General features: G+C 34.7%; 1 long non-coding RNA gene across 1 annotated transcript; it reads right to left on the reverse strand.

Annotated features, from left to right (window-relative positions):
• Positions 1-27,061: 27,061 nt before the first annotated feature.
• On the reverse strand, positions 27,062-59,714 carry LOC143660592 (uncharacterized). Its single transcript, XR_013164134.1, has 3 exons — positions 59,393-59,714; positions 55,282-55,384; positions 27,062-27,133 (listed from the first exon to the last, which is right to left on the reverse strand). It is a non-coding gene; the product is annotated as an uncharacterized LOC143660592 (long non-coding RNA).
• Positions 59,715-72,089: the final 12,375 nt, after the last annotated feature.

Genomic DNA, 72,089 nt, shown 5'->3' on the forward strand with positions numbered 1-72,089 from the left:
GATCAACTATATCATTATCGACGCAGTTATTTTCACCTCCTCCTTTTCAAATATTCATTGAAAATATTCTCATGTGGCATGCCCTCAATGTATCACAGTTCTCTAGTGCATAATTCTATATCCATCATCCCTATGAAGTTATCTCTATAGATTTTGGAACTAGAAAGTATCTCAGATACCATTGTATTGAGAGGAAGTCACATGACTAAGTTTATGACATAATTTTAAAGTATATATAAAGAGAGGCAGCATGGGCTCTAATAGCACCTGAGATGGCCTCATTACTTTCAGTGTTTCTCTACTCTGCCTCTTTGTGTATATTTCTACTGAATAAACATATTTCACCGAATGAAGTAATGGGACCATTTCAACCCATCAAGATGATTGTTTTTCCTTTTCTTAAAATAAGTGAATATCTGTTTATCCATTACTTACAAAGATGAATTACCTGAACACAATAACTATGTTTAAACGCATCTTGCCTTGAGCCTTTCTGTAGACAGTTTATATATATATATATATAAACTTTTTCACTACAGAGTGCCAACACAGTAGAAGGGCTTGACACTCAAGCCTTAGTTTAACTTAACTCTCCTTAGTTTTTTTGTAAGCTGACCATATGTCTGAAAGCTCTCCTGTTATCTCCCTGGTTATTCAATACATGATGTATGAGCCAAACACAAATGGCATATTCTGTGGATAACTTTCCAGGGTTCTCTCCCATTTCAAACATATGATTTATAACTTAGTTACTATCAAAACTGTTACCTAATTGGATGAAGACTTTGTATTTTTCCATATATTTGTGAATATTTTATATTTAAAAAATTTGTAACAACAGTCAATCTTATGTCAATGTCAATGCACTTTCAGTTTGTTTCACATATGACTGGTAAAAATGAGCAAATGTTCTTATCCTTGTAGACGGGTGTTTTAGTTTCCTTGGGTGCTCAAGCAAGTATCACGAAATGAATTGGCTTTAACAATGGGGATTTATTACCTTACAGTGTTGGGGCTAATTGAAAGTCCTAATCAAGGCATCATCAAGGCAATGCCTTCTTCCTGAGGACTGTAGCATTTTGGGGTTGGCTGTTAGCAGTCCTTGGTTCCTCTGTCATAAGCAAGGTGCATGGCAGCATCTTCTGGTCTCTTCCTTCTCTTCCAGTTTCCCTTGATTTCAGCTTTGGCTGCTTCCTCTGTGGCTTTTTCTCTATCTGTTTGAATTTCTGGGGTTCATACATCTTCAAACCACCACAAACATACAGATTTCGTCTTTTGATAATTGACTATTGATGTTTTGGGTCCCTTTCCTCAATACTTTGTAGGGGTTCAATTTTAGAATGATGTATATTTAGATATTAAATCTTATTTATTAATGTGTATTGTGACATTTCTGCTTATATTTGTGCTTTTGTTGTACTGTATGGAAGCATGTAAGTATTTTAATAGGGTTAGATAATTTTCTTGTAATGTCTTAAAATTTATGTTGATTTTTCCCATTTAGGTATTGATTAGCCTATCATATTATATATGGTTATTGATTTTTTATGTTATATGAAAATATCAAATATAACATATTAATGTGCTCTTCATGTGTTTGTTATGCTCAATAGTCTATTTGCCTATCTTGGTGCATATTATGCAGCATTTACTCATAAACTGTTATTATACATCATAATATCTGAAAAAAGATTCTGCTCTTTGTTGTGTTCCATGAAAAACTCTACAGGATTTAACTTAAATTGCTTTGAATACCTAGATTATTTTTTAAAAGAAGTATCCACTTTAAGATACCAGATCTTCCTCCATGTACATATAATATCTACTTATAGGCATCTTATAATTTTGTCCTATTTTGTTTAGATTTTTAGTGATGTCTTGTAGTTTTCTTCAGGAAGGACAGTTTTCTTTTTGTTTAGTGTTATTGTAGCTATTGAAAAAGGGCCTTTTGTTTTTTCTAGTATAAGTTTTAATTAGTTGTTGGGAAACTGACTATGTAATTAGCAGCTTTGTGGAACCATTTTATTAATGTGAATAGCATCTAAATTCTTCAGGATTTTATATCAAATTAACAGTATAAATAATTGAGAGATTTTGATCTCGTCCTTTCAAACATTCATAATTTGTTGTTGTTGATGACGACAATTTTGATGATGATATAGTAAAGGAAAATTTTTGATAAGGATATTTTTGCTCTAATCCTGACTATAATGAAAATTATGAAATGTGTCATTAAACAGAATAACTGTTTCAGGTTTTATCCAGATATATTTTTCATGATAATTAATTTTCTTCTCTTCTTAGTTCTCTGGTATTTTAAAATCCTAAGAAGTGCTATATTTCATTAACTGTTGTTTCTACCCCAATTTATATACGCACATGCTTGATCTACTTTAACGTTTTAATGCTAGTAGCTTTCCTGATGTTAAGCCATATTTAAATACCCTGCTTTGCTTTTCATCATAGTTTATATTTTTATTCTTTAGAAAAGTTGTGGGTTTACAGAACGATGATGCATAGAACACAGGATTCTTATAAACCACTCCAACACCACCACCTTCCACTGGTGTGGAACATTTTGTAAAATTAATGAAAGGACTTCTTATAATTGCACTATTAATTAAAGTCCATGGTTCAACTTAGGAGTCACTGTTTGTGTAGGGTAGTTCCATAGATTTTTAAAATTTTTGTATTCGTTGTTATCATATATATAATCTAAAATTTCCCTTTTTAATCATATTCAGATATATATTGCAGTGCCTTTAATTACATTCACAATGTTGTGCTACCATCTCCAACATCCATTACCAAAACATTTCTATCATCTCAAACAGGAACTCCGTATATTTTAAGTCCTAAATTCCTATTCCCTATCCCCACCCATCCCCTGGTAACCTATATTCTAGCTCCTGACTCTGTGAGTTTGCTTATTCTAATTGCCTAAAATCAGTGAGGTAATACAATACCTATTGTTTTGTGTCTGGCTTATTTCACTCAACATGATGTCTTCAAGGTGCATCCATGTCGTTGCATCTATTAGGATTTTATTCCTTCTTAGGCTTGGAAAATATTCCGTTTATGTGTATACCACACTTTAGTGATCCATTCATCATTGACAAATACTTAGGTTGCTTCCATCTTTGAATTGTGAATAATGCTGCTATGGACATCAGTGAGCAAATATCTGTTCTAGTCCCTGCTTTCAATTCTTTGGGATATATGCCAAGTGTGAGGTTGCTGGTTCATATGGTAGTTCTATACTTAGCTTTCTGAGGTACTTTCAAAGATCTTCCATCAAGGCTGCAAGCATTTTACATTGCCACCAACAATTAATGAGTGTTCCTACTTCTCTACCTGCTCTTCTACACTTGTTATCCCCCCGCCTTTTTTTAATAGCCGCCATTCTATTGGTTGTGAAATGGTATTTCATTTAATTATCATTACCCTGATGGCTAATGGTATGGACTTTCTTTTCATGTGCTTTCTGGCTGCATATTTTCTTTGGAGAGATGTTTGCTTGAGTCTTTTGCCCATTTATAAATAGTTTTGGGGAAGACTGACATCTTAATGATATTTAGTCTTTCTATCAATGAACTTGGAATCCATTTATTTAGGTCTTCCTTGATTTTATTAAGTAATATTTTATAGTTTTCTGTGTACAAGGCCTTTACATCCTTGGTTAAATTTATTCCTGGATATTTGATTCTTTTAGTTGCTATAGCAAATGAAAATTATTTTCTTGATTTCTTCTTCTGATTGTTCATTGCATTTTGGATATTAATCTTGTGTTCTGCCACTTCGAAGAATTCATTTATTAGCTCTAGGAGTTTTGTTGTGAATTTTTGGAGAATTTTCTATATATAAGAATACATCATCTGTCAATAGGGAATTTTTTTTTTTTTGTATGCTATTTGGTGGGGTCACATTTGATTATTTTTCCATGTGAGTATCAATAGGGAAAGTTTTAATTTTTCCTTTCCAATTTGAATGTCTTTTAATTCTTCTTCTTACCTAGTTGCTTTGTGTTCTAGCTGGTTAGCTGCTGGAAGGCAATATACCAGAAACAGAATGGCTTTTAAAGGGGGAATTTATTAAGTTGCAAGTTTACAGTTCTAAGGCTGTGAAAATGTCCCAATTAAAGCAAGCCTATAAAAATGTCCCAATTAAGGCACCAATAAGAGGTTGCCTTCACTCAAGAAAGGCTGATGAAGTTCAGGGTTTCTCTCTCAACTGGAAAGGCACATGACAAACATGGTGACATCTGCGAGCTTTCTCTCCAGGCTTCTTGCTTCACGAATGCTCTGGGACATTTTCCTTTTTCATCTCCACAGGTCCCCAGTTGTGTGGGCTTTACAACTTTCATGGCTCTGAATCTTTTTCCAAAATATTTCTTTTTAAAGGATTCCAGTAAATGAATCATGACCCACCTGTAAGGGGTGGAGTCCCTCTACCTCTAATCAAAATTTAATACCCACAATTGAGTGTGTCATATCTCTGTGGAGATAATCTAATCTAGTTTCCAACCAACAGTACTGAATAGGGATTAAATTTAAAATTTTGAAAGACTGAAAACTTCTCTCTAAAGTCAAGGACAAGACAAGGATGCCCACTTTATCACTCAATATTATACTGGAGGTGCTTGACAGAGTGTGCTGGTTTCAAAGGATTATGTACCCTAGAAAAGTCATGTTTTAATCCTGATCCATCTTGTAGAGGCAGTCATTTATTCTAATCCCTATTCAGCACTGCAGGTTGGAAATTTGATTAGATTATCTCCATGGAGGTGTTGCTCCACCCATTCCAGGTGGGTCTTGATTATTTTACTGGAATCCTTTAAAAGAGGAAATATTTTGCAGAGAGTTGGAAATGACAGAAGCCTCAGAGCTGACAGAAAGTTTACAGCAGAGCTGACACAGATATGGACATGTAGAGAGCAGAGATGCTTGAAGACCAGCGGACATTGCCATAAGATGTAAAGACAGCCAGAACCTGGGAAGAGCCAAGGGAAGCCAAGAGATGGAAAACAACACTGGAGAAGTAAAGTGAGGAACCCCATAGAAACAGAGGCTGAAAACAACAGAGCCCAGGAGAAAGAGACCAGCAGATGCCAACCACATACTATCCAGCTGACAGAGGTGTACCTGTCCCATCAGTCTTTCTTGAGTGAAATTCTTGTTGGTGCCTTCATTTGTCACTTTCACTTCCTTAGATCTGTAAACTTGTAACTTATTAAATGCCCCCTTTTAAAAAGCTATTCCTTTTCTGGTATATCACATTCAGGCAGCTTTCAAGCTAACATAGGTTGTTTTAGTTTGCAAGCTGCCTGAATGCAATATACCAGAAACGGAAGGCTTTTAAAAAGGGGGATTTATTGAGTTGCGATTGTACAGTTCTAAGGCCAGGAAAATGTTCAAACTAAGGCAGCCAGGGAAAGATACCTTAATTCAAAAAAGGCTAATGGATCCAGAACACCTCTGTCAGCTGGAAGGGCACATGGCCATATATGTTAGCTTTCTCTTCTCATTTCATAAGGCTTTCTGGGGGCTTCTGTTTCTACAAAGGTCTCTGGCTGTGTAGGCTCTTTCAACAATGAGCTTCTTCCAAATGGTTCCCTCTTAAAGGGCTCCAGTAAGCCTCTCCACTTTGAATGGGTGGAGACACATCTCCATGGAAACCACCTAATCAAATGTTGCCATCAACAATTGGGTGGGTCACATCTCCATGGAAACAATCAAATAGATCCCACCCAGCAATATTGAATGAGGATTAAAGGACACTGCTTTTTCTGTGTTGCATGATAGCTTCCGACGGGCACGTAGGGTGTATTTTATTAATTGATTAAGTTATGTTTAGCTACCTTTGCATACCAGGTATAAATCCCACAATATCATGGTGTATAAATTTTTAAACATGCTGTTGCTTTTGGTTTGGTAGTATTTTGTTGAGGATTTTGTGTTGATATTTATAAGAGATATTGGTCTATAGTTTTCCTTTCTCATGGTATCTTTATCTCATTTTGAGACAAGGGTGATGTTAATCTTGTAGAATGAGGTAGGAAGTGCTCCCTCCTCGTTGATGTTCAGTAAGGGTTTGAGCAGCTTTGGTATTAATTCTTGGAATGTTTGCTAGAATTCACCTCTGAAGCCATTTTATCCTGGGCATTTCTTTGTTGGGAGGTTTTTTATTATGGATTCAGTCTCCGTAATAGTAATTGGCATATTTAGATCTTCTACTTCTTTTTGAGTCAATGTTGGTAGTTTGTATGTTTCTAAGGATTTGCCCTTTTCCCTTTTTCCTTTTGTGTACAGTTGCTCATAGTATCCCCTTATAATCCTTTTTATTTCAGCAGGGTCAGTAGAATGCCCCCTTATAATCTGAGTCATAAGAGATATGCATGCTTAGCTTTTGTGGATACTGCTAAATATTTTTTTAAAAATAGTTCAAAACATTTGCACTCATCAACAATATGTGAGAATTATAGTTTCTCTATTTTCTCATAAATACATTATATTGTCAGTCTTTTATTACTTTTAGTATTCTGGTGGGTGTATTCAATAATGTCATTGTAATTTTAATTTTTCTTGCTCATACAATTAATGGTATTGAATATGCCTATTTACCACTTAAATTAATTTGTGAAGTGCTTATATAAAAATTTTGCCCATCTTTAAGTTGTGAATTTGGCATTTTATTTCTCTCTAGATTTCTTTATATATTCTATATATAAATCATTTTCAGAAATATCTATCAAAAATATTGTCTCCCTTTTTAAAGTAGCTTGACCATTTATTGTGTGAATGATGTATTTTGATGAGCAGTTTTTTATTTAAGAATAGTTCATGCAATTTGTGAACTATTTTCCTTTGTGTTTAGTGGTTTATATTTATTTACCATTTAGAAAAACACATTTTTTATTCCAAGGTCATGGAGATGTTATCCAAAATGTTCCCCCTACACACACACACAAGCTTTTTTTTTTTTTAACCCTGTTTACCTGACTACATCTGTAATCAACCTTAATTTATCTTTATATATGCTATGAGGTTCCTTATTTTTACCTGGTGGATATCCAGTGCTCCAGAACTAGTCATAAAAAAGACCATCTGTACACATTTGAATCTGTGGTGGACACCAGAAAAGCCATGTCCTTTAATCCTCAATCAATATTGCTGGCTGGGAGCTTTTTGATTGTTCTCATGGAGACAGGATTCACCAGATTGTAGGTATTAACTTTTGATTAGAGGGAGATGTGACTCCACCCATTTCAGGTGGGCCTTGACTGGAATCCTTTTAAAGAGGAAACATTTTGGAGAAAGTCCCTTTTAGAGCCACGACAGAGCTTGTACAGCCAGAAACCTTTGGAGATGCAGAAGAAAAATGCCCCAGGGAGTGCTTCATGAAACAAGAAGTTGGGAAAGAAGGCTAGCAGATGCTGCCATGTTTGCCATGTGCCTTTCCAGTTGAGAGAGAAACCCTGAATTTCATCAGCTTTTCTTGAGTGAAGGTAACCCCTTGTTAGTGCCTTAATTTGGAGATTTTTATAGACTTGCTTTAATTTGGGCATTCTCATGACCTTAGAACATGTAAACTTGCAGCTTAATAGTTCCTCCTTTTAAAAGCCCTTCTGTTTCTGGTATACTGTAGTCCAGCAGCTAGCACACTAGGACACTATCCTTTACAAATTAAAAATTTTTATGGCAACTTTGTCATAAATCACATGCATGTAAATACTGGTTTTGCTTCTAGACTTTCAATTTTCTTCCACTGATCTATAGCCCTATGGATTGTATAATATTGAACACTACACCAACTTTAGCATTGAATTTTGTCATAATCTTGCCATTTTAGGTCATTTGCATGCTTTTTCTTGTTTCATAATTTGGGAGTTTGAATCACTAATATTCAAATTTTCCTGTCTTTTATAATTTTAAACTAATAAATTCATGTCAGAATTGCTTTATTACACATGCCACAAGTTTTGTTATATCATTACTGCATTATTTTCATCTAAAATATTTTCTAATTGCTGTTGTGTCTTGGTTTGCTAAGATACTATGCAAACACCACACAATGGCTTGTCTTAAAAAAGATGAGAATCTATTGGCTCACAATTTTTAGGCTAGGGCAAATCCAAAATCAAGATGTCAACAAGCTTATGTTTTCTCTCCAAAGTTTTTAACATTCTGGTTTTGGCTACCAGCAATCCTTCTGGTTCCTTGACTTGTCTAGCTTCTCCCTGTGGCTTTCTCTCACTTTAGCTTCAATTGTTTTCTCTTTATAAAGCCTCCAATAATCTGGATTAAGACCCCACCTCATTCAATTGTGATATACCTTAACTGGAAATATGATCTTCAAGAGATCATATTTACTATAAGTTCATATTCATAGGAATGTGAATTAAGATTAAGACATATCTAAATTGGGGTATATAATTCAGGAACATAATCTGTCCTCTGGATCCCCAATTTCTATGTGCAAAATGCATTCACCCAATCCCTGCATCCCAAAAACCTTAAATTATTTCAGTAGCATGTCTAAATCCAAAATCTTATCAAAAGCAGTTATGGGTGTGGTCTATCCTTGGACAGATTTCTTCTAAGACTGTGGACCTGTGAAACCTAGATAACAGGTAATCTACTTCCAAAGTACAATGGTGGGAGAAACATAAGATAAGCATCCTGTGGTAGTTAGATTCAGGTGTCAACTTGGCTAGGTGAAGGTGCTTAGTTCTATTGCTGTGGACATGAGCTAATGGAATGTGAACGTCATCTGTTTTTTATTACATCTGGAGTCGGCTAGGAGGCATGCCTGCTGCAATGAATGATGTTTGATTTAATTGGTTGGTGCTTAAATGAGAGACTCAGTGTAGCACCGCCCAAGCAGCTCAGCATATCTCATCTCAGCACTCACAGCTCAGCCCAGGCCTTTAGAGATGCAGAAAGAAATCACCCTAGAGAAAGTTGTTGGAACCCAGAAACCTGGAGAGAAGGCCAGCAGAGACCACCCTGTGCCTTCCCACGTAAGAAAGAACCTCAGATGAAAGTTAGCTGCCTTTTCTCTGAAGAACTAATGAAATAAATCCCCTTTTATTAAAAGCCAGTCTGTCTCTGGTGTGTTGCATTCTGGCAGCTAGCAAACTAGAACCGGAGAGTGGGGTGCTGCTGTGGTTTGCAAATACCAGATATGTTGGAATGGTTTTTTGGATGGCTAAGGGGAAGATTTCGGAGGAGCCGTGAAGAAAATGATGGAGAAGTCCTGGGGTGCTTGAAGAGACTGTTGGTGTAAACAGAAGCTGCCTTTCCTCTGAAGAACTAATGAAATAAACCCCCCTTTATTAAAAGCCAATCTGTGTCTGGTGTGTTGCATTCCAGCAGCTAGCAAACTAGAACACATCCCCATTCCAGAAGAGAGAAACTGGAAGGAAAACAGGGATCACTGGTCCCAAGCAATTCCAAAATCAAGCAGGGTAAACTCAATTAGACTTCAAGGTCTGAAGGTCATCTTTTGATCAATGCTTTGTCCTTTCAAATCTGCTGGAGTGGTCGCCCCACTTTTTTCAAGTGTTTAAGCAGCAACCCTGTTCCTCCTGAAATCTAGGCATAGGCCCCACCCTCTGAGCACTGGAATGGTAGCCTTGCTCTGTCCAAAAATTTAGGTGATGGCCCCACCCTCTCCAAGAATTGTAGGTTGCACTGTATGTGGCTGAACTCTTACCAAATATCAGGGCAGATGGCCCACTGCCTCCAAGCACAGAAGCAGGTGATATGCTTCCCCCAAGCATAGGGGCAGACATGTCCTTTCCAAACATATGGTCTGGCCCTCTCTCCCGACTCAAGGTGATCCTTTCAGTCTGTACCTCTGCTTCCATGGTTCTGCCCTAAAAGACATTCTTCCTTTAATTTATTCCTTCTGTGTCACTTTCAGTCCAGACTAATAGTACTTCCATGCACACATGTTTCGCAAAAACCTTGTCTGTTTTTGTTTTTTTTTTTTTTGGCATGGGCAGAGGGAATTGAACCCAGGTCTCAACCTTGTATTTTGTTTTAGTGACGTTCAAGGGGCATCCAAACCTTCAGAGAAAAAGACTTTCCACAGACGCTTCCTGGAGAACAGCATTTCTAATCCTGACTTCCTGTGAAATGGTTGGCTGGATCCATGTTCAGCTCTATACTCTTTAGAAAAGGGTTGTTCTGTTAAACACTCCACTTGGAGTCCTACTGTCTGGGGACTCATTCACTGATGCTCCGGGAAGCCCTCCAGATGGGCTACACCATCTTACTTCCATACCAACAGTGAATAGATACATCTCTCTCTCTCCACATTTTCTCCAGGATTTGCATTTTTCTGTTTACCTTTAAACAGTTTTATTCACACACCATATATGCATCCTAAATAAACAATCAATGGTTCCCCATATAATCTCATTCACCACTAGAATCTATATGAGGAATCTCCATTTCTTCCACAAAGAAGGAAGAGGAAAAAAATGAATAAAAAATACAAAATGAAAAGAAGAAACAACACCACCAAGAATCACCAAGAATCCCATACTCCTCCCTTTTATCCACCTTACTGATATTTAGCTTTGGAGTATTGCATTTGTTACATTTAAAAGAAACATGTTACAATGTTACTGATAACTACAGACCCTGGCTTGCATTAATTGTATTTTTCCATATACCATCCCATTTTCAACACTATGCACTGTTACCATTCATTCATTCTCCTTCATGTAAAAGTATTCTTATATTTGTACATTTAATCTCCATCATTGTCCACTCCAGGTTTCATTAAGTTATGCAATCCCAGTCTTTATCTTATATCATTCCTTCTTATGTCATATATGCTCCTAGCCTTCCTCTTTCAACCATACTCAGACTCAGCTTTGTTCAGTGTACTTACAGTATTGTGCCACCATCAGATAATGTTGTGCTATCCATTTCTGGATCTTTACAATTAATCCTGTTGAATCTGTACTTCTTCAGCATCAAAGGCCCAATCTCCCCTCTTTCTATCTCCTAATGGCCTGTGTTCTTTAACCGCCAAAGTTCATTCATTAATGTTAGTTCCTATTAGTGAGACCATACAGTTTTTGCCTGTGTTTCTGGTTAATTTCACTCAATATATAATGTCCTCAGTGTTCATTCATGTTGTTGTCATGACACTATTCTGATTTATCTTACTTTTTTCTCTTTCTCTCCTCACTGACAGTCTTTGTTTCTACACTTTACTCCATAACTCTCTCTCCTGTCTTTTCTTATCTGCCTGTAGTGCCTCCTTTAGTGTTTCTTGTAGAGCAGGTCTCTTGTTCACAATCTCTCTCAGTGTCTGTTTGTCTGAAAATATTATAAACCCTCTTTCATTTTTGAAGGTCAGGTTTGTGAGATATATATTTTTTGGTTGGCAGTTTTTCTCTTTCAGTATCTTAAATATATTATACCATTGCCTTATCATGTCCATGATTTCTGCTGAGAAATTGGCACATAATCTTGTCATGCTTCCTTTATATGTGATGGCTCTCTTTCCTCTTGCTGCTTTCAAAATTCTCTCCTTGTCTTTGGCATCTGATCAGCTGATTAGTAAGTGTCTTGCAGTAGGTCTATTCAGATTTATTCTGTTAAATATTCTGCACACTGTGCTTCTTGGATCTATAATTTTATGCCTTTCATAAGAGATGGGAACATTTCTTTTTTATTGTCATAGTTTAATTAGAAAATATATTAAAAGACAGCCTTGGATTTTGTTGACACTCTTCTATTGATTCTTTGTTTAATTTTAACTACTCCATTTGTATCTGTGCCAGTTTGATACTTATATGTACCCAGAAAAGCCATGTTTTAATCCTGATCCAATCTTGTGGGACCAGACCTATTGTTTATGGTGGGACACATTGATTGGGTTGTTTCCATGGAGATGTGACACACCCAGTTGTGGGTGTGACCTTTAGGTTAGATTACTTCCATGGAGATCTGAGACACACAATTGTGGATGCTGCCTTTTGATTAGATGGAGATGTGACTCCACCCATTCCAGGTGGGCTTCAATTAGTTAACTAGAGTCCTTTTCAAGGAAAAACATTCCAGAAAAACCTCAGTTGCAGACTCTTGGAGAATAGTTGGCATCAAAGCCAAAATGGGACTCAGATACTTTGAGAGGCAGGGCCAAGAAGCCATCACCATGTGCCTTCCCATGATATACTAAGCAAGCCAGAACCCAGAGCTTTCTTCCCTAGGAGCTAAGTGAAGGGCCACAGATCCTTGATGAGGAAGCCACTGGAAACAGGCTGAAAGTAATGAAGCTCAGAAGCAAGGGATGAGCAGATGCCAGCCAGATGCCTTCCAGCAAACAGAGGTGTTCTGGACAGATCAACTTTCTTGAGTGAAGGAAACCTCTTGTTGCTGCATTAATTTGGATATTTTCACTGCTCTAGAATTGTAACTTGTAACATAATAATTCTATTTTTAAAAGCCTTTCCAGTTCTGGTATATTGCATTCTGGCAGCTTTAACAAACCACAACACCATCTCAAGAGAATTTGAAGAATTGTACTTACCAGTTTTGTTTAATTCTAAATATTTTTATAACACAGCTTTTCATTTCTTCTTAATTTTGTTAGTTTCCAAACATTTGGACAGTTCTCAATATTTTTATTAATTTCTAACTTAATTATCTTATTGATATACAGTGCTGTGTTTGTATCTTTTTTAAAATTTGCATTAAAATATTGTAAGTGGCCTATTACTCAAAATATTCACAAGATATAAAAAATAATGTACATCATGATGTACATTTTGAAAGATATACAGACAGTCTTAAAAATTTAGGACAGTTTTAGGCCTTCACAAAACACCATTTAAATGATTAATTTTAATTCTTTATATCCATTTGTTCCTTTTAAATTTTGTATATTAATTCTTTAGTTTTAACTATGTATGCCTATAATGAAAGATGTAAACTGTTGATTGTAAAAACAACAAAACTCTAAAATTTTACAAGCAAACCTTATAAAACTAAATAAATGGGAATAAACTGTAAAAATTTCCAAATTACTTTCTAATAAATATGCATGAGTCTTGACATTACAAAAGCCTAAAAATGCACTAAGATTTTTGAGATCTATTTTACAGGATGTGCTGGTTTGAAAAAAATTATGTATTCTAGGAGAGCCATGTTTTAATCCTAATCAACCTTGTGGGAGTAGCAATTTCTTCTAATTCCTATTCAGTACTGTCTGTTGGAAACTTTAGTTAGGTTATCTCCATGGAGATGTGACTCAATTATGTGTGGTATTAAACTTGATTAGGTGGAGACCTGTCTCCACCCATTCCAGGTGGGTCTTGGTTGGTTTTACTGGGATCCTTTAAAAGAAGAAGCATTTTGGAAAAAGCTACAGAACAACAAGAGAGAAAGCTACTAGGTTCTGAGGGAGCAGAGAAAACCACAGAACCATGAAGCAGAGAATCCATCAGCCATTGACTTTTGGAGATGAAGAAGGAAAGTGCCTCCTATGGAGCTTCATGAAACAAGAGGCCCTGAGAGAAAGCCAGCAGACACTGCCATGTTTGCCATGTGCTTTTCCACTTGAGAGAGAAACCCTGAACATCTTCGGCCTCCTTGATGCCTTAGATTGGACATTTTTATAAACTTATGTTAATTGGGACATTTTCTCAGCTTTATAAACTAGCAACATATTAAATTCCTCTCTTTAAAAGCCATTCAGTTTCTGGTATATCTCATTCTGGCAGCTAGCAAACAGATTTTGGTACTAAGAGTGAGGTTCTGCTGCTGTTTGCAAATACCAAAAATATTGGAATGGCTTTTTAAGTGGATAAGGGAAAGATTTTGGAGGAATTCTGAGGAGTTTGATAGAGAAGAGCTGGAATGCTTTGAAGAGACTCTTGGTATAAATGTGGACTTTAAAGATACTTCTGTTAAGATCTTAGACATAAATGAAACATGTGTTATTGTAAACTAGAAGGAAGGTGATCCTTGCTTTAAATTAGCAGATAAACTGGCAAAACTGACTAGTGGCTTTGGTTGGAAGGCAGATTTTAAAAGCTGTGAACTTGGATATTTAGCAGAAGAGATTCCCAAATTAAATGTGGGAAGCACAACCTAATTTCTCCTCACGGCTTATAGTGAAATGTGACACCAAAGAGATATGTTGAGAACCAAACTCTTAGGTACAAAGAAACCAGGAATTGATGTTCTGGAAAATTCTGGGCTTCCAGGAAGGGAGACTCCAGAGAATAGTACCCTACATGAGGATTTAACCAAATGTGGAACCAGTCAACCGTTTCAGAGAAAGCCAGGATGGGACATGGAGTTATCCAAGAAGGATTTGTGGAAACTCCTTATGTCTGCTGGGCATGATCCAAGGCTACTGCATAGAAAGCCAATGAGAATGTTGTGGGATCTGTATAAGAGAAGCACTGCTAATCAGGACTGAGAGGGACAGAGAATGGACACATTGGAGGAAAAATAACTTCAGAGACAAAACCATGGATGCTGGGGTCTGAAGTCAAGAATCCTTAGGCCAGGAGAGCAGACTCCCCAGTCACATGGAGAGGGTGAGTTTGTCCCAAAGGCAGAGGGTGGGCCTTTTACCTCATTGCAGTGAAAGAGTCATGCTGCCCCAGGCTTTGGAGAGGGTGAAGCACATTTCTGGGGGTTTGAGGAGAGCCTGGCTACCACCACACTGCAGGGTTAAGCATGTGCTCCAGAGATGGAAGAGACCCTGAGTGCATTCCCAATCCTTGGAGAGTGTAGAGTGAAGAAAAAGGTGGTCTCCCCAATGACCCCCCCAAGGTTGCATTCAGAAAGAGGCAGGCCTCTGCGTAGGCCCTTGGAAAGGGTGGGACTGCTGCTTTCTAAAGCCCTGAAGACAAATGACCCTCAGACTTTGAAATCTAATGGGTATATGCATCCTATGACCATTCCTCTTATGTATGTTGGCAGCAAATAATTTGTTTTGAGTTTTCCAGGTCCACAGCCAGAGGAGAAATTTGCTTTAGATAGACCATGCCTATAAATTACTTTGAGATTTTAAAGGCACTGTTTTTAGCCTTGTATTGTATTTGAAATGTTACTGAAATGGGATAAGGTTCTCAGATACTGTTATGGAATGAATGTATTCTGTATATGGGGAAAATATGTCTTTTTTAGAGTCCAGAGGATAAAATGTGGCAGTTTGAAAAGGTTTATGTACCCTAGAAAAGCCATGCTTAAATCCTAATCAACCTTGTGGGAGCGACAGTTTCTTCTAATCCCTATTCAGTACTGTCTGTTGGAAACTTTAATTACTTTATCTCCATGGAGATGTGACTCAATCAAGTGTTGGTGTTAAACTTGATTAGGTGGAGACGTGCCTCCACTTATCAAAGTGGGTCTTGATTGGTTTTACTGGGATCCTTTAAAAGAAGAAGGACTTTGGAAAAAGCCACAGAACAAAAGAGAAAGCCACGAGATTCTGAGAGAGCAGAGAATGCTGTAGAACCACAAAGTGGAGAGTCCACCAGCCAGCAACTTTTGGAGATGAAGAAGGAAAACACCTCCGAGGGAGTTTCATGATACAGGAGGCCCTGAGAGAAAGCCAGCAGACACTGCCATGTTTGCCATGTGCTTTTCCACTTGACAGAGAAACCCTGAACATCATCGACATTCTTGATGCCTTAGATTGGGCATTTCTGGAGACTTGTTTTGATTGGGACATTTTCTCAGCCTTAGAACTGTAAACTAGCAACATATTAAATTCCCCTTTTTAAAAGCCATTCTGTTTTTGGTATATAGCATCCTGGCAGCTAGCAAACTAGAACACAGGATATCCCTAAATATGTACATATGTGGTAGTTATGCTTTTGAAATAATCTATTTTATTTTTTGTCTGCTTGCACTGTCACTTTCTGAGAACTGTATATTAAACATCACAGTCTGTTTGCATTTGTCAATTTCTCTTTGTATATCTGTATATATTTTCAGATGTGTATGCATTTATTGCCATATACATTTTAATGTGTTATTACTGCGATCCACATTTTTTTTTTTGCATGGGCAGGCACCGGGAATCCAAACCCAGTCTCTGGCATGACAGGCAAGAACTCTGCCTGCTGAGCCACCGTGGCCCACTCTATGATCTACTTTTGATTCCTCTTATTGCTTTTTCCTCAATTCACTTTTGTTTGATATTCAAAGTGATTATGCTTTATGTTGGTTAATATTTTGCTGTTTTCTCTTTTCGTCTATGTATTCTCAGAAGTGCTTTTGTTCTTTGAGTCTCTTCCAAGAATGTGTAGTTGAATACAATTTTTGTTTTCAATCAGGTTCTTTTCTGCTTTTTTTTTGTATTTTATATTTTCCACCAATTTTCATACCTATTTATATTATATAACTAATACGTAACATACAAATTATATATTGTATATCCATATATATACATATTATTTTTCCTCCTCTTCCTTCTGCTCTTCCTCCTCCTCCTTCCCTTCTTTTTCATCCCACCCTCGACCTCCTCCTCCTATCCCTGCTTCTCCTGCCTCACCTCCTCCTCCTTCTTTCCTTTTCCTCATGCTTTGGAAATAATAAAATCTCCTATATCAACTCCATTTTTGTCTCAGCTAATTAGGAAATTATGTTACTTTTACATCATTTGGGTCTTAAATATATTTGACATCCCTGACAAAATATATTGGCAAGTCATTCTAAGTTTTCAATTATCATGCCTTAACACTGGATACACAGGACATAATTAAATAAAAATTCTGCTGCACTGGCCTTCATTTCAGTTAGAAACATTTCAACAGAATTTGCAAATGTTTACATCAAGTATGGTATCACTTAAAAAATATTGTGATTATACTATAATACCAAAGAAGGAAGTTGTTTTTAAATAATAAGCAGTTTGGGGAGAAACTGGAATTTAATATAATATTTCATATTTTTATAATTGGGCTCAAATGCTAAATTTACCTTCCTTAGCATATCAATGTTTATCTAGAAATATTGAATTATGTATGTACATACATATGTTCATAATATAATAAAAAATTAAAAGATTTTCTGTTTATGAAGATAAACTCACTATGCAAAATCCTATGTTTATTGGTTCTGTCAACAAATTACATTTTATGTGAAGGTGAGAAAGAGGAGGAGAAAAAAATGAAAGCTACTTTTCTGATTATAAAGCTTTAATTAAATATAGTAATTCTTAATGCGATAGAGGACATTATAATTTCTCCAATGATTTAAAGACAGTTCCTAGATACAAATAACTTGCAAGAAGAAATCCAGTTGCTTAATTTTGCTGTAAATGACACTTTTCCAAATGTATTATTTGAATGTTTATGTGGAGGAAGATGTATAAAAGTGACATTCTTAGGAAGCTCAATTAATAAAATACCTATGAATCCAGCAAAATTTCAGTATTAAAATTTCATTTTAAGTAATCCATTCATATAACATGATGGTTTTGGATCAAATAGTCGTTTATAACCTTCTATTTTATTGAAAGGATTTTTTAAAATATCAATACCAAAATTATTTGTGATATTTCACATAAAATTTAACATAGTCATGTAACAGGATATTTTATTTAAAATTCTTAAAAATTGAAGTGGAGCGACGGGGCCAAGACGGCAGCTTAGTAATGTACACGCGTCTTAGTTCTTCCTCCAGAGCAACTACTAGGTGACCAGAAACAATGCAGAACAATTCCCGGGGCCACAGCAGAGACCGGACACACAGCGTACCCTAGTCTGGACTGGCTGGACCGGCTACGAGACTCCACTGCGGTGAGCTCCCCAAGCGGCTCACGCTTCCCCGGGCCGCAGTGGCTGGCGGATGGCACCCCTCCCTCGCGGGTGGCTTCCCGGACCTACTGCGAGTCTCGGATCAGTGAGTTCCCCAAGCCACGGCGGCCAGCGACGGGTGCCCCTCCCCAACAGGCGGCTTCCCGGTCTGGCGGCGAGGCTCGGATCAGCAAGTTCCCCAAGCCAGAGCGGCTGGTGGCCAGCACCCCTCCCCCACAGGTGGCTGCCCGGAGGGAGAGAAGGGAGTCTCCGACAGTGGCAGGGACTGGGTCCAACCAAACATCAATAGTGGCATTAATAAAGGAGCCACAATATCTTTTGCTGGTGGGACCCACAGACAGACAAGCACCACCTCTCCTCAATTCGCCACTCTCATCAATGGACAGAACATCTAGACAGAGGATCAATAAAGAAATAGAGAATTTGAATATTACAATAAATGAGCTAGACTTAACAGACATTTATAGGACATTTCACCCCACAACAGCAGGATACACCTTTTTCTCAAGTGCTCATGGATCATTCTCAAAGATAGACCATATGCTGGGTCACAAAGCAATTCTCAACAAATTTAAAAAGATTGAAATCATACACAACACTTTCTCAGATCATAAAGGAATGAAGCTGGAAATCAACAATAGGCAGAGTGCCAGAAAATTCACAAATACATGGAGGCTCAACAACACACTCTTAAACAACCAGGGGGTCAAGGAAGAAATTGCAAGAGAAATTAGTAAATATCTCGAGGCGAATGAAAATGAAAACACAACATATCAAAACCTATGGGACACAGCAAAGGCAGTGCTAAGAGGGAAATTTATTGCCCTAAATGCCTATATCAAAAAAGAAGAAAGGGCAAAAATTCAGGAATTAACTGTCCACTTGGAAGAAATGGAGAAAGAGCAGAAAACTAACCCCAAAGCAAGCAAAAGGAAAGAAATAACAAAGATTAGAGCAGATATAAATGAAATTGAGAACATGAAAACAATAGAGAAAATCAATAATACCAGAAGTTGGTTCTATGAGAAAATCAATAAGATTGATGGGCCATTAGCAAGACTGACAAAAAGAAGTAGAGAGGATGCAAATAAATAAGATCACAAATGGAAGAGGAGACATAACCACTGACCTCACAGAAATAAAGGAGGTAATAACAGGATACTATGAACAACTTTATGCTAATAAATACAACAATGTAGATGAAATGGACAAGTTCCTAGAAAGGCATGAACAACCAACTTTGACTCAAGAAGAAATAGATGACCTCAACAAACCAATCACAAGTAAAGAAATTGAATCAGTCATTCAAAAGCTTCCCAAAAAGAAAAGTCCAGGACCAGACGGCTTCACATGTGAATTCTACCAAACATTTCAGAAAGAATTAGTACCAACCCTGCTGAAACTCTTCAAAAAAAATTGAAGTGGAGGGAAAGCTACCTAATTCATTCTATGAATCCAACATCACCCTCATACCAAAACCAGGCAAAGATATTACAAAAAAAGAAATCTACAGACCAATCTCTCTAATGAATATAGATGCAAAAATCCTCAATAAAATTCTAGCAAATCGAATCCAGCAACACATTAAAAGAATTATACATCATGACCAAGTAGGATTCATCCCAGGTATGCAAGGATGGTTCAACATAAGAAAATCAATTAATGTAATACACCATATCAACAAATCAAAGCAGAAAAATCACATGATCATCTCAATTGATGCAGAGACGGCATTTGACAAGATTCAACATCCTTTCCTGTTGAAAACACTTCAAAAGATAGGAATAAAAGGGAACCTTCTTAAAATGATAGAGGGAATATATGAAAAACCCACAGCTAATATCATCCTCAATGGGGAAAAATTGAAAACTTTCCCCGTAAGATCAGGAACAAGACAAGGATGTCCATTATCACCACTGTTATTCAACATCATGATGGAGGTTCTAGCCAGAGCAATTAGACAAGAAAAAGAAATACAAGGCATCAAAATTGGAAAGGAAGAAGTAAAACTATCACTGTTTGCAAATGATATGATACTATACGTTGAAAACCCTGAAAAATCCACAGCAAAACTACTAGAGCTAATAAATGAGTACAGCAAAGTAGCAGGTTACAAGATCAACATTCAAAAATCTGTAGCATTTCTATACACTAGCAATGAAGAAGCGGAGGGGGAAATCAAGAAACGAATCCCATTTGCAATTGCAACTAAAAGAATAAAATACTTAGGAATAAATTTAACTAAAGAGACAAAAGACCTATACAAAGAAAACTACAAAAAACTGTTGAAAGAAATCACAGAAGACCTAAATAGATGGAAGGGCATACCATGTTCATGGATTGGAAGACTAAATATAGTTAAGATGTCAATTCTACTTAAATTGATTCACAGATTCAACACAATACCAATCAAAATACCAACAACTTACTTTTCAGAAATGGAAAAACCAATAAACAAATTTATCTGGAAGGGCAGGGTGCCCCGAATTGCTAAAAGTATCTTGAGGAAAAAAAAACAAAGCTGGAGGTCTCACGCTGCCTGACTTTAAAGCATATTATGAAGCCACAGTGGTCAAAGCATCATGGTACTGGCATAAAGATAGATATATCGACCAATGGAATTGAATAGAGTGCTCAGATATAGACCCTCTCATCTATGGACATTTGATCTTTGATAAGGCAGTCAAGCCAACTCACCTGGGACAGAACAGTCTCTTCAATAAATGGTGCCTAGAGAACTGGATATCCATATGCAAAAGAATGAAAGAGGACCCGTATCTCACACCCTATACAAAAATTAACTCAAAATGGATCAAAGATCTAAACATTAGTTCTAAGACCATAAAACAGTTAGAGGAAAATGTACGGAGATATCTTATGAATCTTACAATTGGAGGCAGTTTTATGGACCTTAAACCTAAAGCAAGAGCACTGAAGAAATAAATAAATAAATGGGAGCTCCTCAAAATTAAACACTTTTGTGCATCAAAGGACTTCATCAAGAAAGTAGAAAGACAGCCTACACAATGGGAGACAATATTTGGAAATGACATATCATATAAAGGTCTAGTATCCAGAATTTATAAAGAGATTGTTCAACTCAACAACAAAAAGACAGCCAGCCCAATTACAAAATGGGAAAAAGACTTGAACAGACACCTCTCAGAAGAGGAAATACAAATGGCCAAAAGGCACATGAAGAGATGCTCAATGTCCCTGGCCATTAGAGAAATGCAAATCAAAACCACAATGAGATATCATCTCACACCCACCAGAATGACCATTATCAACAAAACAGAAAATGACAAGTGCTGGAGAGGATGTGGAGAAAGAGGCACACTTATCCACTGTTGGTGGGAATGTCAAATGGTGCAACCACTGTGGAAGGCAGTTTGGCAGTTCCTCAAAAAGCTGAATATAGAATTGCCATACGATCCAGCAATACCATTGATAGGTATCTACTGAGAGGACTTAAGGGCAAAGACATAAACGGACATTTGCACACCAATGTTTATAGCAGCATTATTTACAATTGCAAAGTGATGGAAACAGCCAAAATGTCCATCAACAGACGAGTGGCTAAACAAACTGTGGTATATACATACGATGGAATATTATGCAGCTTTAAGACAGAATAAACTTATGAAGCATATAATAACATGGATGGACCTAGAGAACATTATGCTGAGTGAGACTAGCCAAAAACTAAAGGACAAATACTGTATGGTCCCACTGATGTGAACCGACATTAGAGAATAAACTTGGAATATGTCATTGGTAACAGAGACCATCAGGAGATAGAAATAGGGTAAGATAATGGGTAATTGGAGCTGAAGGGATACAGACTGTGCAACAAGACTGGATACAAAAACTCAGAAATGGACAGCACAATACTACCTAATTGTATTGTAATTATGTTAAAACTCTGAATGAAGCTGCTTCTGAGGTATAGTTTTTTATTTTATTTTTTTTATTTTTTTCTCTCTATTATCATTTTATTTCTTTTTCTGTTGCCTTTCTATTTCTTTTTCTAAATTGATGCAAATGTACTAAGAAATGATGAATATGCATCTATGTGATGATATTAAGAATTACTGATTGTATATGTAGAATGGAATGATTCCTAAATGTTGTGTTAGTTAATTTTTTAATTAATAAAAAAATTGAGGTGTATTAGAATTACTTTGTGTTTTCTGAATGTTCGCCACTTAGGCAATCCATCCAATAAAGTAACAAATGCATTATTTTTAATTTTTTAATATTACTAGTAATTTTAGTAATTACATTACTTTGTGTAGATTGAACTATTCATTATCATTTGTTTTATTTAAAAAATATGAATAGCATACACTCAAATATGTCTGGTAATTCACAAATCATGAATACAACTGAAAAATCCCTTATAAAATTATTGTGAAGAGGATGGGCCACTGTGGCTCAGCAGACAGAGTTCTTGCCTGCCATGCTGGCAACCCAGGCTTGATTCCTGGTTCCTGCTCATGAGGGAAAAAAAGAAATTACCATGAAGAAGTATATTCATGTAGTTCATAAGAACGTATATGTTCTTTATATCTACACTGAGTTGTGATCATTTAAGAACTCAGTCATGATTTTTGATTGACCACTTACACTTCGTAATCCCCTTTTTGCATTGTCTCAACATGGGGTTAACAATATGCAACCTGAAAGACGACTGGAAGTTTTAAAGAGTGGTATGAAATCAAGTTTGAAACTGTGAGACTGCAGAGAAAAACAACTCAGATTGCAGGGGGTGGGGTGGGGAAGGGGAAAAAGACAACTTCAGACCTTAACTATTCTAAATATCACACTCAGCCCTGCCCTCCCTTTCCCCTCTCCCTCTCACTGGACTGCCCAGGTGCCTGAGAAGCTCCTAACTTGGCATTTCCTTAACTCCCTCCTCCTCTCTTCCAAGGCTTACAGACTCCAGGTGGCTAGATTACCTCAAAGGAAAACATTCAGCACCAAACTGCAAACTCAGTAAATCCCTCATCCATCTCCCTAAAACTAAACTGTCCTAAGTGCAGCAACATCAGCAAATCCCTCACCTGCCCCAGTAGTCGACCCTGCTTCCTATCTTCCCTACTGCTCTTCCTTTAACTCACTTAAAAGTCTTGAAGTCCACTCTATTCTCTCTCCCCTACTATACCAGCCCCCTGAATAAAATCATCCTCATCTATTTAACATTGTCTGGTGAGAAGTTTTTCTTTGACAAAGGTTTACTGTATTCTGATATTTGTGCACACTTTAAAATTTAATTAGTAAGCATTTTATCTTCCTATATCTCTTATATGTAAGAAAGTATATGTAAAGTGAGTATAGCTGTATATACTTTTTCAATAAAATCTTTATTTGGTGGGCAGTTTTAGGTTTACAGAAAATTGTACAAAAATTATAGAGTTTCCATATGTTTCTCTTGCAAGTATAGTTTCCTCCATTATTAACATCTTGCATTCATGTGGTTTGTGTTATAATTGATGAGCCAATATTGGTATATCATTAGAAACTAAAGTTTCTAGTTTACTTTAGGGGTCATCTATGTGTTGAATAGTTCTATGGGACTTGACCGATGCATAATATGATGTACCCACAATTAAGGTATACAAAAATATATCCCTGTTTTTCTGGGGGGGTGCATATTCTGGGAATTGAACCTGGGTCTCCCACATAGAAGGGGAGCCTTCTGCCATTGAATCACCCATGTGCCCCCCATTATATTTTTAAATATATGAATTCTTTATACATGTAGCACAATTTCTATACTGGACTAAATTTCACTTGGAGGGACCTTTCAAAGGAAGGTAAAACTGAAAGACTGTAGGAAATAATTATTTGAGTATGAAAATATATAATAAAGATGTGAAATAGTTCTTAAAATAAATTCATATAAATATCATTTAACAATATTTTTAAAAGGATTTTCTTTGGAGAAATTAGGATTATATTACAAACAAGCTGTAGCATAAATAGACAGTTGGAAATATTTTAGAAATTTACTCTACAATTACCCTAAAGACATATAAATGAGTCCACATGTGCTACCTTCTAAAATATATAATTTAATCAATTATAGCATATCCCCCCAAAATAATTGAAATCCATTTTCTGAAAATGATGGCTAAATAAAATTTGAAATATGATCACAATTAACAGACATAAATTCATTTCAGTCACATTGATGTTCAAAGATTTGTTTTCATCTTTACTGACTGTACTTATACATTCTGATTAAATGTTTCTCTAACTCCAGAAATGATGTCAGATGTTGTTACAGAAACGTATGGCAAACAGAGAAAAGTTTAGATAAATCAGAGACAATTTTTATTTAATAAAATTGAACCTGTACACTCATCCATACAGACATTTTTTAAGGCAGAATAATGTAGGAATTTCTAAAATAAAATTGTAGCAGACTGTAAAGAGTAGCTTTATTTATTACATATATTTTGAATTATTCACATAAGTTATTCATTTTACAAAGCAATCTTTAGCTTGGGAAAGAGGGGACAAAAATCAACATGAATAAAAGTCAACATTAACTAAAAGTCATTGGAAGAATATTTAAAAGATAGAATTCCAAAACAGTAGGTCTCAGTTCTGTCACTTCTCCTATCCTAATGTCACTTCTTCAATTCAGCCTGTCACCACCACTTACCCTTATTTTCTCGTTTGTTTTTGGTTTTGTGAATTATCATGCTTCAAGAGGGCTTTAAAGGGTGCAGATCTGACTGGGTTATTTCCCTGTTCACCTTCTCCTACCAGTCAACATTCTCCCACAAAAGTCTGTCTCCTTTATGATCCTCTCTTCTTCCCTGATTCTTTCTCATACTCACTCCAGGCTGCTCTCATACTGACATTCTTCAAGTTTCATGAAAATGTCATGGTTTACAGCTTCCTTTCTTCAATCACTAATGTCAATGCCAAAGCATTCTTCCAGACTCAGACCACACATCGTCTCTTGAGATACAATTCACATACCCTAAAATTCACCCATTTAAAATGTAAAATGCAGTGGGTTTTTGTATACTTACAGAATTGTACAATCACCACCACTCTGTAATTAAGAACATTTTCATGATCTCAAAAGAAATTCCATATTATTTGCATTCACTCACCTTCCTCCCTTACCCCAGCCTTGATAATGATAAGTCTATTTTCTGTTTCTATGGATTTGTCTGTTATTTTGTATAATCTGGATTCCTTCGCATGGAATATTGTTTTCAAGATTCATCATGCTACAGTATGAAATCAGAATGCGTGAGTCCTCCAAATGTGTTCATTGTTTCAAGATTATTTTAGGATTTCCAAATGAATTTATATACGCATTTTGGATCAGATTATTGTCAGGTCTCAGAAAAAGAACTTTATGTATAAAAGGGACTTTTTAGCAATATAATAAAAAGTTTGACCTGTGGTCAAAACCTGTCCCTGCTTGATAACTCTCCCCTCCTGGTGTGGTTTTTCCTTTAAAACCATAAACTCTCAGAAAGAGAACTGGAGACATTTACTTTCCTTTGGCTGGCAGATTTTGCTGGCTCCTACCTGCTTGCTTTCTCCCTTCAATAAACCAGTTAAGTTTTGACTCACTTTCCTGTGTGGGTTCCTTAACCACTCCATGCCTAACATCTGGTGCTGAAACCTGGAATGAAGGTCAGGTAAGTCTTAGCTTTCCAGTCCCTTAGCGTGATAGGACCAGCTTCCAGTTGACCCCATTCAGAGATCAGACTGAGGTTTGAATCACTGGCCCCTTGGGATGATGGGACAGTCTTCCAGTCCACTCTGTCTCCCAAACCACACAGTCATTCAGGTTTCCATGTGATTTACGGCTTGAGTCTACCAACTCAGACCATCTTGAGGCAATGCCGGCTCACACCCATGGCTCACAAAACATCTACAACTGATTCAGCCCTAGGTAAGTGATGTCTTTCTGTCAAGATCCTCCCCCCCACCAAGAGTTTCATCTGGTGTCCCAGGGAGATCTTGGGCCACCATAGTGTGGCGCCACTGGCTTGCTTTATTTTGGCATCCAGGCCCAATGCCCTTGGGGCATTTTTCCCCAGTGAAGCAATCAAAGTAGTTCAGGGGATGCCTTGAGCAAAAGACTGTATACACCTACCTTGTCCCTGATGACAAAACAGAGATGCCTGCTTTGTCGTTGTGAAAGATCGTGGACCTGGGTTGTTAGCTTAAGCTAAGAGTTACATCTTGGGCCTCAAAGAGAGCTAGTACTCAGTGTCCAAGGGACACCTCAGCCTGCCCCAGTGCAGTGCCCTGGCCTGCTTTAATGCATTTTCCAGCCAACTGTCCATGAGCTCCCCACAAGCAAGGCCTGAACACATGTCAGCCTCACATCCCCAAGAAGACCGTAAGCCTCCAAGGCGTTCATTAAAATGTAAACCTCTCACAAGGGGGCCTCTGTAAGCCTTCCCTTCCTCATGCAATCATGGGTGATGCCCAATCACTTCACAGTGATTCTAAAACTGCTCCTTCCCCTAAACCTACTCCCCTTGGGTGTTTGCTCTGTAACCTTAGCAAAGTCCAATTAAAAGGGGACATAAAACCAAAGAAACTTATTTTTCTCTGCAATATGGCTTGTCCCAATAGTCATTAGAACAACAAAAATGCTGGCCATAAGATGGCACTCTTGATTAGTAAACCTTCACCGAATATTGATAGTATTATTTGATATAACAGTAAAATGGTCTGAAGCTCCCTACTCCCAAGCTTAACAAATTTAGTAAAGTCTTGACCTTCTCTGTGTCACTCTATCACTTCGCTTCTCTCATAAAAACACCTTTTAAAATTCCTGCCCCTCAGCAGAGTTCTTTAATATTGAGGAGTCCACAGTTCTCCCCAACCCCTCCATTCCCTTTCCCTTTTTCTCAACCCCTTCCCCTTGACACCTTCCTTCTTTCTCCCTGAGAAATTAATCAATTGCAGTGTATTTTCTAAACCTGATAATAAAATGTACTTTTACAATTATTTGTATTTTCAAATATTATAAAAACAGATTTTTTTCCAGCTTCTGATAGGAGGAATTCCATTATAAATTTTGAATTGAACAAATCAATTTTATTCTGCTTAGGTATGTTTTCCTTAAATTTACATAAGCTTACTAAAAAATCACCTAATATTATAAGTACATTCTCAAAATTCCTCTTAAAGAAGCCAAACAGACTGCATAAACTGAGTAATGTTTATTAAACACTTATATAAAGTATAATAAAATTAAGAATACAGTGTGATGCAATGGTGGCTCAGTGGTAGAATTCCTGCCTGCCATGCTGGAGACCTGAGTTCAAGTCCTGGCACCTGCCCAAGTAAAAAAAAAAATTAAAATATGCTAATGTTTCAAACATTCTATTTAAAAATCAGTTGTTTAATAAAAATATGAATGGATATTTTTATAACTTTGATTACCTGAACTTCAAAGAATCTGGCTTTTAGCTTCTTGGTCATTTGTTACCTCAGTATATGAAAGAATCTGAATTTCAAATGTATGTATTAATACCAGTTAGAATATTTCTATTAATATGCTCCCATAAATAGATAAAATCTAATTCTTGGCTTAAAAAAGAGTTTATTATCTAGATAAAATATACTTGCACCAGAGCACAATATAAAACAGTCATAATGAAGAAATAAAATTGTTGGAAGAATTTAAAAAGCAGAAAGATAAAGAATGACCTAAGAAGTCTTCATAGAGGTGACACATGTAAGGCCTTTAAATAAGAAAATAGCATTTAAACAAATGGACATCTGAACTATCTTTTAAAATCATAACTTAATTTTGTGAATTAGCACATTTCTGGCATTATTTAGCAGTTGGGGATATTGCTGAGAAAAATTTGAGTTCTTTTTTCTGGATGTAAATCCCTTAAATATCAAAAAGTTGATTATATTTTAAACTTGGGGCTTTCCTGACCCCTGAAGGTAATACTGAACTGGACTGAGAGATTTTAAATATATTATAAAGTCATCATTTATGTGTTCTGAATATAAAGTGTATAAATGTCTGACTATGTTCTAAACCCAAGCATAAATTTCTTTTCTTCCTCCATTATTTTATAGTATCTCTTCCTCTTCTCTATTTCATAAATATTATCATTGGAAGAAAAGTATGCAGGTTGTTCATGTGTCAACTTGGCCAAGTCGTGGTACCTGTTTGCCTGGTTGGGCAAGTGCTGGCCTGTCTGTTGTGATGAGGACATTTCATAGAATTAAATCATGATCATGTCAGCTGCATCCACAGCTGATTCCATTTGTAATCAGCCAAGGGAAGTGTCTTCTACAATGAGTGATGCTTAATCTAATCACTGGAAGCCTTTTAAGGAAGATTCAGATAAGACAGGCTTTTTTTCTGCTTTGACCTGCGACCCTCTCCCATAAAGTTCATCCAGACCCTCCATCAGAATCATCAATTTGACAGCCTGCCCCATGGTTTTTGGACTCTGTGTTTCCATGGTTATGTGAGACATTTTTATAAATTTTATATTTGCGAGTGTTTCCTGTTGATTCCGTTTCTCTAGAGAACCCTAACTAATACACAGGTTCAAAAGCTTTATATCATATATTTGATAAAAGAAAGCTTTTGTGTTAAGCTGAATATTCATACAAAAGCAAAGTTTTATTTTCTCCCTGTTAAAATAACCTGGACATCAGAGTAATATCCTTGTTAATGTGAATGTTTATGTTAGCATTATCCTTTATTTCAGAAGACTTGTCTTCTTACTGTTGGGGAAAAACTGTTCCAAATTATTTGTTATTTCTCCAGGTATAAGTAAAGTGCTAAAATAAATTAATCTATTGCATAAGAAATGTTTAGGAAATATTACAATGGTTAAAAGGTATTTTCTATCTCATTGCTAGTAAAATATTCATATATTTAGAAATTGTATAAATTCCTAAAAATTTAACAATAGTCCCACTGTCCGTGTTATATCCTAATATTAGTCAGTGTAATGTTAAGCAGTGGTATGATGTTGATAGTCATAGTTTTAATTATTCTTTAAAAAGTTACAGATCAGAGAAACAGTCAAATCATCAGTTACACTGCTCTGCTCAAATACATCTCTAACAGTTTATGTAGTCAGCTATAGGTCAGATCTTCATCTGCAAGAAGAAAAGGCTCTGAAAGAGAGGCAAGATGGATATATAAAATATGTTTTTCTTTTATTAACATAAGTCTGGTAAATGTGTAAAAGTGAAACAGAACAAAACCTCTAGTACGATTTGTTAACACAAAACAATTGCTAATGACTTATTTCTAAAAATAGCTTCATGAAAAAATACCCATAAAAGTTAAAGCTCAAAAAAAGTTAAAGCTTATATTGTAAGCTCTGTTATCTTTAAATTCTAAGGTGCTTTACTCTTTGTATAACTTAGTAGCTCCCTGGAAATTTAAGTGTCTGTGTGGCACCTAAAACTCAAATTTGGTTCTCCAGCTCTGAAAGTTAACATACGTACACACAGCAACAGTTAAAAAACTGAAAGAGATCAAACTCCAATTAAAGATGTGGTGAAACTGATCTGGTTAAAACCAAGGTAAATCAACATACAAGGTGTAAAATAATATTGTCTGTATTTTAAAGCTTTAACTTGTATATGAGATAAAAGGAGAATGTTTATTTTGTCCAAAATTTGCACTATCAATTTAATCTATCTAGTGAGTCAAACAACTTAATTCAGCTTTATCTAATATGGAACTTAGAATAAGAAACAAAATCTTAATGTTTTATAAAAGTCAATATTTTATACTCTGCATTTCAGAGTACTTGGGGCAAAAAATGAAAAAAGTATCCACAAAGTCCCTTGAGGAAATAGGAAAGATAGAACTATTAGGAATTCCCCAGGTGGGCAAGCTCAACATTTTTCTTAAGAAAGAAGAGCTCCAAATTTAATATGCCAAGGCCTCAATTTTGAGGCTTGCCCTTATGAAACTTATTTCTGTAATAATAGATGGAACCTACCTAGAATTAGTGCCTAAGAGCCATCTCCAGAAATTCTCTGCTGTGCTCAAATGTTCTTTCTCTCTAAGCCAATCTGTGAGCATCCCCCTAATATGGGACATAATTTCCAAGGGTATCAGCCTGGCACTGGCAGGGTGAAACATAACTGGTGCTAGCAACATGGGACACAACTAACTCTGGAATCACGTGACATAACTGGCCCTGGCTTTGTGAGCCAAGGACAAAACCGGCCCTGACATCGTGGATGAACTGACCAAAAGAGGGGAAAAAACTAGAGTTTCAATGGGTAAGAAATTTCAAATCGAGTTAAGAGACCAATCTTGAGGTTACTCTTATGCAAGCTTCAGCCAGATATTGCAAACTGCCACAGTACAGCAAAATCCAATCAATAGTGTTCCTAGAAACCCTTAAAAAAATCTAATGCGCTATAAAATTTTACTTATTAAATTTGTTTTTCAGAAACTTGGAACCTCCAAATTATTTCAATGCCAAAGAAGCTCTGAAACCCAAAGATGCTGGACTCTCCAAGAATAGCAACTAGTTCCATTGTTCATCCCTTTGCCCCTTAATAACAATGCCCTCTCTTCAGCCATGAAGCAGTTAAAAGAGCCCTGAGTATCTTAACTGCAACAGCAACAGAAACCAATGCAATATTAAATAAAACCTGTTGTTTTTACATCAATAATACAGGTCAAATAGAAAAAAAATTTTTAAATACAAAATGAAAATGTGGCCAGAATAAATAATGACTTAACAAATGCAGATACAAATTCATCTCGGCTAAAAATTTTCTCTCAAACTTTCTTTCATTCTTCTCTGGCCCTTTATGAGCCATTCTGCCCTCCACCCCATTAGACTTTTAATTATCCTGTAAATTTACTTCCTAGCTCACTGCCTCTTACAATGTCTGTACAGATTTGTTCATGGGTCAATAGTAGCTGTGAACAACCAGCAAAATTCTGAAAATATACTCCTGTTACAAAAGAAATTTGAAAATCTACTCTTGTCACAGCAAAAACATCACTATTAGCCATTCCAGCAGAAGAAGCCCCTGAACCCAACTGATAATGCCCCTGCTCAACTCAAAGCAATTTCCTCTCCCAACTTCATCTGCACACAGCAGGAAGTAGCCAAAGAAAGAATACAATGTCCCTGTTCCCTCCAAAATTGCTTTGAGCTAAGCTAAGGCAATAATCTGAACCGAATGAATTCAATTTTATTAAAAGGAAAAAGCAGGAATGTCAGGTCTTAGAAAAAGAACTTTACATATAAAAGAGACTATTTAGCCAGGGGGCCCTTAGCTTCCGTTTCAGAACCATCAAGATCCCCAGGCATGCTGGCACCACACCCACCAGAAGGTGCTGCACACACCAGAAGGTGAATGAAGCAAGACCAGCTATGATAAACACCCATCCAGTCAACACCTGTCTCTGCTTGATAACTCTGTCCTCTTTGTGTGTTTTTTTCTTTTAAAACCACAAGCTCTCAGAAAGAGAGATGGAACCATTTCCATTCTTTTTGCTGGCAGATTTTGCTGGCCCCACCTGCCTGCTTTCTCCTTGCTCTCTCTCCCTTCAATAAACCTGCTAAGCTTTGACTCACTGTCCTGCATGGATTCCTTAATGATTCCATGCATAATAATTATTAAATACTGCAAAAAAGAAAACCTGGGATTTTGGTATGGACTGTATTAATTCTTTAGATCAATTTGGTAAGGATTGTCATCTTAACAATATTAAGTCTTTGGATGCATAATATGGATTTTTTTCCCATTTATTTAGATCTCTTTTAATTTCTCAAAACAATGTTTTGTAACTTTCTGAGTACAAGCCTTGCATTTCTTTTGTTAAATTTATCCTTAAATATCTTTATGATTTTTGATACCACTGTGAACTGAATTGTTTTAACTTCATTTCCAGATTTTTAATTACAAGTATAGAAATACAATTGAGTTTTGCATACTGATTGATCTGATCACATATCCTGAAATTTTGCTGAATGCCTTTGTTCATTCTAATAGAAAATGATTTTGTTTTCTCTGTACAAGATGATAAACTCAAGAAATATAGTCTTGTGTTTTTGATATAATTGGGTGATTTTGTTTTATTTTTGCCTAATAGCCTTTGGTAGAACCTCCAGGATAATTTTCAATAGAAAAGACAGGAGCAGGTATCTATGTCTTGATCTTATGGGAAGAGCATTCACTCTTTCACAATCATGTTTCATGTTCAGCTTAGCATTTTATGTAGATGCCATTTATCAAGTTGAAGAAGTTCCCTTTCATTACTGTTTTTATAAGATGTTTGTTTATCTTGAAAGGCTGTTATATTTTGTCAAGTACTTTTTCTTTATCTTTTAAGATGATCATGTGGCTTTTGTGCTTTATTAACATTGTCTGAACTTTTCAAAACTATGTGTGGACATTTCCTTCACCACATTTTTCTTTCCTCTTTTCTAATTAGTCTCTAGTTTGCCCCAACTGGCATTACCACCTCAGGCAACTGAAATGTTAGCCAATTGTTGTGATTGCTTTCAAAAAGCACCAGTGGGTATCTTGGGGGCAGGGTTTTACTCATTGAGCAAACTCTGTACCACTTCAAATCAAAACACCCTCCATGAGTAGGCAGGCCAAATAATGACAATTCTCTGGGGGGAAAGGGCTTGCTTTTATGGTACACCAAACCCATTCTATTTGCTCCACTTGTTGCTAAGCTGTTAATTTTCATAGATATTTTGCTTGAAGGTCTACCTATTTGCAAAGCTGCCACAGAAATGGAGGGTTATGGGATAAAACACCACTAAATTCACTGTTCTTGCTGAGATGCAGCATTTTTATGAATGAACATTCATAGAATTGATACAAGTTTTGGGTTAACTTTCAAAATTCTGAAAATCTTGATTTGGACATCTGATAGTGTTATCACTAATTTTATGGAGGAAATGATTTTCAGAGGCCCTACTCCACCATGCTGGAAGTGTTTCCAATATTTTTTATTCAATCAGTAAGTATGTTAATCAGCCTGTGGCTGGTAGTACAACATATCACCAAGTTTATGGTTCTATCCAAAACCTCTCTTCTTTATTAAATAGCTTTATGTACAAGCCCAAACTTTCAGAAAGAATATTCTGAGTATTTATAAAATGAATATAATAAGATATCATGTTTTTTCCTTATAAACTGTCTGTAAGTATTTATTTTGGTTTCCTATTCGAACCCTGTTTCATGAAGAGTTAGCAGAGGGTATATTAAGTGCACTTTTCACCTTGCTAGAATTTCTTTCTGAAGCTTCAGTAATCTTCACTACAATATTTTCTGCTTACTTTAAGAATGATTTTGAACACATATTAATCAACATAGAAGTTTCAGATAGGTAATATTGCTTCTACAAGTGTGTGATTTTATAGCCCAATCATATGATAGAGGAAATTTAAATGGCATATGGAAATTTTTGCTATTTTAAATGATTATTTTCTATGATTAGGAAAATATGTCTCTTAAAAAAGTTTCTTTGAATGGTCTACTAAGAAATTCATGCATTTACATATTCAACATGTATTTATTTAGTGCTTTCTGTCTAAATCTTTATATTAGATTATTGGTATCCATTTTAAATAAAGACACTTAAAATCTCTATCCTCATGAAGTTTATAGTCTATAGGGACAAAGATGCATTTAAGAAATAATTATTTCATCACAAAGAAATAAGTTCACTGAGATTATGAGACATGTTATTAAAGCAAGAATAGGATGTCATAAGGGGAGAACATAGCAGGGATAAATAACCTGATCTGAAGAGTCAGAGACAGCCTTTCTGAAATTTTAATCTCAGATATAAAATAAAAGTGAAAGTTAATTAAGCAAAATGATGAGGAGCCAGGAAGACAGCATTCCAAAGAGAGGATTTTCTTGCAAGAAGGCACTTCGGAGGGAAATAGCTTGATACATTGAATAACTAAGAGAGGGTAAGTTTGGACAGTTCATAAACATTGAGGCTTTAACCGGCAGTGGTTGAGCCTCAAGATGCAGACAGGAGCCAGTTCTTGTAGCATCTGGACTTTAAAAAAAAAATAATTAACTTCTAACAAGCACACAGAAGTAAAGAAAAATACTTAAGCTGTGTGGCATGCTGCAACCCAACCAATTCTATCACCATGATCAAAGTCTTCAATGACTGGTGTGACAGTTTGGGCATTTCATTTTGTATTCAATATGTTCCTGGCCAAAGAGAATACTAGGAAAATTACTTGATGATGGCAGAAGGTCACTTTCAGGCTCCTGGGCTAAAAATCTGAGACTTTTTACCCTGAGAGACATCTGGACCACAGGTCATAGCTGCAGCGTTGTGTATGCTAAAGCTGAGTTTTAGCATGGAATTGGAGTCTGGTCGTGTTATAGACCCACCCAAAATAACAATAGCTATATAAGTTACAATGATCAAAAGGTATATTTTATCTGGTTGGCTCTTACTGTGACTAAACTACATGTATAGATACAGAAGTTTCTAGAGCTTTATTGATGAGAAATCAGCTTCCTATTTATTACAGAGTATTGTTTCAGGAAGAAATATACTAGTAGGGCATGGGGTCTAAGTAATGCAATTTTGGAAGCAAATGTGTCACTTGACTGAAGAAGTCTTGCTAAATGTAAGGTGAGAAAGTCTAGTAACATTATGGGTAGGGCTGTAATGAGGTACAGATGTATAGCAGTGTAATTAGGAAATCATGATTTGAATATTTTGTAACAAATAAATATTCTCCCAAATTCATGGTTGGAAGAAAATTCTTAAGGAAAAAGTAAAACTTCCTGGGTAGAGCAGAGTGAATGCTTAGGAAGGTCAAACTGATGGGTTTGAGTTGTTTTGGTTCTAAGAGTGTCCATTTCACATTTTCTATGAGTCAGAAGCTCAAAAATATCTATCTGGGTGTACGTATGGCTCATCCCCATAACACAAAGTTTAACTTCCAAAACAGGAAAACCATTAAAGATGGCTCTGCATGTGGATTGTTTATACTCTGTGGGATCTGAGGTGTCAGAGAAAGGAAGGCTACAGCTTTGTGTGAATGCAGCTATAGAGGCTCATCCAATACCATGGTCAGAACCCTCAAAAACTAAAAAAAAGAAATCCTTATTTCAATTAGGGTGAATGGGTTTCCAAATACTCAGACAGACTTGGTTTTCACTGATCAGCAAGAAAGATGTGAGTCTGACTCTTGGCTTTGTGTCATTAGGATCTGAATCTGTGTACAATTGGGATTCATACAGATTATCAATCATTCTCAAATTTGCCATATATATCAGGAAGGAGTTCCAGTCATTTAAGAAACAGTGGGAGACAATATCCTCCCATTTGTACATGAGAAAAAAGGACTACAGAACAAGGACTTCAAAAATGGAAAACAGTATTTCTACTTAATACCTAACTGAATTTCAAAACACACAAATCTGTGGTCAGAATATGAATGGCTTAGAAGTTTCTTTGCTATAGTTGAACTGTCAGGTCAGATTTGTAAGGCATTCTTTTTTGATGACATGCTTTTCACTGAAATTTTTCTATTCATACAAACTTCTGGTTGTAGAACTGAAATGAGACTCTATTATGAAAATGAAGTGTCATAATTTTTAATCAGTATGTATTACCTCTGGGGCTGATCTAATGAAAGAGTATGAAAAGGACAGGAAGGATAACAAAAAAGTAATTATACAAAACCAGATTATATTTTGAGGGCTGCAGTTTAAGCTTCTAATAGTCATCAGTAACCTTTGTCATACTTTTCATTGTGCATTCAAAATGCATTTGCCATTAAAGAGAAGTCAAATTTGCAGACTTGCTGTTGGGATTATGGCATACAAATTTCAAATTAGTTCCATATTAATCCTCATTAGACTCTCCCCATAATCTATAGACTGTAATAAGATTATTAACAACAATAATAAGATAAAGTCATTATCGCAAAACTTTTCCATCACCACTGAGGAATAACACAAAGATAACACTAAATCATATTGTACTCATATTTTAACCATAGTAAATAGAGAAAACTTATTTTATTTTATAAAAGTAACACATGTAATTATGTAGTATTTTGGAAAATGCAGTAAAGGAAAAAGATGAGAGTAGTAGTGTAAAACTCAGATTTTGGCGTTACATTGGCATAGGATAAAATCCTCATGCCATAGCTACATAATTTTGAAATTTCAGCAAGTGAATCAACCTCAGTCTTTCTAAACTATATGTCATGATGCCTCCTTATTAGGATTTTTTAGATGATTTTAATTAGAATCTACATGTGACATGCTTAGAATAGAGCCTGGCATGATACATGGACTTAATAAACAGAAGTCATTAATGTCATTGTCACTTGCCAGGTAACTACAATTTAAAAAAACAGTAACATTTACTATCAAATATTATTTCCATTATCAAAAGTAACTCTTTTTTATCAGATTGAAAAATATTAAGTCTACTTAATAAAGGTCCTGGCACACAGTATTCAACATAGTAGACAATATTTTAAATCAATCAACATAATTGACAGTGCCATAAATAATGCCTATTATATTTTTGGTTGATCATTTTTATTTCAAATACACATAAATATAATTTCCAAATATTTAAACTCAAATTTCTGTCACCATTTATGCAGTTTTTAATCTTTATTTATACATTAATTATATGAATTTTATCATATCACTTAATGCTCCTTGCATGCATATTCTTTAAAGATTGCATAATATTCCATTTTACATATGAAACACAATTTACTTAATGTTATACAATACAAATTGTTTTAAAGAGGGTTTGGACAAGATAAGTTCTCAAGAATTGGCAAAGGTATACAGCAGATCTTAGATGAGTATCTAGAAAAGAACTTTGAGTATGACAATTGGCATATGGAACTGAACAAAATCAAATGGAAAAAATGCTAGTAAATTTTTATGAGATCTAAGGCAATGCTATTAAAAAATATGAGTATTAGGCATTTAAAACCAGGATAATTCATGGACTAAGCATACCACCTTATAGCCCAATATTCCATATTAATATCAATAATTCAATTCTAAATGAAATAATAGCAAAAGCAATGCAAAGACACAATAACTAATAACACACTACAACCAAGTATAATTTACACTAGCGATTCAAAAATTACTTAACATTTAGAAACCTGTATTTAGTTTTCAATCTATTATTTCATCAAAAAAAAAAGGAGAATTACAACAGATGCCAAAAATAAATTTGATAAAATTCAATATTTGTTTCTGGTAAAAAATTATATATTTGCATATTGTGATACATACAACATAATAAGTCACCATGGGCATTGCCACGTGACAGAAGAGTCAATGATTGGGGATTGCAGCTAGCAGAACTAGAACGCTATGGTCTTCTCCTTGATAACGCCTTAGTTTTTCTTTAATTCGAACTAAAATTTTTACTTAATAGCTGTAGAAATATTCCCTCAAAATAGTAACATATGTTTTTCAAACACCCTTGTGATATTTTAAAAAATCATATTGTGGGTCATAACAAAAACAAGAAAATATATACAAATTGATAAATTCAGAGGCCACATTCATCAAACAAAAAGTTTTAAAAAGTAAAATTACAAAGGAATAATCTAAAAATAGCCAACAGGAGTGGCGAATACATTTTTACTTAAACATTTTAATATATATTTGTGAATAACTCTTGCACTAAAAAGGAAATCAAATCAGAAATTATAAATTATTATGTGAAAGAAAAAATTATTGAAATATGACCTTCTTTCTGTTCCTTTAACATGTAGTATTCATTAACATCTCAGGCCTACTGCTAGGCTGAATTATTCCAATTCAGATATGTTCTTTTCTTAACATTTTTTTAATTCTATAATATAGCATATAAACAAAGCAAAGAAAGAAAAAAACAATAGTTTTCAGGCACTCTTTTTTTTCAATAAGTAGTTACAGGACAGATCCCAGAGTAATGTCTTGACTTTGATCTTCCCCTAGCCTCAAAACCCTGAGCCAATAAATTCCCATTGTTTAAGTGAGCCCATTCCATCTTATTTGTTTTAGCAGCAAAGGAACTAAAACAGGAGAGGTATAGGGGAACTTTTTATTTTCTGTATGCTTTTTTGCTAAAATTATAACTTCTCTAATAAAAATAAATGCATTTTATAAATAGTGCTAGACCAAAAGGACATCTTTAGGAAAAAAAAGTAAAACTTGACCTAAGCCTCATATCACATACAACAACGAACCCAATGTGGATTGGACTTGGGTAGAGAATATAAGATTATAATTTTTTTTTTAAAAACTAGGAAAACTCTACGATATCTATGCTTAGGCAAAGTGTTCTTAGATTTGATATAAAAAGTGTAATCCGTAAAAGTAAAACATGATCAACTGTACTTCAATTAGAAATTTAAAATGTTTACTCTGCAAAGGCACTGTTAAGAGGATGAGAGTACAAGCCACAGAGTTGAAGGAAATATTTGGAAAGTACTTATATGCAGGATTTATCTAGGATATGTAAAGTAAACTGAAAGTTCATCAATAAAAATCAAACAAAACAATTCAGTTAGAGATTAACAAAATCATCTAAATATTATATCAACAAAATCATCTAAATAAAATATCTAAATATTGATAAATTATATATATACAAAATTATATATAATTGTATACAGTTATATAATTACATGCAATATTTACTACTAAGGATATTATTTAATATGTATATATATCTGTTTATTACATACTGTATATACTCTATTTTATATTTTAACATACTATAAAAACCTAATAAATATGAATAATGGATGATATTATATATCGTATATATATAATTGCGTATGTTATTGCCATGGAATTATTAATAGTATAAAACAGCTATATTGATGCTGATCTATAGTGAATCTTAACATAATTAGGGAGAAAAGTGAACCATGTGGGTACATGTGTCTGATTATTAAAAGAAAAGGATTATGTGAAAGAAGATGCATGCATACATACACATAAACATACATACATAATTGCTTGCATATTCACAGACTGTTTCAGGAAGGATTTCTAAGGAAAATAGGTAACTTGCTCTCAAGGGGAAGAGGGAAAACTGGTATAGAAGACAATGTAAAGTTTTTTTTCTTAACTGCATGCTTTTATATTCCATTTGCAAAATGGGTGAGAATTATTTTTCATTAATACAAGTTGAGTAAAATAATTCTTCATTGTTTTAAATAACAAAGTAGGAACATGGTATTTAAAAGATTTCAGATATATTAATACATATAACACTTTTTAAAGAAAGAATTTTAACATTAATTTCAATATTTCCATTTCAACTTTGCTACAATTAACTACCTTGAAAAATTCAATGTCAATCTAATCTGTCTTTTACGTCTCCAAAATGCTTCCTATTTGATGTTCCAAAACTTTAATTTACGACATGTCCATCTATGTCCATGAAGCAGAATTTGAGCTAGAGGCCCAGCTGGGAGAGTTGAGCAGGAATAACCAATTCAAAAAGATAGAAAATCTGTAACTGATGGCTTACTCATTTAAATGCTATTTTATCTTTTACCACATTTTGCAAATTAGAAATAGAGCATTACTATAAATTAGAATTTATGGCACAAGGCAAATACAATCTCATGAGAGCTGTAATACAGGCCACTTTGGGGAAAAGAAAAAGCCTTTAGCCAATAATGAGACCTTGGACACAATTTTATACAAATATAAGTGAAAAATCTAGTGATGCATTTTATGGCTAGCATAGTACATTTACTTCCTGGGCTTAACTTCTGCATAATAAATTATTTTAAATACAAACTAGCTTAATTCATATGGCTGCCATAGAAGTGAGAAATCAATACATTTTTTCTAATGGTCAAAAATAAGTAATGACTCCAAAAGAATTCCCTGACTAGGACACCATCTGAAAACTCATGTAATAAGCAAAACTAAAATCACACTAAAAATGCACACTGATTTACTCATCAATAACCTCCTAAATAAAATAGCAAAACACAAAACAAAACAAATTTGTTTTAGTATATTTTTATCAGATAATATTTCTCCCAAGTGCAAGATCTCAAAGAGGTAGTAGTTTTGAAATATAAAACATTTTAAAGTTCATATTCAAATACTCTGAAATTCATCATAAACACCATTTTTCTATGCTTACTTTCTGCTAGTTATATCTCTTTCTATCTGTAAGAGAACTAATTGATGTACCTTATGCATTGAATTGGGGTTCATTTCATGTAAATATATTAATCATTTTAATTAGAAACAGTTGATAAATAAAGACATTAATAACATATACAATTTTAGCTACAATAAGGAGGCAGACTTTTCCAGAATGAAATACATATATATATTATTTTAAACTACAATAAAATTAAATAAAAATATATATCTTTATATTGTCTACTTTTTATATTCACAGGTATATATTAACTACAAAGCTTGTTTAAAAACTTTTGTTACTAGAAAAACCTAGTCTAAGACAGAGTTAAATCATGCTTTAAGCATAAAAATAATATAAAAAAACTCCTTTGTCTAAAATCTCATCGAGATTTAATTGAAGACAACATGTATAATATCTTCTATGACCTATTTATGTGCTAAGACATTTTTTCTCGAAACTTTAGCAATTTTTCTACGAATGAGATAATAGTTCCTTATTTCCTAACATGAAATAATTATTACAACTTGGACAGACAAAATATTTAAATGGTCAACTATATTTATTTATTTTAACATTTATAACCCAAATCCAATTAATCCAAATTGATGAAAAAAATCTATTATCCAAGCTACACAGAATATGTATAATATACATATGATTTACTAAATATAATGATGCAATTATTTCTTTTAAGAATATTTGGAAAAAATGGAAGAATCATTGAAATGGAATTTAAAATATCAATAAAATACTTAAAATAAAATTAAAATAAGTTACAGTAGAATTTGTTGAAACATTAAAATGTGAGCACATTCTGTGTTCTTTATTAATCTTATTTGATACTCTCCATTATTGTGTGTTCAGTAAAGTCTCCAAATTTTGATTACTTACAAATTAAAGTGCAATGCAAGACAACAATTGCTATCTGAATCAGACAATTCGGTATGGTGACTCAGATAATGGAAACTGTCATGCTTATCTATAATTTTATTTATGTGAAATCATGACAAAGACCATGCAAAAAGGTTAAGTACTTTTGAAAAATATTTATGTCTATGCTGGTTTAAAAATTTTATGTACCCCAGAAAAGCCATGTTTTAATCCTGAATCAATCTTGTGAGGGCAGCTGTTTCTTTTGATCCTAGTTCAATACTGTAAGTTGGAAATTTCTGATAAGATTCTCCCCACAGTGATGTGACACACCCAAATGTGGGTGTGGCCTTTGATTAAATGGAGATGTGACTCCACTCTTTCCAGGTGGGTCTTGACTAGTTAACTGGAATCCTTTAAATGAAGAAACATTTTGGAGAGGGGCAGAAACGACAGAGCCAACAGAAACTTCAGAGCAGAGCTGATGCAAATGTCAGAACTTGGAGAACAGAGACCTGGATGTTTGGAGATCCCTGGAGTCCAGCAGACATTGTCATGAGATGTTAAGCAAGCCAGAACCTGGACAGAGCCAAGGGAAGTCAAGAGATGAAAGCCAGTCTGAGAGAAGCAAAGTGAGGAACCTCCACAGGAACAGAGGCTGAAAGCAGCAGAGCCCAGGAGCAAGGGATCAGCAGATGCCCGCCATGTGAATACCCAGCTGACAGGTGTTTCTGGCCCATCAGCCTTCCTTGAATTACGGTATCCTCTCCTGGATTCCTTCATTCAGACAATTTTTTATGCTTAGAACTATAAACTTGTAAATTATTAAATTCTCCTTTTTCAAAGTTGTTCCAGTTCTGGTATATCACATTCCAGCAGCTAATAAACTGAAACAATGTCAAAGAAATATATTTGGTGTGTGGGAACATATCTTGTTTTACATTTGAAGACCTAGATTCTAAATTGTCCTGCAAAAGATACTAAGCTTCTAATTAACTTTTCTAATATGAAGATAATAATTTTTACTTTAAAGTGTTTCTAAGAATTAAATATATATTTCTGCCATTTACTTGTATCATAGTTATTGGTAAAATGTATTAACTCTTTTAGGTGTTATTTCAAATTTAACTTAAGAATGATAAAAAGTTAAAGTATAATTGTTTACAATGGTGCAATATAAAACCTAAAACTGACAAAAAATATATAAAAACCTGGAAGATGAAACATTAAAATATAAATGTTTATCTCTAAATGAAGTCAAGCATAATTATCTCCTCTTTAAATGTGTGTACATTCATCAAACTTCCTCTAAATGAGTATGCGGCTTCTTAAAATTCAAATATAGTCACACAGGCAAACAGTGATTTACTTTCTGTCACTATACGTAAGTTTGCAATTTCTAGAATTTTTAAGAAATATATATGATTTTTACATTTTTTTCTGGCTTTTCTCATTCAGCATAATAATTTTTAGCAATTATCACTTTTCATGTTGCTACATCTATCATATTTTCATGTGCTTATTTGCCAGGTGTGTATCTTCTGTGGTGCAGTATCTGTTTGGATCTTTTGATAATTTCTGTTGAGTTGTTTATTTTGTTATTCTTGAGTCTGAGAGTTCTGTTTCTTTTTTCTCGATACAAGTCTTTTAACAAATATTTTTCCGATTCTGTATCTTGTCTTTTGAACAGTTTCCTAATTTTCATAAAGTCCAATATACCAATTATCTTTACTGTATATGTTGTGTTTTGGTGCTTTATCTAAGAAATATTTGTCTAATACAAGGTCATAAATATTTTATCCTAATCGTTCTTAGAGAAGTTTTATAGTTTTAGATTTTACATTTAGTTTTGTGATCCACTTTTAGTTAATTTTTCCATATGATATGTGGTTTCGATTGAAGTTCATTATTGTCACATGGATAGACAATTGATTCAGCGCCATTTGTAGATGAGATTAGTCTTTCTCCTTTGAATTATCTTTTCGCCTTTGTTGAAAATGCATGTGAGTGTCTATTTCTGTATATTCTATTCTGTTCCACAACCTATTGTCTATTCTCTTCCTAATTCCATACTATCATGGTTACTGTTACTTTGAATTAGGCTAGAAATCAGATAGCGTAAATCTTCCAACTTCGTTGTCTTTTACAAAGTTGTTTTGGCATTTTTAGATCTTTCGCATCTTCACATCAATTTTACAATCTACTTTAAATTTCTACAAAAAGAAAAGTCTACTTAGAATATGACTGGGTATGTGTTGAATCTAACGATCAATTTAGAGAGAACTGATTCCTTAAAAATCATGTGTTCTCAGATCCGTAATCCAAATGCAAAGTATGTCTCCATTTATTCGGTATTCATCTCTCAGCAATGGTTGAGAGTTTCTAGTTTATTGTTTTTACAAATCATTTGTCAGATTTATGCCTGCATTATACATGTTTGATGCCATTGTAATTGGTATTATGTTTTTAATTTTAATTTCAAATATTTATTGCTAGTAGATAGAAATAGAGTTGATTTTTGTGCATTGATCTTTTATCCTACAACCTTGCTAAATATTTCAGTTTTAGTGACTTCTGTGTTTATTTCATTAGATTTTATACCTACATGATCATGTTTTCCTTTAATAAAGACAATTTTACTCTTTCCACATTGAAATCAAAATATTGAATGGTCGTGTTTCTGATATTAAGAGGAAAGCATTCAGTCCCTCAGTATTTAGTATGATATTAGTTGATACTTTCTCATAAATATTATCAGGCTGAGAAAGTTCTCATTTATTCGTGGTTTGTGGAGAATATTCATTAAGATAAGGCATTGGAATTTTGTAAGCGATTTTTAAGCAACTGTTTAGATAATCATATGCTTTCTTTTACTTGTTAATATGCTGAATTATATTGATTTTGATTTTCACCTGTTAAACCAATTTTGAAATCATGGGATAAACACCTCCAGGGATACCGTTCCACTTGATATATGTTACTAAGAATTTCTCCATGTTGGTCTGCCATCTAGTTATTTCTTTTTAATGACTTATATTTTGGTATCAGAAATACTGACCTGATAAAATTAGTCTGGAAATATTTCCTTTATTGTGTAGGATTGATACTTCTGTCATTTGGTTGTGAAATTCACCAGTGAAGTTTTATAATAGAATTTTCTGTGGAGGAATTCAATTTCCTGGAGAGATAATAGATAGATAGATAGATAGATAGATAGATAGATAGATAGATAGATAGATAGATAGATAGATAGATAGATATTCAGGGTATTATTTACTCATATGTGATCTTTGGCAATCATTGTTTTTGAAGAAATTAACCTCTTATCTCCAAGTTATTAAATTTACTGGAATAAACAATTCCTTTATCCTTTTAATCTTTTTAGGATCTCTAATGATGCTGCTCTTCTCATCCTAATATTGGTGATTTGGGCCTCTTTTCCCTTATCTAACTAGAGGTTTATGAGTGTTTTTTAATTTTTCACAGAACCTACTTTTGTTTCCATTGATTATCTCTATGGTTTTCCAGTTCTTTGATTTCCACATTGTTCTTAATTGTTTATTTTCTTGAGCACCCTAGAAGTTTCATTTACTCTTCCCTTTCTACTTTGTTGAACTGGAAACTGTGGTAATTGATTTTAGACCTTCCTTCTTTTCAACATAGGTGTTTAATGCTATAACTTTACATGTAAGTACTGCTTTAGGTAGACCCAACAAATTAGATATGTCATGCTTTAATATTCATTCAGTTCAAAATGCTTTCTAATTTTACACTTTATTTCTTCTTTTACCCAAGTGTTATTTAATAATTTTCTATGTTGTTTGCAAAATTTTGCAATTTTTCAGCTATATTTCTGTTATTTATTTATAATTTAGTCCCATTGTTATCAGAGAACATAATTTGAATAACTTGAATTTATATTTATATTTATTGAAAATTGTTTAATAGCCCAGTACATGATTTATTTCGGTTAATGTCTGTATCCAGTTGAAAAAAATGTGCATATTGCTGTTGCTATGTAAAGTGATATGCACATATATATCCACATATCAAGTCAAGTTGATTTAAATGTAATTCAAGTTCTCAATAGACATACGATTTTCTGTATACTTGTTTTATCAATTATTGAGAGGTGTGTTAAAATATGCAGTTAAAACTCTGAATGTGAGTATTTCTTCTTGAAGGTCTATCCACTTCACTTTTACTTCATATATTTTGAAGCTCTGTTATTATCTTTATAGGTGCTTTGTACTTTCAGAATTTCTTGATGAATTGATCATTTTATCGTTATATGAATCTCTCTAATCCTGGCAATTTCTTTTTATCTGAAATCTACTTTAAAAGTTAAATATTACTTTTATAAACTAGACATCTTCTATTTGAAGTACATTTTTTAAAACTTAGAAACTCAAAAATTTTAGTCTTTTAAACATACACTATCTTCACACTCAGAGAAATATACTATCAGTACTACAGTTTTTTCCTGATGTTTTTTCTTTAGTACACCTTGCAAGCTGTCAGCTATTGTACCTTTTAGTTTCCATTCTACATACCATAGGTTCTACTACTGCTTTGTTATTTCTTGAGGCACTGAAGTCCAAACAACACATATATGAATCATGACAAAAATAGCAACTATATAGCAGTATGACTCTGCAAATATTCTAAAATACTCAATGCAAAAGCAAGTAAAAGTACTAAACATTTTGTTGTTCATCTGAAAGGGATATAGAGCTATCAAATGAGTTTAACAGTCCTCATCTCAGGGAGGAGAGAGTTTTCAGTCATATGTAAGCAATTCATTCACCAAAAAGACTTTCTGGAAAAATCAAGTTTTATTCTTACATATAAAAATAAATTTTAAAAAGCAAGTTAATTATACATTTCCACTGCTGTTAATTTTTAGAAGTCTATTATTTACTTTTCAGAAAATCAATGTATCAGTTATAGTAAAGTATAAAAAGAGACAAAAAACAATCAAATTTATTTAATATGATCAATATAAAATTTGTTTTAATATCAATTTGATAAAACCATTTCAATGGCTATAAATGTCTCTAATATATATTTTATACACAAATTGATAATAATAAAATTAGTTAATGTATTTGTTCACTTAAAGAACATTTACAATAAATATGGTAGTTGCTAGGCTATGGACTAGGTTTTTGAAATACAATTCATTATATGAGAAATTTCAAGTACAACAGCTGATAGTCTCTAGCTACTAAAATGAATTTAAATCAATATAACAAATGGTTCGTGATAAGAGACAGGATGGAAATATATGAATAGTTATTACTAATTCCACCTGGGATCTTCCTAGCACTTACTTTTTTTTTTTGCATGGTCAGGCTTTGGGAATTGAACCCCGATGTCTCCAGCACAGCAGACGAGAATTCTGCCTACCGAGTCAGGTTGCACCGCCCAGCAATTACATTTTGATTTGTATTGTGAAGGGTGAAAGAGATCACCAAGCAAATGGACATGGGAGAAACTTAAGCATTATGGCTAATAATGCAAAGAAGTGGAAAAGGATGTTATTCTCGTACAATTGTAACTTATTCAAAGATTTGGAAATGTAACATTCATGTGAGGATGAGGTTAGTTAGGCTGAGACTAGACAGAGAAAGGTATTTTATTTAACACTCAATTGTTTGGATATAAGCCTTGAATCAAATGACAGTTATAGCAAGATTTAAGGAGATATGTAATATTATTTGTATATTTGATATTTATTTTCTCTTAATTATGGATACAAGATTACCCAATGAAATAATTAAATTTTTGTTTTCCAGAAACATTACTGTTTTATTAACTTGCTTTATTCGTGATATTTCTTATTCAAATAAATAGAAAATAAAGAAATTGCACATGAAAGTGGAGTTAGAAAAATTATGGGTATCATAACTTTTTAAAAATTAAATACAAACATTTTTAATGTTGTATATTGCTCCCAAGTATCCTTCACATGATAGTTTGTCTTTATTTTGTCTTTAGACAACTCAGTGGGAACTCAGAATTTGTTATTTGTGCCATCATTTGTTTATTGCCCTTGTAATGTCTCCTGTTGAGTTTGATTAAACTGTTATCCACTTCAGTTCCAGAATATATGACATCTAATTATCTAAAGAAAAGTTTTAGTATTTTCTTCTTTTCTTGTTGTGAAAAGTTGAGAGATATTGTGTCTTCTGAGAGTTTATATTAACTGGCTAGCAATATAGAAATTCAATTTTGATTATTAAATTAAATTGTGGTGCTTACTGTTTGAAGACCTCTGAATTGCAGTAGGCCAGATGCTGTTGCCTGATTAGATACTGAGATATTTTAATCACCAGCTGTAGCATTGTAAACCTGTTCTTTCAGTACTTCACTTTAAAATTTCCATCTGCTTTCCGCATCTGGTCAGTTCTCCCTAAATTGTAATTTTATTTCATTCTTCTTTGTAACTCCATATATGTCATGGCTTAAATGGAACTTCTGTATTTGTGCTTTTGACTAAACCAGATATACCATCATTCTTAGCTAATATAGTTAATTTGGTAATGCTCATGTTTCTCTAGAGTTTTCATTTTTGACATTTCTATAATAGGTAATATGGACAAATATTATGTTATGCATAGTATAATAATATTCACTAAGGAAAATTTAATAAATTTAATTGATTAAAATGGGGAACCCCTTCACCCTATTTGAATAATTTGAATTTTATTCAAATACCTTATTTGAATAAAACAACCATGCCAAAATGCTTTCTCGCATTTGTGGTACTACTATGGAATGGATCTAGAGAATGGGTTAAAAGAGGTTTCATATTCAAGGTATAGAATTCTTAATAATAGGGAGGAAGTGTTCAAAGTTTCCAAAATTCAAGACCAGAATGATAAAGACTACATCAAAAACAGTTTGGGGGATTTGGCCATCCTTTAAGCAAAGTTCTTTTTCTGTCACCTTTTCCAAATCTATGCCAGGCTCCTATCTTGTCTGCTCAGTAAAGAGGCATGCATTTATAGCAACGCATAAATCTGTCTCTTTACTGAAACGCTACTCCATCTAAATTATTAAAACATTCATTCTAACAGTTTAATCTAGACTTTTATTTCACCAACAAGATAAGAAGTCCATTAGAAGTCCATCCTACCTTTATTTTTTGTACACATACTTCACAACACTACATACAGTTTTGAGGACTTAGCAAGCACACAGCTAAGCACACAAGGACTGAGTAAGAGAAGATGCACCTTTGAGGTGAGAAACGTAGACACTGTGAAGCTTATAGAATTTAACGACAAAACGGCAGTGAAAAAATGAGACAAAGGTAGTAGATTAAATTTGGAAGTGGGGCAAGTGGAGGTGCATTTACAGTTAAACAGTTTACAAATATACAATAAGTGATTTCTAAATCTATTCATTCAAAAAATATTTCTGAAGTGTTCTCTATGCCGATATATGTCCTGGGAATACCTTAGAAAATTGAACAGAAAAATATAGCTGCTCTTATAGAGCTCATATTCCAATGGCTGATGGAAAAGGAATCTTCCAAACAGCATATCACCTAAGGAAAATGATACACGACCCAGGAATTTTATAAGATATCTCCTTAATGAGCATTAAAAATAAAGACACTTTGTAACATTTTATGAAGAACTAGTGTCCTAAGTAAGTAAGGAGAAATCTCCTGTTTGAATATTTGCATGGATTTTAGCAAGGGCGAAAACAACAGCAGCAACAGAAAACAACAAAGTAGAGTTGATAAAGACAACACTGAAATTGAGTTTGCCACCAGTTTATCAGTAAGGTGATCAGGTCGAAACATGGTATCAATTTCAGAATCACATCAACAGATGATGGAAAGTGAGGTGAAAAAAGAACTTCATTAAAACTGGAAAATAATCCCCTAGCCATTTTTGTTGAAAAATTTCCCCTAGTAGATAGGGGTTTAGGGTTCGTGTCAGCACAACCCTGAGTTCTTAATGATTTGTTAGCTGTACTTGATGGGTATATATCTCCAATTATATTAAATAGTCGAGAAATCATACATAGCTCATTCCAGTATGTAGACGAGTATTTATTATATGATACTTTTTATATATCTTTAACACCCAAGCTAAGGAAGAATTCCTGATAATGTGAAGTAAAGACATGTAATGTAACTGAATCCAAGTTACAGTTACCTCAAAATTTTCTTATATCAGTTAGGTAAACCACATTTGACTGTGACACTCTTTGGTGCCAAAATTATTGCCAAGATACTTGAAGTAAATGAATCTAAGTTAAATCCACCTCAAAATTTTCTTAATCAATTAGGTAAACCATGTTTGGCTGTGATACCTTTTCATGTCAAAATCATTGCCAAGCCCTAAAATACTTAAAATACTGTGTTTTTAAAATCAAAATTACTTAATCCTAAAATATTTCATCTAGAAATAAAAAAAAATTTCAATCTGCTTGTCCTTCATCAAACCAGACTGATATATTTGAACATACTATTTTACTAGTATTAGTGATAGCTAATATTAGCCCACACATTCTTTATATTTTATTTATTTATTTATTTATCTATTATTTATTGACTTTGGCTTCAGTGAATTCAGAAACAAACATGGCAAATATTAATGGATTTTAATTAAGAAATGATGGATTTACAATTATAATCTGTGGATTATGGAAGTTAATTGGTTAATCTTGATAACTGGTTTTATTATTTCACACTTGTAGAATCACATTAGTTTTATGATACATAAAATAAAAATAGCTATTATAACATTCAACATGGGGCAAAATTCGAAAACAAAAACAAAATGAAAGCAACATTCAAGTAAATACATTTGAATTTTGATGTCATTTGTCAATCAAACCTTACCAGCATTTGTTTTAAGCTTCTGGGAATTAATATTATGTCCTAAATATTCCTCCTTTGGAAATCAGTCATTCCACAAAAATCATGGCTTAAGAATCCTTGCTAGTGTTTTACTTGTTTGTGAAAATCCACAATAATAAGAAGTGAACCCAAAGCTGTTTTCTAATATGCAATAATTGAAATAACATAAATTATAGATGGGTTGATTTTCATCATAAATTTGTAAAATTTGTTTTTGCATCAATTACTCGTATGAATAGAAATGCATTTGGAAATACGTAAACTCTTTATTAATGAACATTACATTTTATCAATTTATTATAACTATTATGGATCATTTGAATAGCATGAATTAAAAAAAAGAAACTGCAATTTCTGATAATTAGTTCTTTAACCTGAAATACCTATTATGATCCCTGTAACTAAAATTACTATGTATTTTTATTACATCTCCTGAAATTAGAGGTGATTTGCAAACACAATTTATAGAAAATCCAGTAATTTCAGTAGGTTGCAAAGGAACAAAATATAGAGCAAGTTTGAAGATGCTCAAGTCCTCTGAAGGAAAATAACACATAAACACGTGTACATACACACATGCATCTAAGAAATCAAACAAGTGCTGTTGGTGCTACCATTTTAACTCATAATGAACATTACTCTAAGTAGGATTACTTTGATTATTTTATACTCAGCTCCAGGACTTGTTATAGGTAAACCAAAACTGACTCCAGTGGGTGTTTCGTAAGTGCTTTTCATGTACGTGAATAGATTACTGTGGACTGCTGCACTGTGTCCTATATGTTCCTTGGAGAAATGAAAGAAGTAGGCAGATATTTTTGTAGAGAGTTCATTCACCTTAAGTGTTACAACCTATTCTAAATAGACTCCTCGTAGTTTACCAATTAATCTGCAGGGGATCTGCCATAAACTGGAAGGCAGTGGGGCCTGCTGAGATTTGCTGAAGACCTGTGTGGATGAGAGCTCATGCGTTAAACAGTAGTACAGTTGGTTCAGATTCATTGGAAAAATGGTAACATTTGATTATGTGGTATCTGCACACCAAGAAATTGATATTTTTGATCTAGACGTTCAGTAAAACAACCTAAGAAATTCAAAAAGCCTGAGGTTTCATACTGCAGGTCAAACCTTTAAAACAACCGTATTTCTTATTCTGACTCAATATTTACTGGCTCTTTTCTCCTTTTGAAAGGAAAATCAAAATAAAAATGTTTTAAAATTAAATTTTGATATAGATAAATGTTAAAGAAAAGAAAATACCTTATTACTCTCTCATCAATCTTCATACTGATAAAAGGCACCATGTGCAGTAATAAAATCACACCACAGTCTCACAATTTCCCTTGAATATGTACTTTATGAATGAGTACATTGCCAGAGAATATTTTCCTTGCAACTATTAATCATGGCCCTGGCAACAGCTTCCAGAAAGGAGTAACAAACAGTTTACCAGAAAAATTATCTGATTGTACATGTGTGTGCACAGATGTTTGTTTTCCTTGTCCCTTATTCATTCCCTTGAGAAACAACAGTAGAATTATTTTGCTGAAAGCTATCTGTTGCAGTATAAGGGCCTTATCAAAACTGTCTTTATACTGAATGAAAAGCCATGGGAAACTTTAATGCAAAGGTTTGTGACTATATACATCAACTTACATCTCATATAACTATTTTCCATTAAACCATGCTATAATCTTCTTTTTAAAAATTCCCAAATAGAAAAGGACTGAAATTATGAAGACTTTGTCTAACAGAAAGACAATGGGTAGTTTCCTTAGCTTTCCAACACATAGGTTCGGTGAAAATAAGCAGCAAATACATGGGTTTGGTCACAGTTGTTGTGCTGGTTTGAAAGGACGTATGCCCCCTAGAAAAGCCATGTTTTAATCAAAATCCCATTTCATAAAGGTAGAATAATCCCTATTCAATACTGTATGTTTGAAACTATAATGAGATCATCTCCCCGAATGATGTGATTTAGTCAAGAGTGGTTGTTAAACTGGATTAGGTGATGACATGTCTCCACGCATTTGGGTGAGTTTTGATTGGATTATTGGAGTCCTATAAAAGAAGAAACATTTTGGAAAATGAGAGATTCGGAGAGAGCAGAAAATGCTGCAGCACCATGAAGCAGAGAGTCCATGAGCCAGTGACCTTTGGAGATGAAGAAGGAAAATGCCTCCCGGGGAGCTTCATGAAACAGGAAGCCAGGAGAAGAAGATGGCAGATGATGCCCTGTTCCCCATGTGCCCTTCCAGATGAGAGAGAGCCCTGATGGTGTTCGTCATGTGCCTTCTCACTTGAGAGAGAAACCCTGAACTTCATCGGCCTTCTTGAACTAAGGTATTTTTCCCTGGATGGATGCCTTTGATTGGACATTTCTATAGACTTGTTTTAATTGGGACATTTTCTCGGCCTTAGAACTATAAACTATCAACTTATTAAATCTCACTTTTTAAAAGTCATTCCATTTCTGGTATATTGCATTCCAGCAGCTAGCAAGCTAGAACAGTTGTCATTAGATGAAGACACTCATTAATGTCCTACAGGAAATTACTGTAAGTAATTTGGTCTATGGCTTAATAGGGTGAGTGTTCCAAAGGAAATGCTTCTGGAATGGATTTTATTTCTGCCACAAAACCACAAAAGAAACCAAATACAATTGATGGTTGGAGCAAAAGGTGATGCACATGATGCATTGTATCTTTCAGAAACAACAGCAGCTATAATAATAATAATAATAATGATAATAATCAGTAGTATTAGTAGTAGTACTCTACACACTTAAGGCAGTAGGTGGTAATCCAAAAACGGCAATTTAAAGATATTAGCTTCTAGGACTCTAATGAAAGTTTAGCGTTTTTACACATTTTAAAGATGATAAGTTTTTGCTTGGTGTCTGCCCATGCAAAAAAGAAAAAAGAAAAAAAAGATAAAGAGAGTAAGGATTTATGAATCTTTAGCATTGATATTTAACTATCAGATTTACTATGTGTCATATATATCTCATTCACCCTTCTAATTCAATCTTCATTTAATATCTTTTCCTGGGAGACTTGAATGTCTACACAAGTTTTATTTTTATAATAGCTACATAATATTGCAATGAGTATTGCACTATAATTTCCATATCCAATTTATTACCTGTCCAGTTCTATATGATTGCATAGTAGCTGCATTGTGAAATTAGGGACCATTATGCATATAGAGTTAGAATCTCCTCCACTTTCAACTTAAGTGGCCAGACTTTAAGTATCTTTAGAAAAGAACATTGTTGTATTTCTTGAGACACATCATTAACAAAGGTCATCACTACTGATGGATGTTTTTAGAAAAAACTATTTGAGACTATCATAATTAGCATTATTCATGATTTTGTCATTCATGGGGATAAAAAATGTAAGCATAAATATCAAGAAATAATCTGAATTTGTATTCTACTATTATAATATAATTAATAGGATAACACAAATCATATGCACATGTATAGTATGTTCATATATATATATTTAAGCAAATAATTTTCAGTGAGGGACAAAAATTTTGAAAAAAGATATTCTAATTTTATTAGTCAGTTAAACATACACTTACCTTTAATCATGTGACAATGTTCAATATCCTACCAGCTATATAATATGAATTACCTCTCTTTATTTTTCAATGTACAAATGAATGGGTCTGTGCTCTTCCCCCTCCAAAAGCAAGAAATAACATGATATAAATGTATATCTTATTGAGAAATTATGCTGCTATTGTGCATTGCTGTATTTCCAGCATTAACACCTTGCCTAGTACTTGTAGTAGATCATTTAAAAATATCTTTGAACTTTATAATGATTTTTCCCCCTCAAAACATCTGACATTAGAACTTTGCCATGACTATTACTGCCTCATAGAAAAGTTTGTGTTGGTCTAGAAGACAACTCAATTCTAATTTTTTAGGGTACAGCAGAAACCATTTTCTGAAAGCCAAAGTCCCTTTTATTTATAAGAATAAGGATGCTTTGAAAGGGAAAAGAAGGATGCTTGTGTTCACTTCTGAGAGAAGAATCTTAGAAATTTGCAATATGAAATTTTATATATATGAATATATATAATAATATATATATATATTACCATGATACTTTTTAAGTGGGCAAATAGGAGTTAGATGATTAATGACAAAGTGTGTGTGGTGTTGGTGTGTACAGGCATAAGGATGTGTACAGGCAGAGTGCTATAGGGGAAAACAGAAAAGAGTTGAAAGTATTCAAAATGTCATGGATAGTTAGAAAGGACCAGTGATCTTCATGAGGTCTGTGATAGGGTCAAGTGTTTGGACTCTGTGATCAGGGGCCACAGGAGAGACCATAAGACAGGAATGAATGGGCAGCAGAAGTCAGAACATGAGGCCCAAAGACCAGCAGCGGGTTGGAGGACCTCAGTGATCAAAGATCAGGAGCAAGCAGCTGTGCCTCAAAGGAGGCTAATCATGTTAGAGTATACCAGAGGCAGCTTTGGGTGATAGTGTCACACATTACTTCTACAAATCCTATAGTAACATTTTTGAGGAATTTGATTTGTTCGCTCATTCTTGACTGTTATTTCTAGACCTTAGCATACTTTCTTATGGGAGCAGTAGAAAATTCTAGCTACACAAGTGAATTTTGAAGAGCTACCATCGGGTCATAGTTCTTCACTTTTCGTTGTGCAGCTAGAATATTCATTTCAGGCCTTAAATTGAAAGGCAAGTTGAGGTCCATAGCTTTTAACAAAATTTTCCAAGTGAAATCAATTTTTTTTCCTGCCCAACTCATTGCTATCCTTTTTTATCCTTTTAAGACTACTTGAACTTCTTTAGAAATTATTTCTACTTTTTCCTTTACCTATTCATAATAATTCATATTTCCAGGAATTCAAACTTCCTATCCTCAGACTCATAAACCAGTTGAACCTCCAGGTTCCTTTTCAACCATGACATTTTGCATCATTAGAGATTATAGTCTCTAAGTGGAGGCCCACAGATGTTTAAAGAGGAAACCATTGGCATCAAAAGTTGAAAGCAACAGAACCAGGAAAAAGGACCAGCAGATGCCTGCCAAGTACCTTCCCAGAAAACAGAGATGTTCAAGACCACATCAGCCTTTCATGAATGAAAGTAACCTCTAGCTGGTGCCTTAATTTGGACATTTTCACAGCCTTAGAACTGTAAACTTGTAATATAATAAATTCCCTTTATAAAAGCTGTTCCATTTCTGGTACAATACATTCCACCAGCTTTAATAAACTAATACTCTGACCAATTGCCACAGCATAGTTTTAGGACTAACAGGATCCTTAGTTAACAGACCAGCAGGGCCCTTTCTCGTACTCCAGAAAACTATATCAATCCACCTCTATTTAACAAATCAGTGACTGAGAATAAGACCTAAAATGCTGTTCACCATAGCAAATCCCAGTCTCTAGCTGGCACCAACCAATCAGTAAGTCTTCCGCTTGTTTCCTGACCAGGTCTAAGTACTACTTTTCACATGAAGTTTTGGGCCAATGAGAACACAATAGCTTGCTTTCAAGCAACATGCATACCTGGTGAAGCATGACTTCTATGTGCTTGACTGTTTCAGTCAGAACAGACGGTGCACTGTCTCTTCACAGATGTCTTTATAACTGTTTGCAGCTTTATTTCTGCCTTTCCAGAAAACATTATACAAAAAACCAAGAAAGAGGAATATCAAGGCTATATACATATATATACACACACACACACACATAAATATACACACACACATATGTACTTTTAAATTATAAATTGTAAAGAAATCATTGATCGATTGACTCAATACACTGTATCATAAAACTTGTTCCTGCATTTATATGAGCAGCTGCCTTTACTAGTCTTCATTACATATCTTCATTAAGCAGTAGGTTTGGAATTACAAAAAGCAAGGCCTTTAAAGCCAAGATTGTACAGTTTGGTTATTTGTGAGAAAGCAGAATCTGAGGTAAGCTTGTATGCACATAAAGTTATTGTGGAAAATTATCCTAGGAAATCAAAATGTAGGACTAGAAATAATTAAACAAGGAAGGATAGACAAAAGGCCAATATAAGGGTGTATTTTCAAAATTACCTCTGTAGATCGTTGTTTCAATTTTATCAGGATTTCCTAAGGAGCCACATTGAAGATACTTTACATCGTCTTTGCAAGGGACTAGAGAGGGCAGTAGCTGACTCTCTGCTATCTCTCATTACTAAAGCAGGGGAGATCTTTCCCATCACCTTTGCACCACCAGATTGTGATTGCGTATGTGGAAGGTAAGTTCCCATGGGTCTCCAACTCTGCTGGATCAGAGAAGTAAAGAAAGAGAACAGCAGAAGTACAGGGAGCAGCTGAAGTGTAGACAGCCAAGATGCAGTTTTATAAGGTGTGTTGCCACAGCAATGGCCAAAGTAAAAGGTGGGCTGTGGGAAATGTGAGACGGAGCACAAGAGGTGTCCAATATGTTAACTATACTGTCTCTGGGATAGACCTAATTGACATTCCTCTTCCATGTAAAAATGTTTAATTTTAATCTAATGCCTTATAAAGACTGATTAATTAAAAATGAGTAATACACAACGTGGAAAGTGTTGAGTTCACTTAACACATATACATGCACACATGTGTAATACCACACACATTTATGTAGATGGTCCAGAGCTTAGTGTGAGTGACAACTCTAAAAACTTGCTCTGACTTTGTTTTTGATAGAAGTAAGATTAATATAAGTAATATCCTAGCTAACTAATACAAAGGAATTAGGCAGTGAAGTAGTAATAACAGAAATTAAGAAAGACTTCTAATTCCTTTCTGTGATCCCTATTTCCACAGAGAAGGCATGACCCATGATTGCCAGGACTATTCAGATTGTGGTGCCTTTGATTCAGCAAACAGCTAATGAAATAGAGTGAGCATTTCTCAAACCAATCCTAGCTTTTTGATCATTTCTGAGGCAGCACTCCTTCTGAGGCAGAAGGAGTGAAAATGTGGAGGCTGAGTCTGATTGATTTGGAACACTAATGAGATAGTCAAGGGTCAACCACCGTGGGTGCAACAAGCAGACTTCCTATAGAGTTTTATGGCTTCTAATTCCATTTCTTGAAGTGAGAATTTTATCAGCTCCTTGTCATGTGCAGAGCTGGGCCATTCTCTCAGACTGATCAATTAGTCAATAGTGTTCTATTATATACTGTGAGATTCTCAAGCTTTGCAATTTTTGTGTTTTTCTCCATGCTAGCTAATAAGTTTTCTATACTTCACATTTGTACATTAAGATAATTTTGTCTCCATGATAGATACTTACCCCAAAAAGTACCTAATGACTCCTATTTCTTGAATATCCATTGTTATGTTTTCTCACTTAATATATACTAACTTAGAAAAATACTAGAAATACTAAGGCACATCTACATCATGAACTAATTGATAATTGTCCAGTGCACACTCGTATTTTGGATTATTGTAATGCTAATTAATGATTAATGCTAATTAATTAACACTACTTAATAATATGAATTAACCTAGCACTGATATTAACTGCAGCAAGAAATGAGAAACAGCCAAATGATAATTCATGAAGAAACATTTAGCTTATTACATTCCACAACACATAGATATCAAGATAACTTTGCAATATCTGGCATGGACTATTAATCTTTTTGCCTTGCATTATTTCTGAAACTTCATTCAGATGTGTAAGGATATATATATCTCTTCAATTTATGAGATGGATGATTTTCTAACATGGCCACTGTGGTTTTATACCATTCAGTGATCAACTTGGTCATTATCAGATTTTTGCTTTGCAAAACAAAATATCAATATCTGAATGGGTCACTTCGAAGTATTGAAGACAAGAAATTTTATATTTCAATATTTACAATGACAACCATCAATGATTGTGCTTCTATAGTTAAAACTCTTTCTATTGCTACTTACTACTGCCAAACATATGAAATTTAGTGATTCAGGAGGCTTTCCAAAAAATTAATACCCCACTATGAAATTCTTATTCTAAAAATGACCTTTTTTAGTACTGCAGTGCTTTACGAAAGAAAGGAATTATTCCATTACCTACATTATCTAATATCCTTCCCCCAAAATCTCAGTAGTTTTATATTTAGCATTTACTTTAAGTATACATTAACATGAAATATTAAATTTTAAGAAATACATCTCTCTATATATATCTATATATATATCTTTTGGGGGGGAGGCGGAAGAAAATTAGTTCCTTTATTTTAAGAAAGTGTTCCATATATATTTCAGAAATCTAAATGAAGCTCAATTTAATTGATATTAATCAACAGCAAAGAGTTTCAAGTAATAAAGTAATATTAATTAGTATGCATTATTTTGTAGCTTTTATAATTCCTTCTGTTTAATGAAACATTTTAATTTTTTTAAATTCTCGTTATTGTGAGTCAGACACTAGGTCTGTTATATTTGTTTTCTTTCCATCCCTGTTTTCATTACATAGGAATACATAAAACATCTTTTCCCTAAACAGTGATCTTTATGAGTACAAAGAACCATGATGTTTCTTTTTATTTCATATCTTCACCTATCCCTCTGAACTTACATTCTATTATTTGGAAGTTAAAAATACTTCTAATTAACTCATAGGTCAAAGATGAAATTGTACAACCTTTATTAAAGTGTATGGATAATCAACAATGATGTTTTTTAATATAAGGCTTCTCAGGACGATTAATATGCTACTGAATATTGTGGCCCTCCACACAAAAAAATGTACTGTATGCAAGATTATTCAAATTTATTTGATGAAGGGATTCCCTTTTAAAGAAATAAATTATACATGTAGTATTTCTTAGAATATACATTGACTGGAAAAATATATGACAAATAAAATTGCAGAGATCATCAGCTCTCTACAATCTTTAGAGCACAGAATAGAAATCATGTGTGTTAGTTTGATATGACTTCAACAAAGTTGATAAAAACTGCAAAGGTGTAAGAACGTGAAAAAACATATACACTTATTTTTTGGTACTGGAGCAGCGATCTGAAATACTTTGCAGTAAAGTTCCAAAGCCACCAACACATCATTCAAAAGTATGTTTCAATTCTTTCCTTGAACTCAAAAGAATAATATACAGGTTTGCTTACCCCACAAAAAAAGGCATTCTGGAATAAATTAAACCATATTTACTTAAGTTAATGTATTAGGTAGGGTGCATTTGGTTGCACGGAGAGCAAAACACTTGAAAATTTCCATTTGAAAATGGCAAGAATGGAAACAACACACCCAAGTGTCTCTTCAGTGGAACTTAAGATAACCTTCCTGTTGGTAATGGCAGGGTCTCTCTTACCTAGTGTGGAGTGAATTCCTTAGCCACTAAAGGTTTTGTTCTTTCTAAAATAATCTCTGCACATTGTCTGTGGCAGATTGAATTTCTACCCCTATGCAAACATGTGCTTAATCTTAGCCCACACTCCTGTGGGTGTGAACCCATATAAACAGGATTACTTAAAGTACTTTAGTGAAGCTGGGACCCAACTGAATGAAGTTGAGTCTTCACCTGCATTACTGGAGCCTTTATAAAGAGAAAGAAGATGGAAACCAGGTGAGAAAAAGCCATGGAGAGGAGCCAGAAGCTGGAAATCAACAAAACCAGAAGAGGTAGAAGAGGACATACCTGTGTGAGGCAAGGATGTTGCAGACTTTGGGGGCAAACGCATCACTTCGCTGGAACCTAATCTTGGACTTCTCCTAGCCTTAAAATGGTGTCAATAACTTCCTGGTGCTTTAAGGCAATCTATTTTGTAATATGTGTCATTAGAGCCTGGCAAACTCTGACATTATCTTCCAAGGTCATATCTAGGAAGTACATTGAAGGGAGACCATGCCTTTTTGGAACTACCTCACTTTAACCACTTCTTCATGTAGTACAAATTTGGGGGCATGAGTATCACTTTGGGGTTGAGTAATTAATTGCAGATGTTTAGTAACAGGTCGCAGACAACAAAACTAAGTCCCCCCACCCACCCTTACCCTGCAGCAACAACCAAAACTCTTGGTCCACTGACACATGACCCTTTCCCTTCCCGGTCCTCCTTGCCACAGTTCGTGATGCTGCTCGCCAAATGCTGCCCAGGGCGAGAAACCGCATCAAAGACAGCCAGTAGCAATCGGAGCAATCGCCAAATGCAGAATTCAGGCCCCATAAGGGTTGGTGAACTTCAGAGTATGAAAGGAGAAACACATCACAACTCAGGTGGACATTTTCTTCAGGCTTTTGAAGGAAGTGTTCCTTTACCCTTTCCTCCTTTTCCCTATCTTCTCCCCGCCCCCCTTCCTCCTTTACAGTAAATCCCTTTCAACCTCAGCTCCTGGCGTGGTTATGAGCGTTGGACCGAACTCCCAATTTGTTCTAACGTATATTGGTTAGAATTCCCTTAAAACTTAAATGCTAGTTGATTTGAGACCGTTTTGCAGGCCAGGAAACAAAGCGAGAAATTTTCATCTAATTATATTCTTTGAACCTGAAATTAGGCTTGTGTATGTGGGTAAGGGAACCAGCAGGCTTAGAGCCAAAGTCCTGCCCCTTCACTCAGTGTAGAGAAACAGCTAAAATAGTTCCCTCGGCCTACAAGGTATATTCTGAAGTTATTTATTTCCTTTCTTCCTTTCCTGCTTTCTCCCTCCATTCCTTCTTTTATTTCTATTTCCCTTTGTTTATTATTTTCTTCCTATTTGTTTGTTTGTTTGTTTTTAATTAGGCAGGAGCTTCTAGATAAAATTGAGAGGTTGTCAGTAGGAGGTGGTGTCAGGTTTGCTTTAGGCACTAATCTTATTTCTTGCCCAATATGCTACATACCAAAAGTCATCTTAAGGACCTTTTCACCCTCACTTTAGTTTAATGTGAAGGATTTTACCAGCTTTTGAGGCTCCAGTTGTTCAGAACTTTAGTCATTTTGTAATGCAGGCTATAGGCAAAAGGGGCTTCTTTTAGCAATGCTCCTATTATTTTTATTATCTGCTTTCAGATGAACTGACTTCAGAAAAACCTTATATCTTTCAGGATTTTACTGAAAGCTTCAGAGTTAATTAACGCCCGCAGGCATTATGATATTTTTCCTGCAATAACCTTAATTTTGCAGGCTCAGTAGACACAAGATCTAATTGCAAATGTACAACAGATTGCAGATTCACAATCTGTTTCACTAAGGATCACCAGCTTTTTAGATCATGATGGAAATCCTTGCTGCTTTGTCCTGTTTCAGTGAATCCACATTTCAGGAGCTTTTACTATCAATACCCTGTATTGATTTCTGAAGCAGTTCAGTTGCGTTTTCTTGCAAGTAATGAATAGCTCACCTATATAAAAATCCCTTCGATAGATTATTGACTTAGATACAAACTATGAAGTTCACTCTGAACTAGTTGAAGTCACATTCCTAGCCCTGAATAAATCACTGTGGCCAGAATAATTGAATTTACTGATAGGCAGCCAAATGCATATGGACTACATTTTGGAGCTTGAAATACAATTAGATTTCAAATGAGTTTCCACTGATTAATTAGCTACTGTTTGATAAGAGGGAAGGGCACTCAAAAGCTGAGCATGCAACCAACATATAAAAATTACTATCTCTATAAATAATTATGAATCTTAAAATTTTTTATAACAATATTTAACAACTCTCTTCCAAAAAAAAAAAAGAGTCCAAATGATGTGTCATACTAGTTACAGTAAAAATTAGCTGCTTAGTTCAGTGGTAGAATTTGCGCCTGCCATGTGGGAGACGTGGGTTCAATTCCTGGTCCATGTACTTCCCCAAACAACAAACAAACAAGCAAAACAAATAAAAACCAAACAAACAAACAAAAATTCAACAAATGGTGCTGCAATAACAGGATACTCAAATGGAAAAATAACGAAATGTGATCCTGCCATGCAGCATACCCCCCCCAAAATTAACTGCTTTTTGGAAACTAAAGTGACAGTAGCCCTAGCAAGACAGTTTGTGAATATTGTGTAGCTGCCATACCAAAATCACACACAAAAAATCCAGACTACTGAAAGGCCTAAAGGCCATGGAAATTAAATCACAATTAGTTTGCTTTCTTTTTTCATCTTCTTCTGTATAAGATCCTTGAACTATAAATAAATGCATTTACTTCGTGAAAACTGGATTTTTACAAAAAACAAAGTCCTTTCTCTCTGACTAAATAAGCCTAGAAACTGTCTATTGACCCATTGGGAAGCTGTTTGTGAAAAGGTCCTTCAATATCTTTTTTGGCAAGACCCTATTGTAGCAGGCAGGCCTTTCCCTCTTTCTAGTTCAGCTGTGCTCTCTGTGGAAAAATCCCCAAACCCCCTCTCCTTGCTGGTAAGCCAGATACGGCACATTTCCTGGTATAGAAACCCCCTCCCCCAGCCTTCAGGAACTGGTGAAGATGTACATAGGCAAAAGAAGACATTCCTGGGGTAGGGGCCCCTCAACAGTTCAGCTCTGGGCCATTCTCAATTTAAATCAGCCAATTGTGTACCTTGTCTTTAACATGTCAAAGAGTCTGTAAAAGCTAAGGTTGCCTTTTGTTCGGGGCTCAGACTTTCAGGGGTTACTGCCTGAGCCCTATGGCCATAGCAAATAAAACCTGTTTCCTGAAACTATGGCTCCTTAGTCTCAGCCGGTTCTAACTTCGTGAAATGTTCCTGGAGGCCTGCGGCCTCGTTCCTGGTTTTCGCGCTACACTATGAGTCCCAAAAACATATTTGGGGGAAAACACTGGCTCTGAAATAATAGGTCTGGTTTCAAAACTCTCAACCATTATGTTATCATTACCAAAATAAGAGTGGGTTAAAACATACCAGATTAAGCATTTATAGATAGTAATACTTGGCAAGCAGATTTGTCATGAAGATTATATCATAAAAAGTAAATAAAGTAGCTTAGCATATGCCCCAATACATAAGTATGTCCTCAAAAATTATTAGTATTCACATACCCATTTTTCTTAAATATTATTTTTGGAGGTTAAAATTAGAAATAAAAAGGCTAATAGCAGTTAATCACTTCCCTGGATTTTGTAACGTCCTCTTTGTACTCCTCTTTATTTTTTCTCTCATTCATTTGCTTTTATTAAGGTGCTCCACTGTGGAGAATTTCAAGTCATCAACTATGTTCCTGCCTCCGTAACAGTACTAAATACTCTTGTTAACCGCAGCAGCCCAGGTTTTTATTTATTACTGATTTATTACCCTACTATTGTTTTACACTCTTCAGTTTGTTTTATACCCCAGTGTACATTTTCTCAGGCACTCAATACCTCTGGCAGTTCTACATCTCTCGTTCACACCCTAGGGGAGCCAAAGATAGTCTCAGCGATTCTGATCCAGAATGTTCTGAGTCACCCTTGTGTGCCCCAGAAAATCACAGTAAAAATTACCTTGGTTTTGTCAAAGAAGTTGAATTTATTTCTTCTTCTAAGCTCAGGCACAACCCATCCCCAGGCTAGTTCCAGAAACCATAATTATAAGGGGGGCTCCAGATAAAATGAGCAGATCCTCCAAAATCAGTGTTTTCTCTTTTCAAATTTATTTTAACTATCTGACTTATGTCTTTTGTTTACTTATTTATTCATTCAACATGTTTTGTTAAGTTATCTACTGTTACCAGATAGGCCAAGAACTGGGTATATAGTGGGGTTTATAACAGACCTGTTAACTAGTCTTATTGAATTTAAATATATTTATAGCATCTGTCACTTCCAAGAGGCTTTGAGGCATATGTATTGGGTTTAATAACTCTGAAGTGTTTTCCTTCTATAAATTTTTTTATGGAGTCTTAAGAGATAAAAATATAATTTTTATCTGTTTCATCAATGTGATTAATGAAACATAAGTTTCAGTCTCTGTAAACACCAACATATTCAGTTAGATTTCCTTCTCTTATCTGTTCATTAGCCCTTTGAAAAGTCTCTCCTAACTCTTTCATATCACCACCAGTTCCTCCACTAACTTATCACTTGCATATGTCAGATATACTTAATAAGTTAAATTTGCAAATCTGGAAAGCAATTGCCTTCAATTTTTTAAAAATGCATGACATATGGAAGGAACTTGACATGAAGCAGGAAGATTCTGGATTTTCAACAAAGGTGTTAAGAGCAGTGATGATAGGCACCAAAAAGGACTTTCTAAACTCAAATAAGGGTTTGTGTAGGAAAAAAATATTTGGTCTTGTTCCTTTTCCATTGTATTTGGGTGTTGGCCTCAGTAAGCAGAGACTTGGCCCTTAAATCTAGGAAGTGTTCATAATGTTTCGTCTAAAAGACAATGCTAACTTTCGCATTTAAGAGTCACTGAGTCAGGGCTATGCGACTATGCTAGTGAAGCTTTGCCATCTTCCAGGACACCCCATCTGAAAGAAAAGGGACTTATTAAGAAGAAATGTATATCCCCAAAGGAAAATCAAACAAGATGGACAGATTCAGTCCCTATTATGCTTTGTTTCAGTATACAGCAGGTTTGGTTGTGGATCGGAGATTGCCTGGAGGGTCATTGTATGGGGAACAAGTAAGATGGGAAAGGGGTCATAAAAGGAGGTCAATAAATGCAGAGAAGCAACTGACATATGAAGAACAAATGAGAGCAGCTGTTGTGTGAAGGACACTTCGCTGATCACATCTTCAGTTAATATTGGGTTTTCCAACATACTAAGACTTATTTCCAACATGAATTAAAAAAAAATAAAAGCCAGAATCTCAGAATAAATGACAGTAAAGAAAACGATAATTATGGAGTATAATGATAATGCAATACTATTGAGAGCAGATTTGTATTGTACCTGTTATATATCAGGTACCATTACAAACACTTTACATACTTTAGCTCATTTGATCTTCTAAATAACCCCGTGAGGTAGGTAACTATTGTTATGCCTATTTTATAGAAGAAAAAGAAGTTGTTAGTAAAATTGGGAATTGCAATCTAAATCTAGTCAATGTGGCTTCAGAAACCATGCTCTTAACTACTAAACTTTGCAGTTAGATAAAAATGAAGATAATAAATGAAAAAGAGAGAAAGAAGAAAGAGAGAAATTTGTGAACCATTTAAGAGTATAAACCAGGAGAAAAAAAGTAGCGGAGCTAAGAGTATTTTTCCTTGTACTGGATAGATTGTTCAGAACAATCTTTTAGAGGCCAAATAAAATGGAAGTACATTTTAAAATTATTATAGTAATTTAGAATGGGGGGGAACATAACAGGTTTTAAATTAAAAGCACAAAGGAATTTTTGGATGGTAAAAACTTGATAATAATGAAATGGTGTACATCTGTTTGTTGTTTTTCCAGTATTCACTGCCTTCCCCTGACTTCTCTAAGAACTCCGCCCCTCCCTCCCTCCCTCTCTCTCCAATCCTTCACACATAGCTAACTGGCTGTGTGGGGAAGGTGTGTTTGACCCAAATTCAACCAATTATTTTCTCTCTTGATTTCTGCTTTTTTTATTTAACTGGTAAAATTCAGAAGCTGTCAGTGATCATATCTTTGGCAATGTGGTCTGTAAGAAACAAAGGAAGTAGGTAAAGAAAGAGAGAGAAATGAAACACAGAAAGAGTCCTGAGGCAGAAAGCAAATTTTGACTGGACCTGGAGTTGTTTCTCATGCCATTCTGCCCACGTTCCTGCCTTTAATTTGAGACATGTTGATAGCTTTCTAACAAATTTCAGCTTTTTCTTGGTCTATTTTAAGAGTATCCTTGGGTCACTCACTTATACTAATATTTTAAACTATACATTCTCATTCTTCAATGACTTCTTTCAATGTAGGTTAGCATCATTTTTAACAATCCTTAATGTCTGTTGAATATACATTCAACAGATCAGAAAATTGTCATATGAAACTTGTAGGCCACAATTTATTCTAAATTTAGTATGTATTATGCAAAAGAATGAAAGAGGACCCATATCTCACACTCTATACAGCAGTTAACTCAAAATTGATCAAAGACCTAAACATTAGATCTAACACCATAAAACTGTTAGAAGAAAATGTAGGGAAATATCTCATAAATCTTACAATAGGAGGTGGTTTCCTAGACCTTATACCCAAAGCACAAGCATTGAAGAAATAAATAAATAAATGGGAACTCCTCAAAATTAAACACTTTCATGCATCAAAGAACTTTGTCAAGAAAGTAAAAAGAGAGCCTACACAATAGGAGACAATATTTGGAAGTGATATATCAGATAAAGATCTAGTATCCAGAATATATAAAGAGATTGTTCAACTCAACAACAAAAAGACAGACAACCCAATCACAGAATGGGCAAAAGACTTGAACAGACATGTCTCAGAAGAGGAAATACAAATGGCCAAAAGGCATATAAAAAGATGCTCAACTTTCCTGGCTATTAGGGAAATGCAAATCAAAACCACAATGAGATATCATCTCACACCCACCAGAATGGCCATTATCAATAAAACAGAAAATGACAAGTGCTGGAGAGGATGTGGAGAAAGAGGCACACTTATCCACTGTTCGTGGGAATGTCAAATACAACCTCTGTGGAAGGCAGTTTGGTGGTTCCTCAAAAAGCTAAATATAGAATCACCATATGACCCAGTAATACTATGGCTAGGTATCTGCTAAAGGACATGAAGGCAAGGACACAAATGGACATTTGCACACCAATGTTTATAGCAGCATTATTTACAATTGCAAAGAGATGGAAACAGCCAAAATGTCCATCAACAGAAGAGTGGCTAAACAAACTGTGGTATATACATATGATGGAATATTATGCAGCTGTAAAACAGAACACAGTTCTGAAGTATTTAACAACATGGATGGACCTTAAAGACCTTATGCTGAGTGAGATTAGCCAGAAACAAAAGGACAAATACTGTATGGTCTCACTGATATGAACTGACATTAGTGAATAAACTTGGATAATTTCATTGGTAACAGAGACCATCAAGAGATAGAAATAGGGTAAAATATTGGGTAATTGGAGCTGAAGAGATACAGATTGTACAACAGGACTGATTGTAAAAACTCAGAAATGGACAGCACAATACTACCTAACTGTAATATGATTATGTTAGAAAACTGAATGAAGCTGAATGTGAGAATGATAGAGGGAGGAGGGCTGGGGGCACAAATGAAATCAGAAAGATAGATGATAAAGACTGAGATGGTATAATCTAGGAATGCCTAGAGTGTATAATGATAGTGACTAAATGTATACATTTAAAAATGTTTTTTTTTTTTTTTTTTAGGGAGGAAGGGAAGGAAAGACAGAGAGAAGGAAGGAAGGATGGAAGGAAGGAAGGGAAACATCTTTAAACATTTTCTTGTTTTATTATATTTTGTTTGTTTGTTTGTTTTTTACATGGGCTGGGGCCGGGAATCGAACCGGGGTCCTCCGGCATGGCAGGCAAGCACTCTTGCCCGCTGAGCCACCGCGGCCCGCCCTAAAAATGTTTTTGCAGAGGAAGAAAAAAGGAATGTTATTACTGTAGGGTATTGAAAATAGATTGTAATTTCTATTACAATCTATTTTCTAGATATTTCTATTACAATCTATAATGTAAGTTAATATTTTAAAATTTTAACTTACGTGTGAGACTAAAGAAAAAATGTTTATTTGGTACAAAATTTATATTTTCACTAGTGCAGTTCCTAATATAACTTATGTGGACAGCTAATTAAACACCATAAGTACATGGAAACTTAAGTAGGACATAAGAGTGTGTAGGTTTGTCCAGAGTGATGCCCCAATAAATCCCAGAGTGATTTGTACAGTGAGTAAAAAAGTATTTGCAAAGTCCCCTTGGGGGAATGGTGAGAAAGGGGGAAAATTCAACTTCCCCAAGTGGAGAATTCTTGATATTCTCAGAAACAGCAGGGACAACCAAAGCATTAGGGTGAGTCCCCAATCTTGGGGTTTTTTCATATGAAACTTCACCCCACAAAGGATAGGTCAAGCCTACTTAAAATTAGGTCTAAGAGTCACCCCCAAGAGAACCTCTTTGTTGTTCAGATGTGGCCTCTCTCCAGCAATACAAGTAAACTCACTGCCCTCCCCCTGTCTATGTGGGACATGACTCCCAGGGGTGTGGACCTTCCTGGCAACATGGGACAGAAATCCCAGAGTGAGCTGGAACTCAGCATCAAGGGTCTGAGAAAACCTTCTCTACCAAAAAGGGGAAGAGCAAAATGAGACAAAATAAAGTGTCAATGGCTGAGAGATTTCAAACAGAGTTGAGAGGTTATCCTGGAGGCTATTCTTACGCATTAAATAGATATCACTTTGTTAGTCAAGATGTAATGGAGAGGCTGGAGGGAACTGCCTGAAAATGTAGAGCTGTGTTCCAGTAGCCATGTTTCTTGAAGATAATTGTATAATGATATGGCTTTTACAATGTGACTGTGTGATTGTGAAAACCTTGTGTCTGATGTTTCTTTTAGCTACCTTATGAACAGATGAGTAAAACATATGGAATAAAAATAAATAATAGGGGGAACAAATGTTAAAATAAATTTAGATTGAAATGCTAGTGATCAATGAAAGGAAGGGGTAAGGGGTATGGTATGCATGAATTTTTTTCTGTTGTCTTTTTATTTCTTTTTCTGAATTGATGCAAATGTTCTAAGAAATGATCATGATAATGAATGTGCAACTATGTGATGATATTGTGAATTACTGATTATATATGTAGAACGGAATGATCATATGTTAAGAATATTTGTGTGTGTTTGTTGTTATTTTTTTAATTAAAATTAATAAAAAATAAATTAAGTATGGATGTTATAGTTCATCCTTATGAAAATTTCTCTTCAGGACTTTGTATGATACATACTATGAGTGACATCTTCATATTTAAAAATATGAAACATCTGAAATCTTAAATAAAAGTAATTTCAAAATTAATGTGGAAAATTTATGGACTTTGAAAAAACACAATAGCAAATATAAGAAAAAAGACTTGGTTTAACCATGTATACATGCTCTTTTTCCAAGCATTCACTTGCCCTGACTCTTAACCATATCCTACAGTAAACATTCCCTGAATGAGTCAGGCATTCCCTGATTTCAAAACAATAGGCAGATGGTCCCCAGGTGTGAGCACTTTAGTAAAGCAATTCTTTCAATGCACTGTGTTCAGTTATGTAGATTTCTAAAATATTTAGACACAAGGTAATGGATGTTTCATTTCTGATGGGTTAGGTTTGAAGGTCAGCACTATGAAAAACTGTAGGAGGCACATTAAGCAGTTTTTTTTCCTTCCTTTTCCCTTTCAATGTTCAAAAGCAAGTGTAGGACCCTAGAAGGCACCTATACAAGTCTTTGTTCATAGTTATTTGATTTGGATTCCTGCTGTGAGGAAGCACTGGGGCAGAGAAATTGGGCATGAGTTTGTGTTGAGATGTAACAAGACTCGACAACAGAAAACCCATAGATAGACATCAAGAGGAAACTTTAGTCTCTGTAGCACAGATGCAGTTAAAGGGAAGGTGACCCCATGTAGGAGTTTAAGAAATTTAGAGCCTGTGAACATAACATTTAGTATGTTATATGCAACCTAATGAAAAAAGATTATTTATGATTATGGTAGTGGGAGTAGTTTCTTTGAGTTGAAATTGGTTCACAGCATTGTGCTCTTCTGACATAGTAGGGTGAGAATACTACAACAAAGTTGTAGAAACCACCAAACTTTGGGCACTGCTCCATGAGATGCAGTGGAAGTCATAGTTGTCATGGTCAGCCACCCACATCTTATCTGTCTGTAATTCTTTCAAAATGGATCAAGTTAACCTCCCCCTGGGAAGGGAGGACTTTGCTCTGTTTGGGGCTTTACTTGTGAGCTGGTGCCCCAGGTCTTCCTGTTTGTCATATCTGTAAGAGTACATCTGGTATTTGTAAGCTATTTGGCTATCACATCCAAAGAAATTCCATGTCAGCCAAATCCACCAGCTTAGGCTCTTCTGAGTTATTCATCTTGGGATTTCTTACCCATTTAGAAGGACAAAGGTGCATATTGCTTACATGGTACTTTCTGCCATCTCTTTCCAAAGCTATTATGAAGAAAATGCTGTGTATTAATGTATGTGTGTTGTGAAACATAAAATAATCGTACTGACTCTTCACATTTATTTGGTTGCATCATAGAGTTGGTATGCATAGAAAAGATGGTAAAGAATAGCAATTTGGGTTTGTTTCTAGCTTGTTTATATAAGAAAGGCCCATGTAAACATCAATTAAGTGCTATATAATTGAGCATTAATATCATGCACTACTCTAAGTCCTTTATAGTTATTAACTCAGTTAGATGCTATTATTCCCCATTTTACAAATGAGAAATTTAAGGTACTAGAGAGTACATTCCTTTCCATGATTACAGAGCTAGAAGTCATTAAAACCAAAGTTTTGACTCAGTGACTTATTGAGGGTCACAATAATAAGGGTTGGAGAAAGAATTTGACTCTATGATGTCTGTCTTCAAGATATGAGCTCTCAGCCATGTTTAACACTATTGTCACATAGTTTGTCTTATTGAATTTCCATGACATTTTCAAACTAAGATGTTAATCCCATTTTATAGGTAAGGAAACCTGAATTCTAAGAAATGATACTATTATCTCTTTGTTACTAGTTATTAAATGGTACATCTGAAATTTAAAACCAGGTTTTTCTGACTACAAAGAGACAGCATGGAACTCTGAGATATTTGTGTTTGTTCAATTATTATGAGAATGCTTGATTTTCCCCAATTTCTTTTTCCTTCTTATGAAGTATGGTTATAGTAACAAATAGTAAGAAAAGCATAGGGGGAAAAGCACTGCTTATAAAAAAATGACATATACCTTGAAAATGACAGTGATAATTTTAATTATATTTTGTTTCCTGAAAGACCTCCAGGCAACAACAACAAAGAAAAAGTGACAGTAAAATTTGCTTCACTTGATATCATGATATTAAAAAAAGCATAGATTGATGCTGTGTGGAACTGAAACCAAAATAAACTTAGATAAATGTGAAACAAATATTAATGCAGAAAAACAAGAAAGATATAATACCATACATGGTACTTTGATATCTAATAAATGTAGCATTGAATTAAATGGAACTCATATAACCTAATAAATGATACTGAGAAATAGTTCATGTGAATAAAAATATCTAATAAACATATAAAATGATTCTCAACCTCACTCACAACTAAATACAAAATAAATTAGATATTATTTTCATCTCTCAGGTGGGTGGGTATTTATATGTTATATAATAACAGTAAGTTTATGTGGAAACAAGCAAGCATTCTTATGTACTGTTGATCAGAGCATGAATTGTTATAATCATTTATAAAAGGCAATTAATAAAAACTATCAAAAATTTTAAATCTTGTGTCCTTTGACCAACAATTCCAATTCTAAAAATTATAATATTTTTACCTACTTGAAATGCATACCAGGACACAAATGAAGTTGTTAACCACAGCACTCTGAATTGATTTTACTGGGAGCAACCAAAATCCCATGTTCAGTAAAGTAAGAGACAGTGAATTAAGATACATCCGCAAGCAAATAGTAAGTCTATTTTTAAAAAGAAAATGTTGACTCTAACATAATTAAGTATTGCAATCTAGATAATATCCAATTATGTGGAAAAAATACCCAGCAAAATTTACAGATACATATACTAACACAGTCTCTCTCTCTCTCTCTCTCTCTCTCTCTCTCTCTCTCTCTCTCTCTCTCTCTCTCTCTCTCTCTCTCTCTCACACACACACACACACACACAGCCTGAATAAAGGAAGTAATAAGACTTTAAAACTCTTATAATCTCTCTTTTAGATATTTGTGTGGTCATACTATATGTTTTAGATTCCAAGTTGCTAAAGTAAATACTGTGCAATGTGTTGGTTTAAATAACAGGATTTATTGGCTCACGGTTTGGGGGTTAAGGGAATTCCAAAGTCAATATGTCATCGAGGTGATTATTTTTCCCAAAAGACTGGCATATTGGGACTGGCTGACAATCATCCCTAGTCCTTGACTTTTCTGTCATATGACTGTGCATGGGAGCTTCTCCTGGCTTTTCTGGGTTCTGTTGACTTCCAACCTGTGGCACACACTATCTCTCTCTGGGTCTGAATTCCATCCTGCTTATTAAGCACTCCAGTAATAAGATTAAAACTCATCCTCTGTTTGTTCATATGAAACTCATCCCCTTAAAAGATAGGCTAAGCTACTTAAACTTAGGCCTAAGAGTCACCCCCAAGAGAACCTCTTTTGTTGCTCAGATGTGGTCTCTCTCTCCAGCCAACACAACAAGCAAACTCACTGCCCTCTCCCTCTCTATGTGGGACATGACTCCC

This window comes from Tamandua tetradactyla, chromosome 2 (assembly GCF_023851605.1).
Source record: "Tamandua tetradactyla isolate mTamTet1 chromosome 2, mTamTet1.pri, whole genome shotgun sequence".
NCBI lineage: Eukaryota > Metazoa > Chordata > Mammalia > Pilosa > Myrmecophagidae > Tamandua > Tamandua tetradactyla.